The sequence below is a fragment of the Giraffa tippelskirchi genome, chromosome 8, assembly GCF_054371585.1.
Source record: "Giraffa tippelskirchi isolate mGirTip1 chromosome 8, T2T-mGirTip1v1.2.pri, whole genome shotgun sequence".
Lineage (NCBI taxonomy): Eukaryota > Metazoa > Chordata > Mammalia > Artiodactyla > Giraffidae > Giraffa > Giraffa tippelskirchi.
In genome coordinates, this window is record NC_137282.1 from 978,725 (window position 1) to 1,044,620 (window position 65,896).

Consider the following 65,896-nt stretch of genomic DNA (forward strand, 5'->3'; position numbering starts at 1 on the left):
TGTCTCCATTAGTCTGCTTCGCTAAAAATCAAATCCAGTGACAACTCAGCCAGAAGCAATGAGTAACCCACTAAGTAAAGTTACAGTTTCTTTTGTAAAGGAATTCAAGTCCAACTTGACATCCATCTATCAAGCCTGGTTACCGCTAATAAAATCAGGTCTCCCACAGTCCAGCTGGATGGACTGGCTGACCCTGCAGCTCAAATGATTCATGGTAATTTGTGGTTACTCATGATAATTCGAAATCCTGTAGGAGGAAAAGGCTAAATAACTCCCTTCAAGTGATGGAGGTTGTCAGAAAACAGGCCCTCTATACCTGTATTTCTTTGTGTTCCTCCAGAAAAGTATCTAAAGCCCATTTTGGAAGATGTTGTGTAATTGCAAAATGGAAAAGTGGATCAGATAGAAGGAAGCTAAGAAGAAACTAGAGATGCCTTCAATTCCATATGTCCCCCCTCCCCATGACCCTGCAAGTGAAAGCATCTGCCTTTGTCTAAAAGCAGAGTTTAGGGCAAGAAATAGAGCCTTCAAGGTCCTCTTCTTGCCTCGCTGGTCTGGGTGAGGAAGAGTAAAAATATCCAAGCATGTGTGCTCAGTCGTGTCCGACTCTATGTGACCCCATGGACTGTAGCCCACCAGGCTCCTCTGTCCATGGGAGTCTTCAGGCAAGGATACTGGAGTGGGTTGCCATGCCCTCCTCCAGGGGATCTTTCTGACCCAGGGATCGAACCCATGTCTCTTATGTCTAGCCTGCATTGGCAGACAGGTTCTTTACTATAGCATCACCTGGGAAGCCCAAAAATATCCATAGGTAAGGATTTTTTCTTCAGAGAAGATGGAATAAACACAATTTTTCCTATTTCTCCCACTACATATAAGCAAAAGTTGGGGGTATTTTATATCTGAGAAACATAGCCAAGTCTGAAAGATGGAGAGAAGAAGGCAGCCTGGCCGGGGTGCTGAGACCCGAGGGAGGCCGTGTGTGTGCGTGCACAGTGGCGCCACCCTCCACAGCTTCGGGAAGCACTCTTTCCATGTCTCTGCTCTTTAGGCGAAGCTCCATGAACCTCACTTCTCGGTGTGCTCGATGGGTCTAGAATGAGGTGATCAGCATTAGGATATTTTGCTCCATGTTTTACTCCCTGTTTTTTTTCTTTTTCCTTTTCATTCAGTTACTCATAACGGTTCGGCACAGACGCCTCCGGCTTTTCTTTTTGTCTAATTTATTCCAAACTTGGAACTAAAGAAGCTGACAATCCGGAAACGCCAACAGGTAAAAACGACCCCAACAAAAGTCAGCACTCACTGCTTAAAGGACCAGAAAAGGGTCAATCTGAGAAGACACAAAACTTTAGGGACTCTATTCGCCAAACACCACAGAGAACAGCTGTGACCTCACTCCATCCAGCCCGGCAAAGAGAGTGGGTGGCCTAGACAGCCTCCTTTGTCAGCCTGGTTTCAGAGAAGAGAGCCCAGGACTGCATCCCCAGGCGATGACTGCCCACGAGGGGCCGATGGAGACCACGCATTTCCACAGACGCCTGGCCGTGCTGAAGGCGGCCTCCCAGCCCCAGGGGTGTGTGGGGGGTGTTACAGGGGCCTGAATGCACCGCTGTCCAGTGATAATCACATCTGCCTCCCATGATGTCCCTTCACGGAAACAGACTGGCAAAAAACGGAAACAGTGGCAGATTTTATTTTCTGCAGATAGTGACTGCAGTCATGAAATTAAAAGATGCTTGCTCCTTGGAAGAAAAGCTGTGATGTAACCTAAACAGCTTATTAAAAAGCAGAGACATAACTTTGACAACAAAGGTCCATATAGTCAAAGCTATGGTTTTCCCGTAGTCATGTATGGATGTGAGAGCTGGACTATAAAGAAAGCTGAGCACCGAAGAATTGATGCTTTTGAGCTGTGGTGTTGGAGAAGACTCTTGAGAGTCCCTTGGACTGCAAGGAGATCCAACCAGTCCATCCTAAAGGAGATCAGTCCTGGGCTTTCATTGGAAGAAGTGACCCTGGAGCTGAAACTCCAACCGTGTTCTCCTAGGGAAGAGTAACAAGACATTTCTGCTGTTTCCGATTGGAGAGGTGTTAGAGGCAATGTAGTGGGGAAGAAGAACATCCACTCAGTAATGAGTAAAACCTTTACCTACCTCAGTGTCAGTGGAGGCAGAATTGGGAATCTGACCGTCAGCTCCCACCTGGCAGTGAGCGGGGGACCCACTCCTCACCCCACCCACCACCACACACACAGGTATCAGAAGAAACAGGCTAAAGCAGAAGCTTCATATCCGAAGTGGCCAGGTTTTATTAAAGTAAAAATCAAACATGATGCTAAGAATTCAGAAGATCTCAAACTGATAGGTTAAAAAAAAAATATAGACACTAACCTCAAGATAATAGATGATAAAAGAAATTGAAGGAAATAAAAAACAGAGAAGCGTACCGAATTTAGGAATTAGAAAATGACACAGTGAATTCCTACAAAGAGTATAAGTTTACAACAAGTCCTATCAAAATCTCAGCAACAATTTTTTGTATAGATAAGCTTATTCTAAAATGCGTATGTAAGAGAAAGGAACTAGAATATTTAAAAAAAAAACTTTTTTAAAAAGGGATAAAACAGAAGGAATCTATTTTCCTGGTTTCAACATGGTGATCAAGACTACAGAAGCAAATGGTCAAAAAGTGATCTTTCAGAGGCCACAAAAACAAAAGATGAACCTTGGTCTATGTCTCACATCTTATACAAAAAATTAGCCAAAATGAATAGAGGACACAGTGTGAGACAGAAAACTACTTACAGGACAGTGGCGGGAAAATAAAGATTCAATTGAACTTTGAGTCTTGAGTTACAGCATTTCGTGTGTGTGTGTGTCTGCTCAGTTGCATCCAACGCTTTGTGACCCCACAGACTTGGTCCTGCTAAGCTCCTCTGTCCATGCAGTTCCCCAGGCAAGAACCCTGGCATGGGATCCCATCTTCCAGACCCAGAGATCGAACCTATGTCTCTTGAATCTCTTTCATTGGCAGGCGAATATTTTTACCACTGCCCGACCTGGGAAAATCATAGGATATTGGACACATAGCCAAAGATAGTAATTATATAAATAACAATTCAAGTATCAAATATTATGAAACACATAATCTAGAATCATTGTTACACAATGTTACACAATCTTGATTTAAGATTTATTTAGAATTTGGGAATAGGTGATTTGGGCAATTCACAATTCTCTTTTGGATTCTCTATAACAATAGACTCCAAAAGGTAACTCTGAATTCATTGACTTCTGCATCATTGACTATGATAAATCCTTTGACTGTGTGGATCACAACAAACTGTGGAAAATTATTAAAGAGATGGAAATACCAGACCACTTTACCTGCCTCCCGAGAAACCTGTATGCAGGTCAAGAAGCAACAGTTAGAACAAGACATGGAATATTGGACTGGTCCAAACCTGGAAAAGAAGTATGTCAAGGCTGTATATTGTCACCCTGCTTATTTAACTTATATGCAGAGTACATCATGAGAAACACTGGGCTGGAAGACCCACAAGCTGGATTCAAGATTGCAGGGAGAAATATCAATAACCTCAGATATGCAGATGACACCACCCTTATGGCAGAAAGTGAAGAAGAACTAAGGAGCCTCTTGATGAAGGAGAAAGAGGAGAGTAAAAAAGTTGGCTTAAAGCTCAAGGTTCAGAAAACTAATATCATGGCATCTGGTCCCATCACTTCATGGCAAATAGATGAGAAAAAAAAAAAGGAAAATGGAAATAGTGTGGCAGGTTTCGTTTTTCTGGGCTCCAAAATCACTGCTGACGGTGACCAATGAAATTAAAAGACACTTACTCCTTGGAAGGAAAGTTATGACCAACCTAGACAGCTTATTAAAAAGCAGAGACATCACTTTGGTGACAAACGTCCATCTAGCCAAAGCTATGGTTTTTCCAGTAGTCATGTATGGATGTGAGAGTTGGACCATAAAGAAGGCTGAGTACCCAAGAATGGATGCTTTTGAACTGTGGCGTTGGAGAAGACTCTCAAGAGTCCCTTGGACTGCAAGGAGATCAAACCAGTCAGTCGTAAAGGAAATCAGTCTTGAATATTCATTGGAAGGACTGATGCTAAAGCTGAAGCTCCAATACTTTGGCCACCTGATGCGAAGAGCTGACTCACTGGAAAAGACCCTGATGCTGGGAAAGATTGAAGGCAGGAGGAGAAGGGGACAGAAGAGGAGATGGCTGGATGGCATCACCGACTAAAGGGACATGAGTTTGAGCAAATTCTGGGAGATAGTGAAGGACAGGGAAGCTTGGCATGCTGCAGGTCAAGGGGTCACAAAGAATCAGGCACGAGTTAGCCAACAACAGCAATAGCGATAGCCATAATAGTTTAGCCAACAGTACGGTGTCTGTTCAGGCATGGTAACTAAATGACCAGTAATGTGTTTATTATTTTTTAAAAATGTCAGTGATCAGTAAATTAAAAGTAAAATGAAATAAAATTTTTCTAAGTCTGAGGCAGGATACTTTAATTAGAACTTGAGTGTTCATATCAATGAATTATCTCTGATGTGAAGAAATTTGTTTCATTACTGTTAGGGATTATCTGCTTTAAAAAAGAGTGAAAAATACATCACACATTTCCCTATTGCATTCTATCCACTTTTCTCTCCATCTCCAGGGACAGAGTCTTTTTCTTTACCTTAAAGTCATGTAAAGTTTTAACAAGAAGACAAAGAAGCAAAGAGAAAATATTTGAGATGTTATCCTTCTCCTTTTATAACTTGGGGAAGAGACATTGGTAGAAATATAATGTGAGTCACAAATATACACCACATATGTAATTTTATATTTCCTTGTAGCTGTATTAAAAAAGGAAATCTATTACATTAGTGTTAAGTTTAATCTAATATATTCAAATTATTTCAACATGTATTCAACATAGAAACATTAGTGAGATATTTTGCATATTTTCTCACACTGTCTTCGAAATCTGCTGTATATTTTACATTTTCACTGCATTCAGTTCATACTGACCACATTCAAGGGCTCAGTAGCCACAGCTTAGTGGCTCTTAGGTTGAACAGTGATGCTTAGAGAATAAAAAAAAAAAATGTTTTCTTCACTTAAAATCATTTTCTGCACTGATTGTGGCCACGATATTTCCTTGATGCGCTTACAGTCTTCATGTGTTTATGTCGCCATATTAATCTGTACAGTAGACTTTCTAATCATGATACACAGTTGCATATACAAGGTTAGCTTATTTCTTCTTTAGGTCCTTAGTTCCTTATGTGAACTTAAAACTGCCTGTAACTGTGTGGAAAATCAGGAACTAACTGTAACATTAGGCAATGGTTCTCTGGTAGTGAGATAACAGATCATATTCATGAAGAGGAAAAACTATGCTCCTGAATACTTTTTAAAATTTTTTATTTTTCCTGAAAGACAAGAAACCAGGCAAGGTCTGTAACTGAAATTAGAAATCAGGAATTATCAGTCTATTCTAAAACAGAAATAAGCTGTTTTAACTACTTTTCGGTAAGAATTCCAGGGCAATAGAGTCACATGTTGGAGGTCCCCAAATATACAGAAAGCGTGATCATTTTGTCTACTCAAATGATAAACAGATCCAGTGGCTATATGTCTGCGTGTTCTCAGTTGCTCTGTCGTGTCCAGCACTTTGCGACCCTGTGGACTGTAGCCCACCAGGCTCCTCTGTCCGTGGGATTCCCAGGCAAGAAGACTGGAGTGGGCTGCTGTTTCCTTCTCCAGGGGATCTTCCCAATGCAGGGATCAAATCCAAGAGTCCTGCGTCTCCTGCACTGGCAGCCGGGCTCTTTACCACTAAGCCATCAATGGCCAAATAGAACGCCATATGAAAGTATGAAAGTTGTTCTTTCTTTGGGTTTTTTCTTTCTTCTTCATTTTTATTTTTTGATGTTGCTTTTATTTCCCTTATGTCTTGATGCACTGCAGTGACAGAGACAGAAGCAGGTACTTCCTCCTGCTGCATGGCCACTACCCTCTTCTGAGCCTCCTCGCGTCCTGCCTGGATGACCAAACTATCCGCGAGAACCCAGCCCTCCTTCCGCCTGTGCCCCGTGCAGCTTATTCCAACACAGAAGTCAGAGGGAGTGGGCCTGACGTGGTGGCCGCTGTCGGGGAAGCCGCCAGTGCTGTCATTCCCCTCGAGCACAAGAACGTCCAGCGAGCTCTGCAGGCTCCGGCCCCTGAGCTCCCAGACCTCAGATCCTGCTGTTCTTCCTGATGCTTATTCTGCCCCGAACTCCCTGGCCTCACTGACCTTTGAAAAAATGGCGAACTACTCTTGTGGGTTCTTCACACTGGTTATTCACTTTGCCCAGAACGGCGAATATCACGTGGTTTGGCATCTGATTTCTTTTCCACCTACCTGAATTCTTGAGGCCTACCCTGACCATCGGTAATTTAATTTGCACCCAACTCTCTCTCTCCTCTCAGCTTTAATTCCCTTTCTTCTCTCTTCCTCTCTCAACATTTATTATCTTATAATATACTACATCATTTATAATCTTATCGATCATGTCCTTTTTATTTTCTGCTATAAGACATTAGAATGTACATTCCACCAGGGTAGGGATCTTTATTTTTTCTTAGTATTGCCTCTGAGTTAACAAATGGGTTTTGATGTCTTTGCTTCCCAGGTGGCACTAGTGGTAAAGAACCCACCTACCAACACAGGTGGAAGTGAGAGGTGTGGGTTCAGTCCTGGATTGGGAAGATCCCCTGGAGGAGGGCACGGCGACCCTCCTTCTTCATTAAGCATCCTTGGATTTTGGCTTCTCAGCACTAACTGTGTCATCAAGTTAGGGATCTTGCTAGCAATAGGTCACGTGTATTTGAAGTCACAGGTTTTCAGCAAGGTATGCGCTTTCAGCAGCACTGGCTAGAGAGGAAAAACAGTTTACTGCATTATGTACATATTTGGAGGACACTATGTTCCTTATAACACTTTGAGCCTTTTTAGAGACATAACAGATCTGAATAAATAAACTTAAAACCAGTGTGTGAGGTCTCCCTCAGGACTTCTATTTCAAGCTGGTTGTTTTGGATTTTCCATTTTTACTTAAAATTGGAAAACTTCACATACACTACAACTTGGCTGGGAGCATATGACTATATACGCTCAACTGCCGTATTTTAGATGTCAGCAACCACCCACTGTGTGTTGAATAAATAATTAGCCAGAAGAGATTAAGAGGATGAGGGTTTGCTGAAAACCTCAAGATGCTTTCAAAGTTAAATATGTATAATGTTTAATTTGTTACTAAATATGTCGCTTTTAAAACACTCTCAAAAATAAACATCCTTAAATCAACTATAATACTACCCAAGAAGTTTTCATTTTCTCCACAATGAAGTCCTGCATGCAAAAACTGTATTTAGACAAAAGTAATATGGTAAAATCAATTATCTGATTAAAGTAAGTAAACATCTTCAAAGTCTTACGTCCAAAATTAAAACAAAATGATCAGTGAAAAAATAGCAGTGCTTCCCTGCTTATTTATTTTATATGCAGAGTACATCATGAGAAACACTGGGCTGGATGAAACACAAGCTGGAATCAAGATTGCTGGGAGAAATATCAATAACCTCAGATATGCAGATGACATCACCCTTATGGCAGAAAGTGAAGAAGAACTAAAGAGCCTCTTGATGAAAGTGAAAGAAGAGAGTGAAAACGCTGGCTTAAAGCTCAACATTCAGAAAACTAAGATCATGGCGTCTGGTCCCATCACTTCATGGCAAATAGATAGGGAAACAGTGGAAACAGTGGCTGACTTTATTTTTCTGGGCTCCAAAATCACTGTAGATGGTGACTGCAGCCATGAAATTAAAAGACGCTTGCTCCTTGGAAGAAAAGTTATGACCAACCTAAACAGCATATTAAGAAGCAGAGACATTACTTTGCCAACAACGGTACATCTAGTGAAAGTATCGTTTTTCCAGTAGTCATGTATGGATGTGAGAGTTGGACTATAAAGAAAGCTGAGCACTGAAGAATTGACGCTTTTGAACTGTGGTGTTGGAGAAGACTCTTGAGAGTCCCTTGGACTGCAAAGGAGATCCAACCGGTCTACCCTAAAGGAAGTTCAGCCCTGAGTGTTCATTGGAAGGACTGATGTTGAAGCTGTAACTCGAATACTTTGGCCACCTGATGTGAAGAGGTGACTCATTGGAAAAGACCCTGATGCTGGGAAAGATTAAAGGCGGGAGGAGAAGGGGGTGACAGAGGATGAGATGGTTGGATGGCATCACCAACTCAATGGACATGAGTTTGGGTAAACTCTAGGAGTTAGTGATGGACAGGGAGGCCTGGTGTGCTGCGGTCCATGGGGTCGCAAAGAGTTAGACATGACTGAGCGGCTGAACTGAACTGGTTTGAACATTTAGAGCATTGCTTTTTTTCCCAGTTCACATTCTGTGTGGATTCAAAGTTGAACTAATAGAATAATAGACGGGGCCTCTGATGCTCTTTGAGCTGAGGCATTCAATATGTAAGTCAGGTGACCGGAGAGGCTCTCAGGAAATGAAGATAAGACAGTGTCAGTATTTTGCTGATCAATTTATTTGTTATCCCGTGACATTATCCGTTGTGTGCCTGAAATTGATACATTCCAAATTAAGTGAGTAGCTCTAAGCACGGTGTGACGATGACGGGCAGCGTCAGCGGTTTCTGTGTCTCATCTGTGACCTGGTCACGACCCTTGGTTGAGAGACTAGATAATAAACAAGAAGAAGTAAACCATGCAAATAGAAATCTAAAAGGTAAAACTAAACAACAATTACTCCAAAATGGAGAAACTACAGATAGGAAAAGTAATTGCTAGAGTATAAATTACTAGAAGAGATGGAGAGAACCCACTTTTGTTGTGCTATCTCATCATTTATTTGCTTTTGCCTAAGTTAGTCATTGGGATTTCCCTGGTGGCTCAAATGGTAAAGAATCTGCCCACAATGCAGGCGACACGAGTTTGATCCCTGGGTCAGGAAGATGCCCTGGAGAAGGAAATGGCAGCCCACTCCAGTGTTCTGGCCTGGAGAGTCCCATGGACAGAGGAGCCTGGTGGGCTGCAGTCCACAGGATCGTATGGAGCCGGACACAACTGAGAGACTGTCACGTTCAAGCTAGTCATTAGATCATTAGAGCTTGTCACTGAAAGAAAATGTGATCACATGAAAAAAAAAATGTTTAAATTTCACACATTCTGGATTTCATAGCAGAAGCCTACACTCAGGCCATAAAATCTCCAACCAAATTCCCTGACCATTTCCTTAAACTTTTCTGTATATTAAACATTGTTCAACGTTGATTGAATTGTGTTTTGCTTTGTTCTCATAGAAAATTATACTAAAAAACCTACAAACTAAAGATATCTCCCCCAATTTTTTTTTGTTTAATAATATCATGGGAAATTAATAAGCGCCAGAATCACATATATTTAACCCCAGTGCATTATTTTTCATTTTTTCTTTAAAAAGAAAGTTGAAAAAATCAGTTTATGTACCTAAAGTTATCATTGACTTTCCTCTTTAGTTTCCTATTAAAAAGCTGTTTTATGATAAATGTGATTAGTGTGATGAAGCAGCAGGATTTTATATTTTACAAATTTCATGGCAAGTATGATGTAATATAACGCTGTCTTTCACAGAGACTTCCAAGGAGAGTTTGGAGGAAGAGTTTATAGGTTTACAGCTTTAAGTATCCTGGAATCTAGCTTTATTTTAGATAAGAAGCTCTAACCACAATTTACCTGCAATTAAATATTCAGCTGCTGCTTTTGCGTTTTATGGATTATTCAAGTTCTTTGCTTCTCCTGTCATTAATTCAAAGCTTGTTAGTTCCTCTTTCTTGCAATAGGGGCCAAAGGACAAAGTAGTGTTGGATGCATTTTGGGGTGGGTAGCTACAGCTGCTAGCCAAAAGGGAGCCTGAAGTGATTTGAAGGCAAGGTCAGTCATAAACCAAGGTGTTTAGGTAGCTATTTACATAAAGGGGATTAAAGAAATCCTGCCCCCAAATCATTCCAGTGAGCCAATGTGTTCCTTTCCTATTGCTGTCTTGACAAACCATCATAAACATTGTGACTCAAACAAGGCAAATTTATTATCTTATAGTTCTTTAAGTCAGAAGTCTGGCAAAGGTCTCTTTGAACTAAAATCAAGATGTAAGTGATCGCAAGTGGCCTCGGCCTGCAGCTTGACGTGGGGCTTGGGTTCCTGGGCAGAGACTGAGGTCAGATCACAGTGGTGAGAACACCGAATACAAGCCACTAGACCAGGGGTCAGTGACAAGGGCTCTGGCCCTTCAACTTTGCAGAAAAAGAGTTCCCACCCAGGTGGAAAGTAGAGAAACAAATAAGCTATGTATCAGGAGAAAAATAGTAAAACAGTCAGTACTTGTGGATAGACACACGGAGGACTCGGAAAGTCGCGCCTCGTGGGGGTTTGAATCACTTCTGCGGGGCGTTTCTTCCTGGTATCCTTTGGCCAGTCACTCGGCCCTGCCTGGTTCTGGGTCCACACTGGGTTCATCCCAGCCTCTTCCAGCCGAGCTGGACTCTGACATGGAGGCCAAAGGGCAGCTGTGTCACCGACTACGGGGTGACGCCCCCTCCCTTGTTGACCTTCAAGGAGCCTTTCTGCACACGGGTGGTCTGAGAGACTTCCTTAACTTCAAGAATGAGAAACGTGGTCTCTTGTCCGGCAGGCCCAAGCCTCCTCGCTCGTCCTGCTTTTAAGGAGTGTTTGCTATTATCCAAGATCTTCCCTGATGGGGGAGAGCCCGTCTCCTTGCCTGTTCTGGTTACTAATTCCACCCACATCCCTTAGCTCTTGGCCTCTTCCCTGCATCTTCATGCAATGAAGCATCTCTTTGGTCTTCATCTTTGTATACCTTGTTTGGACAACCAGGAGAGGTTCTTCATCTTTAAACATCCAAATAATCTTGAATAATCTCTCCTTCTCAAGATCTACACCCCAAATTGCATTTTTTTTTTTTTTTTGCCATATAAAATAACTTATTCATGCATTTCAGGGAATTAGGGCACCAATGTCTTTGGGTTCAGATGGTTAGTCGTGTCTGACTCTGCGACCCTGTGAACTGTAGCCCACCAGGCTCCTCTGTCCTTGGGATTTTCCAGGTAAGACTACTGGAGTGGGTTGCCATTTCCTCCTCCGTGGGATCTTCCCAACCCAGGGATTGAATCTGCATCTCTTATGTCTCCTGCATTGGCAGGTGGGTTCTTTACCACTGGCGCCACCTGGGAAGAGTCTTTATTCTGCCTACCACCCTCAGTGAGTGTCAAAGTTTCATCAAAGTTTCTTGTTGTAGGTGAAACAGTAATTAGTGCTACCAAAACACCTAAGTAACCCATGCGTAATAATGTAATAGGAAGGAACAAATCTGACTTCACATTGGATCTGTTTCTTTTACTGAAACCTTTGTATTCTGTTACTTTTCTACAAGCTAATCACTAAAGGGATGCTGCCTATACCTTAAAGTATACGCAACAGTCCGTTTCCTGGAAGCCTGTCTCAACTGCCTGAGCTTTAAGCTAAAATACCTTTGTTTAACTCACAGGAAGCATCCTGCCCAGGCCTGTATATGAATAGCCGCAGGAGAGAAGAAATTAGCACATCCCCTCCAGAGTCTGGCTGGAACCCGGAAGCCTTTGCAGCAATTTGGGAAGATCCCCTGGAGTAAGAAAATGGCAACCCACTCCAGTATTTTTGCCTGGAAAATCCCATGGACAGAGGAGACTGCGGCCTTCCATGGGGTCGCAAAGAATCAGACACAATTGAGCACACACACAACACACACACACACACACACACACACCACCTTTTTTACTTTACTCTCTGTTCTGTAAAAGAAGCTGCACCCAAATGTGAGCAAGATGGTTCTTGGGAATACTAGGTCATCATCTTCTCAGTCTGCTGGCTTTCTGAATAAAATCACTGATCCTTGCCCCTGTTGCAGTAAAAAAGGAAAAAAAGAGGAAGGAGTTTTTCTTTGTTTCCTGAGAATAAAGAAGGTAAAAAGAACAGTGAGCAGGCCCCATCACTCCCAGTTTTTACTTGGACTGTTCCTAACCCAAGTTTGCTTTTCTGTCCCCTGATTCTGCAGGAGCTACATTCTGCACCTTTTATCTTTTAACTCTATGCTAATCACATCCTGTATCTGGTCTCACCTTTAAAACAGATCGCCCCTTGTAGTTTTCTTTTTGTATTTCAGAAAGAAGGCCACAGTGCAGTAAACCAGAGACAAAGGGCCCTGATAACAAGGCTACCTGATGCCAACTGTGACAGCTGCGAAGCAATGCAGGAGGAAGAATGCCAGACCTTCATCGCTTTGTGCCTCATCGTTCACCCTAAGCCCAGGAGACAAACCTCTCAGGCCCCTGAAGGGAGGGGCGCAGTTCTTGAGGCTCTAGACAGCTGGGTTTCCTCCCCACTGACTGAGGATTTCCAAACTCTGTCTCTTATTTTTTAATTAGGCTTCAGTGGGCAGAGAAAGCCAAGAGCTTGGCGATATCACCCCGACACCTTGTCCCTCGATTTATCGGCCTGATCTTCAGCTGCAGTGAACAGTGTGAGCTCGGACCAGGTAAACATAGCTCCCTGATACTGAGTGCTTATTATTTGTCAGATAGTATCACACAATTCTTACAAGGGCCCATGAAGTAGGCATTATTTTTATCACCATTTTACAGATGAGGAGAGGGAGGATCAAGGCCTGGGTCAAGTCACGCATCCTTTGACCAAGCTCGGTGACAAAGGCCACGTCCCACACCAGGGTCTCCTGGCTCCAGATTCCATGCCCCAGTTTTGGAAAATTCGCCTTACACCGCATCACACTCATGAAAGGCCTGTGTTAATGGCTGTTTTCACTAAGTAAAAGAAAGCTGAAGAGAATTTTCATTCTTACAAAAAGAGGGCAAAAAGCAGAAGTAGCATCTGGCGTCTGTGTTGCTGCAGCTGTTGGAGAGGCATCGCCTCTAGCCCGCCGTCCCAGCAGCAAGAGCCACACCGCCTCGCAGCTCCCTCCCTGGGAGTCACACTCAGGGGCTCTGTACTCTCTGTGAGCATCTGTGCTTCATCTCCATTTATCTCGTGCATTTGTTAGCAAGATGCATCTGAAGGGAGTTGTTTCTTTGCTTTATGCCATTTCGACTTATGAAAAATGTTGACTGAAAAATGTAGTCACAACCTGGAAGTTGAGAGTTATGATTATTTGGTGGGAATTTTTAGGACTTCAAGTCCAGGGGCAGCATCTCAAGTAACCCTGAGAAAACTGCTCTTTGAGGAGGGTGGGGAGGAGGCTGGTTATATAGAAGTTTGCAACAAAGCAGGCAGATGCTCTGAACATCAAAGATTGCTATTAATTAAGGAAAAACAGATATCTCGGGTTAAGGAATTTCAGTTCAGTTCAGTTCAGTCGCTCAGTCGTGTCCGACTCTTTGCGACCCCATGAATTGCAGCACGCCAGGCCTCTCTGTCCATCACCAACTCCCGGAGTCTACCCAAACCCGTGTCCATCGAGTCAGTGATGCCATCCAACCATCTCATCCTCTGTCGTCCCCTTCTCCTCCTGCCCCCAATCCTACCCAGCATTAGGGTCTTTTCCAATGAGTCAACTCTTCACATGAGGTGGCCAAAGTATTGGAGTTTCAGCTTCAACATCAGTCCTTCCAATGAACACCCAGGATTGATCTCCTTTAGGATGGATCGATTGGATCTCTTTGTAGGCCAAGGGACTCTCAAGAGTCTTCTCCAACACCACAGTTCAAAAGCATCAATTCTGCAGCACTCAGCTTTCTTCACCGTCCAACTCTCACATCCATACATGACCACTGGAAAAACCATAGCCTTGACTAGACGGACTTTTGTTGGCAAAGTAATGACTCTGCTTTTAAATATGCTATCTAGGTTGGCCATAACCTTCCTTCCAAGGAGTAAGCGTCTTTTAATTTCATGGCTGCAGTCACCATCTGCAGTGATTTTGGAGCCCCCAAAAATAAAGCTTGACACTGTTTCCACTGTTTCCTCATCTATTTCCCATGAAGTGATGGGACCAGATGCCATGATCTTAGTTTATATAAATAAGGAATTTAGCGCTCTTCTATGTTTGGAAAGATGCAGGCATCTGGGCTCGCTGAAATTGTTCCTTTCATATGCATCTCTGCTATCTGGGGCCAAATCCTGCTCCTTGATTATTCACATTCTTAACTCCCTGGTCTCCATGGGGAGTCGTGGTGTGGCTGCCTCCTATGCTATCTCGCCTTCCCTCCCTCCAACCCGCCCAGCTCCTCGGAGCTCACTGCTGACCAGGAAGTGACTGATGGCTGCTGGATAGATAGTATTGCTCTGCCTGGGCTCAGAAATCTACTTTTGGAAGACTGGAATCCCTGAAGGCTGTGGCATCCTTCTTTACCAATATGGCAGGAAATATTCTGTTTCACAGGCTTCCCAGGTAGCTCAGCTGGTAAAAAATCTGCCTGCAATGCAGGAGACACCGGTTCGATTCCTAGGTCAGGAAGTTCCCCTGGAGAAGGGATAGGCTATCCACTCCAGTATTCTTGGGCTTCTCTGGTGGCTCAGAGGGTAAAGAACCTCCCTACCAGTGCAGGAGGCCTGGGTTCAATCCCTGGTCTTGGGAAGATCCCCTGGAGGAGGTCATGGCAACCCACTCCAGTATTCTTGCCTGGAGAATCTCCATGGACAGAGGAACCTGGTGGGCTATAATCCATAGGGTCACAAAGAGTTGGACATGATTGAGAGACTAAGCACAATTCCATCTCACAAAGGTTTTATTGGAATACTCTGCATTGAGATAGATAGGAAAACCTGTAATTTATTCTCCTCAATTTACACCTTGACTCTAAGACTGTAACTAAGTGAAGGCCATGAGGGAGATGGAAGGATCGGCCTAAAGCAGTGGTTCTAAAACTTCAGTGTGTCAGCACTCCTGGGGAGGGCGTGATAAAATGCAGGACGGGCTCCACTCCTAGAGTTTCTGATTCAGCAGGTGGGGTGGGGCCTCAGAATCTGCATTCTCCGCCTTCCCAGGTGATGATGATGCTTCTGAACTCCACTTCAAGAAGCACTGGCCTGGAGAACGGAAAGCCTGAGTCAGCTTGAGAATCTGCTCCAGGAGTTTTTGGAAGGAAATGAACTTGAAGAAAATCACCTTAAAAAAGTTACTGAGTCTTGCAGACTAGAAGGGGTTGGACAGAGAAACGAATGAGCTAGCTCCACCCCATCAAGCAGAACAACTTGACCAGGGCCATTTGTCCAGGTAGGGACAAAGATCAGACTAAAACCCAGGTCTGGATAGGTACCAAAAACTGTTGAGAACAAACGTCACTTATTTTTAGCCTTTCCAGCATTTGCTCCTGTAAGTGGATTTAATTACCTATACTGTTTCTACTCTCATGTCAGTAGATAAATGGAAGGCTGGCACCCTAGGTCTGTTTCACCAATTGCTTTGAAAACATTCTGGAACACTTGGAGCATAAATAAAGAGTGAAATCTGGTTTTATTCTCATCATTTTATTAATTCAGGCTGTGCATAAAACACGCTATTTGAACATCGAGAGGATTTTGCTAATTTGTTTCCCTAAAGAAGACAGCTGTGGAAGGCGTCTTGACGCGCCATTTCTCATGTTTCTCTCTGCGGTTCCCTGGCAAGGCCCGTGCTAACAGCCTGGCTCTGCTGGGCATGTGGCCGGCACCAGCAGGACCCCGAGAGAGACAGAAGGACCAGCTCTCATCACCCTTTCAGAAAGAACGTCAGCTCTCTGGAGCTTGCCGGGGAGTCATGTCTTTGCTTCATCATTTTCGAGCATTGGCATTCCTTTTGAAAGCCTATTTATTGAGGTCTCAGAAATGCCTCTCTGACACCAAGTACGGTCATCATCTGACCATAAGATAATCAGAAGAACCTGGAAACGTTTGGAGTGAAATAGACGGCACGCCTTAGGACTGAGGCGGAAGGGGAGAGTGGGATGAGCCAGACGTAAGAGCTACAGTGTATGCACCGCATTTCTAGATGTCAGCAATGTTGAAATATGTAGCTGAAAGCAAATGTAGATCAGCAAAGCCTGGAATAGAAATCACACTCTATTTCCTGCATGATTCATTTAAAGAGACTATTTATTGCATACTTAGTTTCAAGATCACGTGCCCATTTTCTGCTATGATTGTTCTTACATAAATACATTTTACTGGCCCTAAAATTAGCCTGACATATTATCCAAAGAGACAGGGGAGGAGAGTTCATCCCCTGAGTACACAATGTCAAGTTTTAAATGTGCAAGATCATTGCAGCAATGACTGATGTCTCTAACATGAGGTCACCGAGGATGATATTTGGTCCCCGATGGCTGATCTGAGTCAGAGATTAAGTGAAACACAAATCTCCAGGCCAAAGCCTCACTGGGAGGATAAATGTGCTAAGGATGTCTTTCAACCACAAGGAGAGTTAAGCACATCATCTTTGGCTTGACCACTGGAAGTCTGCCATTTTGGTTCTCCTTCTGAAATATTACTGTGAATTCTCTGGGCTGTGTTTGTGGTGGTATGTGTGGGGTATACCCAGAGTTCGACTGTATTTCTATGGCCTTGAGAAAGAGTTTGAGCCAATTCATAGCTCCTTGACTTGAAGGCAAATCCACCCAGAGAGAGCAGCCAGGAATTGTTCCATCGGATGCAGGAGTTTTCTAGACTAGGGTTCAAGATATTGCACATCTCCAGCATGTCTACCAAGCTCTCACTACAGAATCAAATCACCCCTTCTTGGTAATATTCAAATGTGCTCTTCACTGGCTTGATTACTTCTGCCTTTTTATCTTCTTTGCCAGTTATGTTGTCTCCTTCCACCCAGGAACAGTTTCAGCAATCTGCATAGGTCATTTTCATTGGAAGGCTGACCAAATATTGTGCCCTGTGTTCTGACTCTCCCCTGGTTTAAGGTAACTTCTCTCCCCGCTCATGTTTCTACAGCTGATTTTTGCAAACAACAGCATATTCCAATGGCTTCTGGTGCTCTTTAGTTTCATAAACAAGCAGTAGGAATAACAAACATCAATTCTGCCTTCCACTTGCACGTTTCTCTCTGAGGATTCAGAGCACTTTAAAACTCCATTCTGAACTGGAAAAATCCATATGATGGGCAAAACCTAGAAATGAGAATTACCTAGGCAAAAATAAATTGAAAACAAAACTCAGTTTTATTAGGTATGGTTTCTAGAGAGAAATTCATAGGATACTAAAGAAAATAACGTTAGTGCTATAGTGCTTCACTGAGGTCACAGAAATCACATTCTCTATGAAATTGCTAAGACATCTCGAGGTTAGCAGAAAGGTATTATTATTATTATCATTATTGTTACGGATTTTTGCATTTTCCTGTTTCAAACCATTTAACACAGTCTGAGTAATCATTTAAGTTTCAAGTGTACAGCTAACATTTATATAGAATTTTGAAGTTTCCAAACATTTTTTGGGTACTGTCAAATGTATTCTTCAAAACAATACAGTGACTTAGCATTAAGGTGAAGAGTCTGTGCAAATCAAAACCACAATGAGGTACCATTTCACACCAGTCAGAATGGCTGCTATCCAAAAGTCTACAAGCAATAAATGCTGGAGAGGGTGTGGAGAAAAGGGAACCCTCTTCCACTGTTGGTGGGAATGCAAACTAGTACAGCCACTATGGAGAACAGTGTGGAGATTCCTCAAAAAACTGGAAATAGAACTGCCATATGACCCAGCAATCCCACTGCTGGGGAAACCAGAATTGAAAGAGGCACGTGTACCCCAATGTTCATCGCAGCACTGTTTATAATAGCCAGGACATGGAAGCAGCCTAGATGCCCATCATCAGACGAATTGATAAGGAAGCTGTGGTACATATACACAATGGAATATTACTCAGCCATTAAAAAGAATACATTTGAATCAGTTCTAATGAGGTGGATGAAACTGGAGCCTATTATACAGAGTGAAGTAAGCCAGAAAGAAAAACACCAATACAGTATACTAACACATATATATATGGAATTTAGAAAGATGGTAACGATAACCCTGTATGCAAGACAGAAAAAGAGACACAGATGCATAGAACAGTCTTTTGGACTCTGTGGGAGAAGGTGAGGGTGGGAGGATCTGAGAGAATAGTATTGAAACATGTATGTTAACATATGTGCAACAGATCGCCAGTCCAGGTTCAATGCACGAGACAAGTGCTCAGGGCTGGGGCAATGGGATGACCCAGAGGGATGGGATGGGGAGGGAGGTGGGAGGGGGGTTCAGGATGGGGAACACATGTAAACCCATGGCTGATTCATGTCAACGTATGGCAAAAACCACTACAATATTGTAAAGTAATTAGCCTCCAACTAAAATAAATAAATTTAAAAAAAATTTAAAAAAATAAAGGAAATGGTTGACACGTGCTTCTTGTCCAGAATCTCTTTTGGAAAGTTGACCTACCATGTGAATAAAAATCTAATGTACGCAAAAAAAAAAAAAAAAAAAAAGGTGAAGAGTCTGATGTCTAAGGAGTAATGTGGCTGCTAAGGATCAGGCAACTGGTAACAGAGCCACCCTAAATCCAGTGCTCTTTTCACTACACCACTAGTTCCAAATTCTCCCTCCAGAACATCTTATTACAAATACCTGGGGAGTTTGGAAAAAAATGTGTCAATGCCCAGGCCCTAACTCAGGAGCTTCCCTGGTGCCTGGGTGGTAAAGACTCTGCCTGCCAATGTAGGAGATGCAGAAGATGTGAGAGCTTGGTCCCTGGGTCAGGAAGATGCCCTGGAGGAGGAAATGACAGCCCACCCAGTGTTCTCGCCTGGAGACTCCCGCAGACGGAGGCGCCTGGCAGGCCCTACTCCCCTGGGATCAGACGCGACTTAGCGGCTGAACACCAATGCCAGAAGGCCCTAACGCAGAGCTTCTACGTGTAGGCTCTAAGCGTCAGGAAGTTTAGAAATTCTTTGGGAGAGTCTGAGGTAGAGCCAAGGGAGGGATCCACAGCACCAATCTGAATAGATTCTTTTATCACGGCTAATATTGAAGCAAAGATTATTTAATCAATTCAGCATCTTGTAACATAGGCAGGCAGGCTAAAAGCAAAATAGCTAGCCTGCCGTTTTCATCTCCTATTCTCTTTCACTGAGGTTTTTTAATGTGTGTCTTTAGCAGTGAAGTGTCATACCTTTTCGCCTTTTCATACTGTTCATGGGGTTCTCAAGGCAAGAATACTGAAGTGGTGGCCATGCCCTTCTCTAGGTGATACTTTTGAACTGTGGTGTTGGAGAAGACTCTTGAGAGTCCCTTGAACTGCAAGGAGATTCAACCAGTTCATCCTAAAGGAAACCAGTCTTGAATATTCACTGGAAGGACTGATGCTGAAGCTGAAACTCCAATATTTCAGCCACCTGATGCAAAGAACTGACTCATTTGAAAAGACCCTGATGCTGGGAAAGATTGAGGGCAAGAGGAGAAGGGGATGACAGAGGATGAGATGGTTGGATGGCATCACTGACGCGATGGACGTGAGTTTGAGTAAGCTCTGGGAGTTGGTGATGGACAGGAAGGCCTGGCGTGCTGCAGTCCATGGGGTCGCAGAGAGTCGGACTTGACTGAGCGACTGAACTGACTGACTTAGCAGTGAAAATACGATGGAAACAGTGGATATTTAATATGATTAGCTCACTGATCCCTTGAAACAGCAGGAACAGCAGGAACAGCGAGCAGAGGGACAGTCCTAAGTAGTGGGCCCTGGTGAGTGTCCGATGTCACTGTCCCACGTGGACCACCTCTTCTCACGGAACCATTGTTGGCAACAGCTTTGGTATATACCCAGCAGAGAGGTGAGGTTACCAGTGGCAATGTGGTCCCTGGCCAAATTTAACCAGTTACTTTTTCTCCTAGGTCCATTACAACTAAACTGTAAATTTCCATTCAAAGTAGTTGTAACTTGCATTTTACTGTTCTTTCTAAATGAAAATCCCCCAGTGCAATGGAAAAAACAGTTAGCAAATATCAAGTCTGCGCTTACTTTATTCTCACACCTCTCACCAGAGAAAGAAATCCCAGGCTCCTTTATCCTCTTCTCTTTCCTCTGAGACTGAGTCCAGAGGCTTCCCTCCTAAAGTCAAATAGAAGATGGAATGAACCGACCTGCCTAGCGTGACCTAGATTAGAGAGCAAGACTTGGGAAAAGAGGGGATTCATGAAACTCTGCAGTCCCGCCCTTAACTGATGGGGATCCATACTTGGTAGGTGGAGTAAGAAACAGCTTTTCATAAACATGAGCCAGGCAGGAAGACAAAGTGTGGGGAAGACCCCCCTGGTCTCTGGTTCTAAGAGAGTAGAGATGGCAGACAAAACCGACAACAGCAGAAGGGCTCGGATGGTGCTCCACGTCCGCGCTTTGAGAGCTTGTGGTGCAGTGATGAGCACTCCAAGTGCTCTTGCCCTTGTTGGGGCTTTAGAAGGAGCACTCTGTGTGTGCATTCACTGCTCAGTCAGCGGTATTTGTTGTGTGCCTACTGTGTGCTGATGACTGCTCTAAGTGACAGAGATAAAGCAGCAAGCAAAACAAACAGACACATCCTTCTGTGTGCTTTCTGGCTCTCTGTATATTTTCTTTGGAGAAGTGTCCGTGGAGAGCTGCCCATTTTTTGAATGGATAAAGATGTGGTACATATATACAGAGGAATGTGCCTCAGCCATAGAAAAGGATGAAACAATGCCATTTTAAGCAATGTGGATGGACCTAGAAATTATTGTACTAAGTTAGTCAGACAGAGAAAGACAAATATTATATGATATCACTCACGCATGCATGCATGTTCCGTCGCTTCAGTCATGTCTGACTCTTCGTGGCCCTGTGGTCTACAGTCTGCCAGGTTCATCTGTCCATGAGATTCTCCAGGCCAGAGTACCGGAGTGGGTTCCCATGCTGTCCTCCAGGGGATCTTCCTGACCTAGAGACTAAGCACACATCTCTAGCATCTCCTGCATCGCAGGCGGCTTCTTTACCACTGAGCCACCTGGGAAGCCCAGTATCACTCATATATGGACTCAATTTTTTAAAAAAATGATATAAATGAAGTTGTTTGAAAAATAGAAACAGACTCACTGATTTCAAAAACACACTTATGGTTACCAAAGGGGAAGGGTTAATGTGGAGCTTGCGATTGGCATGCACACATTACTGTATACAGAGTGGATGACCAACAAGGACCTCCTGTATAGCACAGGGAACACTACTCAGTATTCTGTGATAACCTAAATGAAAAAGAATCTGAAAAAGAATTAATAAATGTGTATGTGTAACTGAATGAATGAATCACTCTGCTGCATACTGAAACTAACACTAGGCTGTAAATCAACTACACGCCAATAAAATAAAAAAACAAAACCCAGGAACCCCTGTAACATGGAAGCCGTCGGAGCTTAGGGAGGCAGGACTGCCTCGTTCATTTTCACTCACTCCGCATCCAGCACTGGTGACAGGAGAGAGGACCTTTGCTAGAGGGTTGACTTGAATCTGAAAGGTATCTATTGAACCGTCTAGACAGAGACAGAATTATTCAGAGTCTAAACATTAACTTCAGTTTGAAGTTACTGAAGCAAACCGATAGAAAAAATTTGATCCTCTTCTTCCAGGGCATTCTAGGGCATAGCACATCAATTAGTTTCAAGAAAAACAAACAAATAAATAAAAAAGCAAAGCTATGTTTCTTAGCACACGTATAGCAATTTTGCAGCTCTGATCCATTAGAGAACGAAAGGATGGAACGGGAGACCTGGGAACAGAGGAGGCCTGAGACGGCGTGTCACGGGCCATCAACGCTGGGACGGCGTGTCACGGGTCATCATCAACGCTGGGATGGCATGTCACGGGTCATCAACGCTGGGACGGCGTGTCACGGGTCATCAACGCTGGCACACCTAGAGGCTCGGGAATACAAAGCCATCAAGAAACAGCTGGCTTGGGTGGTTTGAAGAACTAATATACTACTGCTGTTTATTTGTGCAGACACATTTCTAAAACCCTTTAAACTAAGAACTGGAACTGTGCCCTAGTTACAAAAGTCAAATTCCTAGAACAAAGAATAGTACAGGTGAGCTGTTTTGGTCATTGAAATTAGATAATGTCATGCTTGAAGGAATTTGTGTAAATTTATGTATATTCTACATCATTGAAATAGCCATTATGAGCTGCTATAGATTTCAAAAATACTCTCCTGATTATGTGGAACCCACCTGTGAAATATGGAACCAAATATGGAACCAAATATTTAGGTCCTCTGCCCAAACATCATGAGCCACAGCTCAGTTTCCTCCTCTGCTAGACACCCAGTCAGTGTTCAACATGGTCATATTTACTTTTTACGCACTACATGACCGTCTTATATTTCTGTAGTCTCCCTAAAGGCACTATTAACAGGTCTATGATCAAGGGGTTATATAGGGCTTCATCTAAAGATCTAAGACCTTTGGCAGAATATACATTCTTCTAAAAAGTTCCCGGGACAGCAAGAAGACTGCATGTAGAGTGGATGACCAACGAGTGATCGCCATTTGCTAGAGGGTTTTTAGACTCTCCATTTCTTCATTTTGTGTCAATTACATATCTGCAGTGTTTGGCATGTTTCCTAAATATAGACAGACTCAACGAGATCCTCAGTGGCATCTAACCATGGCTGCTTAATTGTCTACTTACATATTCAGGAAAGAGCCTGAAGTATGAAGCAATGGGTACACTGAATGCAATTCAGTGGTAATGATGATGAAAGTAAGCAGTTCTCCTCCAAGGAAAGATCATCTTTCCCTGATTCATTAATTGGTTAAAGACCTTAGATCAGCATAAAATGCCTTTAGCTGGTAATTAGCATGCAAATAAGCACTGGCCCACAGGCCCAGGATTTAAAAGAAATGAGGCTGGGCTTAAAAGGAATGCTGGAGGCAAGCATATCTTAATAAAAATAAATAAATCCCAAAGCACTGGTACTTTTGCTTTATGCTGCTTTCTTTTTTAATCCTGTGAACCCCACCCTGAGATTTGACTCTATTATTAAGATCCACCACCGAGGTCACTGAAATAAATTCTTTAAGAAATAACTGTCGGAAGAGAGCAGATTGCTTCTGGGGAGACCTGCGGGTTTTCCATTAGGGAGCTTATGAAACATCTCTATCTGGTACATAAAGTTGGGTTTTATACCACAGTAAATTTTGCAAAGGCTGAAAAGTCACTGTAGAGATTAATACATTTGGAACCCCCAAATCAGCTCCACATCTCAAAGCTAGCAATCACCTTTGTGTTTTTCAGGATAGGTTAGGCTACAAGACTGTGAGAGATTCATCCCAGAATTTCAGTCTGAATGTCGGCAGAGCTGATCTCTCACTGTGGCTCCATTTCTAGCTCAGACAAGCAGGGGCCACTTCTCATCCCACAGGGACCCGGCCGTTGGAGGCTCTGCCCGTTTGTAACTGCACCATCTGGAGCCTCTGCCACTGGCTCCTGAAGGCTTCACCCTGGAAGTGAGGCTGGTTTTCTTCTGCTTTGAGCCCGTTGGCGGCACAGGCCCGCTGGCCCCATCTCACTGGAGAGGGGCTGAGAGATACAACAGGGCACTCAGTGAACATTCCGGTCTGATTGTACCCAAACCTTCGTGTCCTCCTCTGCTGCAACAAATCAGGTCAAGCCCAGGGTCACCAACATGCTTTTTTGAAATGAATAAGAAAACGTGGACACTGTCTCAAGAACTAAAATGCCTGTGAGGGCGGGATGCAGTGCCCTGACCACTCCGTGTGGTGTTTAAGATGGAGTCCTCTTCAGACGATACCAAGGTGCTCCTGTTGTTATGTTTTAAATTGTTTATCTGGATTACTATCTCTCAGTATTTTCTTTGTTTATCTCACCCCTAAGGGAGTTTTTGACATATAAATTTTCCAAATGGCCCCCTAAAGAAATATTACTACTACAGATATACTAGATATCTATTTATACGACATATGTATATCTGAGCTTTACACATAAAAATAGTAAGGTTTTTTGTCCCACAAGAGCCAAGGATTTGTGTTACCACCTTGGAGATGATATCACCTTAACCCTTAAGAATTGTGGCTGCTTAGTTGCTAAGCAGGATCTGACTCTTTCGCAACCCCACGGACTGTAGCCCTCCAGGCTCCTCTGTCCATGGATTTCCCAGGCAAGAATACTGAATTGGGTTGCCCTTTCCTTCTCCAAGGGATCTTCCTGACCCAGGGATCGAACTCTCATCGCCTGTGTCTCCTGCATTGGCAGGAAGGTTCGTTACCACTGAGCCACCTGGGAAGCCTACCCTTGAGAATGTATGATCTAAATTTAGCAGAACTATTTACAATTGTCTCTGTAAATAAGGCACTAGAAAGGAATTCAAATTGAAGACTTTTGCAGTTTGGCAGGAAGCATTAGCAGGGCTCCTTTGGGCAGAGGCTAAAGATCATAAAATGCCAGGGGGTCACGCACACAAGCTAGAACCGGAAATCTCTCTGGATAAAGGGCAGAAGCAGCATGCGCAGATCAGCTCACCTGGAAAGCTTCCTTCTGTCCCCTCCCCTCGCTCCTTTTCCTCCATATGCAAGAGGCTGGGAAGAAACTGATCCAAGAAGCTTAAGAGTTGCTGTAATTTGGGATCCTATGAAGACCGGCCAGAAGTGGATCTTCAAGGGTGAGAGTCAACACCACCTATGATGTGTGGTGTCCCACGAGGAAAACAATGAACCGTGGAGCCTGACAAGCGGATCCAGACGATGGAAGAGTAGGAAGCCGGGGTGGGCCTCTGCTCAGCCGATGGAAGTGCAGCAGACTTCCAATTCTGTCACCCGATACAGTCTTCCAGAACTGGCAAGAAAATTTGAGCTGTTTTGCATGAATATAATAAAGAAAAGAAAATGTAAGCAACTCATCTTGTCATTAGTATTTTGCAAGATATGCAACATCTAGTTTTCCAAACTTGACACTATTTTATCCGTGACCAGTATGCTGACCTTGGTACTTGCCCTGGCATCCCTCTCTCCTGCCAGTCTCCTATCTTTTCCATGTCAGCCCACTCATTAGGGGGGATGCTGAGGGCGTGGAGCCGGGGCTCCACCTAGTCTTTATTTCACTTCGTAAGGACCTGTGGAAGAGTTGGGGCGGCAGCGGTCGGAGGGGCAGGAAACGGGGGCACCGGACAGGAAGCACAGGTGCCTCTAAAGAATTCCACAGAATTAAAGAGACATGAGCTTGTTTCTGAGATCTATGACCAAGTGACTGCTCCAGATACCATTGACAAAAGTGATGCTTTGTTGGGAGACAAACCAAGTTTTGTGATATAATTAAATAGAAACTAAATTGGAGAAAATGCATAATCATTTTCTTATTAATATGTTAACTTTGTAAAGACTATTTGCATATTGTAGGCATTGAGCAAGATAACTAAGGCAAGTTAATTAGACTTCAAGTGAATTTCCACTATGCTAATTCATATTTTATAAGAACAGTAATTAAAATCCAACATGTTTTAGCAGCATTTTATTATATCCAATACCAACATTTCCTTATAAGTGATTTTAAAACTCTAGCTTAATGGATTAGTAAAAGTGAAGTAGGGTAACTGGGCATTTATTGTTAATAGAATCTAGATTACAAAGTGAATTTTTATTGCTTTTAAAGTCATTCACTGCACAATTTTAATGATATAATACTTACATTCCATTGGAAGTTCATTTGTAGCCACTTGGTGCTGCAAACGACTTTCTATATTCATATTAAAATAAATATTGGTTTGACATCATTTCTCTAGTCTCATTTTATTTATTTAAGGAAGCATAATTATCATGGTCTTTGGACTTGACTATGGAGGCAGTGGGTAGTGCGACACTTCACGAGTCCTGTGGCCTGGGGTTTTCCTCGTCAAACCACCATACCAGCTTGCCAAACGTGTCCCACTTTGAACCAGGGTAAGAGTGTAAGGGGTGATTCTACTTCCTTCATGAAAAAATAATTGGAGGAAGGATGATGAGGTAAATAAAGCGTGTGAAGTCAGGTCAGCTCGTTCCTGCCGCCGATAAACAGTGCTCCTGATCGTTTGCCATTTAGAGGAGAGGAACGGCATTGCCCTGTTGATGCGGGGTCCCAGCAGGGCTCCAGCGGGTGAGGAGGCCGGTATGTGCCCACAGAAACCAGGAGAAATCCTGCCCCTGGGCTTTTAATCCAGCCACCCCGAGGGGGCCACTATCCTGCTCAGAGGCGCTGCCGAGGCCCCGAGCCGCGGGCTGGGGCGGTCTCTCCTTTCCCCTCAGCGCTTGAGATGAACGGGGAGACACGGCTCCTCTGGCCAAGGGAGAGGTCCCGAACCCGGTCTCCACCGCCCCGAGGAACGTCTCCCCGCTCCAGGTTTCCCAGCGGGGAAACAAGCGCAGCTGTGACGCGCAGCGCCTCCCAGTTCCGCACTTTCCAGGGAATGGCTGCATCTCCCTGCGGATCGCTGGATGCCCAAATCGTCCCTCAGGAAAGATTTAACTTCCAGCTGCTGGAGTCCCCGTTCTCCGAACCCTGCCGGCACCGCCTTGAGTGGACACCTGCCTCGCTTGGTCAGTTCACGCCCTGGACAGCCTGCAGCCAGCAAGGACTCAAAGGTGGAGAGGACCCACCATCCAACCCTGAAGAGGGGACGGGACAGAGGCAGCCCACGTCCTTCCCACGCTGCCATTGAGACCACAGGGCAGTCCCAGCCTCATTTTGTCCAGTCCTGCTTTCCCCGTTTTCCTTCCGTGGTGAAACCCCAGCATGTCCCCTGGTAAACGGTCCACCCCAGGACTTGCTTCCCAAGGAAATCAGTTGCATCCACCTCTGCTGCTTCCGGATCTCGGGTTCACCGTGACCCTGCGAAGGTCACAGAGGCAATTACTCAGCCCCGGTGTTTATGTTTCCATGTTGGACACACACTTCATGAGTGGCTTAAAGAAACGAAAACAGCAGTTGAATTTAAATTATAGGGTTAACAAAAGGGATTGAGTTTATAGGATTTAAAAGAGCACTGATCTTGAAGGGCATTAGATAAAGTGAGGAGATCTTACAATGAAAGATAATTAGATTCAGATCTTGAACATATTAGAAATCAGAGACACACATTTAGGTGGCAGTCTAAAAGAGAAGGAACATTTCCCTTTGCAATCTTCAGGGTTTAACAATTAGATAAAGATCCCAGAGTAAAGTATGCTTTGCCTTTACAGCTTGTCATTGGATGACTCTTTGAGAAAAGACATCATGTTTTCTACAGGGAAAGAGGTTTGAGTAAATGAGGGAATTTCTCTTGTAGATGTTACTAGAGAGGAACATTCAAGCTCATTATCATTTATACATAATGAAGTCATTCACTGAGCCTTTTAAATGCCCCTCCACTGAACGCATTCCAGGATAACCAGCATGGAGCCAGGAAGAAAGCAATTGTTTCTTTTTTCATGTTAATGACACTTGGAGATATCTCCTAGAAACTTTTCAAATATTTGAAAAAGAAAAATCTCTTAATAGATTTTTATAACAGACTTTGTTGTAGAATTCAGATAGTTTCTACACAGTTCTGCAATCATGAGCTCTCTTTGAGCCCTCCACTCTCCCCAGAAATATCTGGGGTGATATCATCTTCTTATTGAAGATGATATCAGTGCTTTTTAAACTATAGATATCAGCTCAGTTCAGTTCAGTTGCTCAGTCGTGTCTGACTTTGCAACCCCACCGACTGCAGCACGCCAGGCTTCCCTGTCCATCACCAACTTCTGGAGCTTGCTCAAACTCATGTCCATTGAGTTGTGATGCCATCCAACCATCTCATCCTCTGCCATCCCCTTCTCCTCCGGCCTTCAATCTTTCTAGCATCAACGACTTTTCAAATGAGTCAGTTCTTTGAATCAAGTGGCCAAAGTATTGCAGTTTCAGCTTCGGCATCAGTCCTTCCAATGAATATGCAGGACTGATTCCTTTAGGGTGGACTAGTTGGATCTCCTTTCTGACCAAGGGACTCTCCAGAGTCTTCTCCAACACCACAGTTCAAAAGCATCAATTTTCCGGTGCTCAGCTTTCTTTATGGTCCAACTCTCACAACCATATATGACTACTGGAAAAACCATAGCTTTGCTATAAAAGTTTACTATTTCTTCTGAGTATTTTTAGTTTGATTCTGGGAAAGATTGAAGGTGGGAGTAGAAGGGGATGTCAGAGGATGAGATGGTTGGATGGCATCACTGACTTGATGGACATGAGTTTGAGAAAGCTCCGGGAGTTGGTGATGGACAGGGAAGCTTGGCGTGCTGAAGTCCACGGGATCACAGAGTCGGACACGACTGAGTGACTGAACTGAACTGAATTTTAGTCTGAGATTCAGAATGTTTCTATGTTTAAACTTTTCTTCATCATATCTTCCTGGTGCCATTAAATCACAGGATTTCCTGATCCCCTTCTGCCAAATAGTATTTACTGAGATTTAGAAATTGGAGATTAGCTAAAAGGCTGTAGCTAAATTAGAAGTCTCTTTAAGAAACTGCATTAAGGATAGTTACTGTCCTTTCTGTTCATGGAGGAGAAGTCTACCACTGGGATGCAAACTCATTTGCTTATTCACTTATTTTACTTCAACAACAGTATCATTTATGACTTCAAACCTAAAATGGATGATGAGCTGTGACATGAAGGATACCTGGCTACAGAACCTAGTTTCCCTCCCCACTATTTTCCTTCTTTCCTACTTTCTTCCTTGTATGTTTTTGTCAACACTGATGGATACTCCTAACACAACATGTAAAACTGTGCCTTCACTTATTCAACAAGTATTGTTGAACCTCTATCATGTGCCTCAAAATGTGTTAGAAATGTGGGATACATTTTTAGCCAAGCAGGCTCATCCCTTCCCTAAAGGAACTCAATAGAAAGAAAAAAACTTTCTTCTACCTCCATAGGCTCTATGCCCGAGCCTAAGAATTAAACTGACCTCAGACATTAACAAGAGAAAAGCATACACATTTTAATATTTTTTTGCATGGACAAGAGAGTCTTAAAAAGGAAGATGAAGACCTGAAGAAGCTGTTAAGGCTGCAAATCTTATACACTTTTAAAACAAAGAATGATAAACTGTGGGGCTGTGACAATTAACTTGGGTAGCTAACAGTGGACAAGGACAAGGAAATACATGCAGGGAACTGATGGACAGTAAAGGCTATTTTAGTAGTTTTCTACATACAGGTCTGTTTCAGCATTGACTCCCCATCAGGTGATAGCATGTTTTTCTCAGTCCAAGGAGGTTCCTTTTCTCATGGAAATTTTACAACTAGCTTTGAGGTAGAAAAGAGAAGCTCAGAGAGACCCTCCCGCATCTGCAGTTTCTCAAGAGCCTTCCACTCAAAATAATCAGTATGCCAGAGAAGCGTATTTGGGGTGGCCCATCCTGAACTCATTCACATAAAATGATGCTGCCTTCAGAGAGTTCATCCCAGAGTAGGAGACATGCCTCAGCTGGGTCATATGCATCAGTTGCTACATGAAGATGAGTTTGAGAACATCTCAGTTACACTTTCAGGATTCAGGAAACTATCAACAAGAGAAAGAAATCCAGGCAGGGAAAGAGCTTGTGCAGAGATCTGGAGGCTTAACGGTGAGATTCTGGAACAGCAGGGTTAGGAGGCACTGAATTCTATGCTGCAAAGGGGAGACTTGGGAAAAGAAGCAGGCATGTTAGCAAAAACCTACATCAGCTCACCAACTTGCATTTCTTACTGAGAAGCCTGGGATGGAAACTATGTCAGAGAGAGCAAATTGACCATCGAAGATTTGGGATCCCCTCCTGTGAGGCAGAATTCCTGCTAAAAAGTGGCTTCCCTACCAGCTACATTTTATAGTCTCTGTGAATCTAGATCGTGCTACCTGCTGTTGGTCAGTTGCTCAGTCATGTCCGACTCTTTGTGACTCCATGGACTTTGCAGCCCACCAGGCTCCTCTGTCCCTGGGATTCTCCAAGCAAGAATACTGGAGTGGGTTGCCATTTCCTTCTCCAGGGCATCTTCCTGACCCAAGGATCAAACCTTTGTCTCCTGCATCGGCAGGCAGATTTTTTTACCACTGGGCCACCAGGGAAGCCCATATGGTGACCACTGTTCACTAATTGAGTGTGTCTCTCAGGCGGAGGTGATATAAAACAAGGGTTAGTTTTCTCCATCTCTTGGTTGAACAATGATATGCAGGGCACCCTTGGAAGCTCCATAAAGAAGAAGGAACAGTCGCCAGCAACCCAGGTTTTGAATGACTAGATGAATCTAAGCCCCACTCTCTAATCAAGAACACCAACGCTGGACTGATACGTAAGTGAACAATCAGCTTTTACTCTAACAGGCCACGGACATTTTCGGTTTTGTCAGTGCAGCTTGTCTGACCCTAATCAATGCAAGGAGCCATTAGAGGATTTTTTTTTTCATGCAGGTGTGAAATGATCAGTGTATGTTTTTGAAAAGAGAAGATGCACTGGGGGCAGAAAGGCCACGTGCTGGGAAACTGCAATGAGCTGCCAGAAGGTAGGACTTGTGTCAGGACTTTCACAGCTAAAGAAGATTACACGTTTGGGCAACATTTGGATGAATCACCTACAAGAATTGCTCCTAGCTTCAGTAAATGACTTCTAGTTGGTCCCAGGTTTTAAAATACTAGTGGCAAGTTTTTAAAAACATAATACAAAACAAAATCCCGTTAACGATGAAATTTGTGGTACAGTAAACATACATATCAGATTTGAAGAACCCAAACATGAGGACTAGAAGCAACTATAAATATTACTCAACAATTCAAATATTGCAGTATTTGAAATGAAGGATTCTATTTTTAATGGGAAATCTGTATCTCATCATAAAAGGGAATACTTTCGGTTAACTCTCCTTCATAGAAAGTGGCTCTTTCTTCACATGGATGTTAGCCATCTCATAAAGACAAGACTGCTATGATATATTTCAAGGAGGAGAGCCCAGAGACTTACAAATGCACAGAGTGTAGCTTGAAGAGAGATGTTCCCTCTGCCAGGGTATAGGATGCCAGATCATGAATCCTTACAGAGCGGACGTTACAGATTGGAGTCTGGAAGGAGAGAAGAAGTCAAGGAACCAAGAGCAGTTATAGAAAGAATGATGGTGGTAATTAAGGCTACGAGTCAAGAAGGGTTTAGCTCCCGCAATGCAAATAAATCAGAAGTCCGTTTGAAGCAAGGAAACAGTGTGCCTCTTAGAATTTGTCAAGTTCTTGACTTTTTGATTTCCATATACTCTAATGCTCTCTTCAGGAAGTATCTTCCTATCATAGATACATAGAAAAAAAAATACATGGTAACTGCTAAAATATGAAAAGAGGCCTGTACACACACCTAGCTGCCTTGAACTGGTCTTGAATTAAAACAATAAAAAAAGACATCAATCATATTTATCAATCGGTATTTAGCATATCATTACCTACCTTGGCAGGGATAAATGATACATTTTTAGGTGATGCTAATGAAGATGACATTTTCAGATTGACAAAACTGGAAGTTTCTATTTGTAAAATAATCCCTGAATGAGACACTGGATCTCTGAGGGGTAGGTTTGCATCACTAAACTAGTGTATTGCTCCTTTAAAGGATTCATACATAAATGATTAACCTATTTTTTCAAACCACACTCTAATATAATAATGTTTTTGTTTATTTTTTGATTTCATGATGGTTATCAGTTGTTTTTTGCCTTTTGTGGGAAGGGGAATTTTTGTCTTTTGTTATTCCACTGTTGACAATGAAGCCAGGGATAGAAGATACAGTGTATCATTCAGAGAATTGTTTCAGAATTTGAGTTTTCAAATTCCTTTATATGATTACAGTAATATTTGCACTTATTCTAGAAATAATATTCGTTCTTCTGATTATAAATTTATTATGTGTTCCATCTATAAAATTTAAATATGAGAAAAGTATAAAACATTAAAATATTTTAAAATTTAGTTGTCTTCTTTTATATTCTTTTTCTACTTCTGTGCATAAATAAGTTTGTTGTGCTTTTCCTACAATGTGTACTATGTCAAAAATATTCTTTGACAACAAAATTTTAATGGCTATATGATGATCCATCACATAGATGTATCATATATTTTTTAATAATTCTTTTTTCTGAGCATGTAAAATGACCTCAAAATTGTGCTATTCCAAAACACACACACACATACAGACGAGGAAAGACTTCACTTGAATAATCCTTGTCATAAGATATATTTTTTATTTCTAAGCGATATATGCTTCCCAGGTTGCTCAGCAGTAAAAAATCTGCCTGCCAACGCAGGAGACACAGGTTCGATCCCTGGGTCGGGAAGACCCCCTGGAGAAGGAAATGGCAACCCACTCCAGTGTTCTTGCCTCGGAAATCCCATGGATAGAGGAGCCTGGAGGCTACAGTTCATGGGATGGCAAAGAGTTGGACACGACTGAGAGACTAAACAACAACATATAGATAGATAGATAGGTATGTGTACATGTTATCTTCTTACCAAAGACTCCTAGAAATGAAATTTCTATACCAGTGTGCACAGATGCTTTGGAAGGCTTTTGCTTGATATATGTACCTAAATTGCCTCCAGTTTACCTGTAGCAATTCACACTCCTGTCAGTGACCATTGTTATCTTGGCCAGGTCAGCTGAGATTATCATTACTGTTTCTACCCTGTGTCAAGTTGAGAGTCAAAAAAATGGGGTCTTATATGCATCATGTTATTTTCCCTTCTCTATCTACAAAGGGGAATGACTTTTTGCTCATTTGTTAATTTGCATTTAAATTTTTCCTTTCATGGTTTGCCTTTCTAAACCTTTGCATAGCATTGTTCTTAAGATACTGATTTAAAGTAATATGCTTTTAAAAATAAATATTCTAACACCATTTCTTGTTAATTTTTATTACTTTTGGCTATATATCTTTTAATTATTCTGTAGACATATATAAATTCTTGAACTTAAAAGCTTGCCTCCAATTCTTGAACTTATACATTGCTAAAAAAATTTAGCAATGATGTAATCATTTAAACGCTTACCTCTAATTTTTCTGGATTTTTGAAATTATTTTTATAGTTAATTCTGTAATTTCTGAATTTATTTTGATGGATTTTAGTTTATCAACCTTTAAGTTGTTTGTGCTGTACTTTCAAAAATTGTTGGAGAGGAGAGTTTATAAAATAATTTTTAGTCTATACACTGACTATATATGCTTTAACAAATTAAATAAATAAACACTTTCTTTTACTGCTTTCTCAATAAGATGTTGACAGGCTTAAGCAAGAAACCCTATTTTCTTTATTGAAGTATGATTGATTTAATATTACATTAGTTTCAGAAATACAACATAGTGGTTCAATGTCATGGTTTTTCCAGTAGTCGCGTACAGATCTAAGAGTTAGATCATAAAGAAGGCTGAGCACCAAAGAATTGATGCTTTAGAGTCGTGGTGCTGGAGAAGACTCTTGAGAGTCCCTTGGACAGCAAGGAAATCCAACCCGTCAATCCTAAAGGAAATCAACTTTTAATATTCACTGGAAGGACTGATGCTAAAGCTAAAGCTCCAACACTTTGGCCACCTGATACAAAGAGCAAACTCATTGGAAAAGACCCTGATGCCAAGTAAGATTAAAGGCAAAGGAGAAATGGGCAACAGAGGATGAGATGATTGGATGGCATCACTGACTCAATGGACATGAATTTGAGCAAACTCCGGAAGACAGTAAAGAGGAGGGAACCCTGGTGTGCTGCAGTTCATGGGGTCACAAAGAATCAGACATGACTTAGTGACTGAACAGTAACAACACTCCATTTGAAGTTATTATAAAATTGTTGTTCAGTCACTCAGCCATGAAATTATAAAGTATTGGCCGCATTATACTGCCTGTAAAGTATTGCCTGTATTCTCCATGCTGTACTCTTGTCCATGTAGCTTATTTATTTTATAGGTTTCCGTTTGCTCAGTGGTAAAGCACCCTCCTGCAAATGAGACACAGATTGGATCCCTGGTCGGGAAGGTTCCCTGGAGAAGGAATGATGACCCACTCCAGTGTTCTTGTCTGGGAAACCCCATGGACAGAGGAGCTTGGCGGCTACAGTCCATGGGTCGCCAAAGAGTCAGACACAGCCTAGTGACAAAACAGCAGTGTGTATTTCTTGGTTCCATGCCAACCTCTTAGCCCTCCCTGCTTTCTTCTCCCCACTGATAACCACTAGTTTGCTCTCAGTATCTCTGAGTTTATTTCTGTTTTGCTATATATATTTAATTTTTATGTTCCATATATAAGTGATAACGTGGAGTATTCACCTTTCTCTATCTGACTTATTTCACTAAGCATAACCACCACCCTGAAAGCACCCAATCTCATCTGACCTGGCAAGCTAAGCAGAGTTGGGCCTGCTTAGGTCTTGGATGGGGGACCCTCTCTGATAATGTAGACTTTATAACATACATACATACGTATGTAAATATAACTACACAGATATACAAACATCTATCTGCTGGTCAAAATTTACAGGAAAAGGAATATTCTAGCCTTTATTGGAATATCTCTATCCCTTAACTGTGTTGACGTGTCACATAGCATATATAATATCATATATTACATATTACATACTCTCTGATCTAGTTCAGAACTGCTTGTGTTAGCTCACAGATCTGTATATCCCATGTTATACCAATAAATCACTCATTGAATTGCTGGACTTTTATAATAGATGTATTAATATTTTATATATATCTGATCACGGAAGTGTCTTATTTCCCTTTTTCAAAATAGCTTTTCCAAAAGTTTCTGAATAACTTAAAATTATTTTGTCCAATTTCAAATAGTTTTCCACTGAGATTTTTAATGAGTTTTCAATCAATGTAAGATGTATTTTCAAACATAAATAATACCTTTTCAAAACTCAATCTTTCCATCCAGGAAAACCTGTGTTTATTAATTTAAATTTTCATAGTCTTTAGAAAGTGTTACAACCTTGCCATTTCTCATTAGAATTGATTATGTATACACATTTTACCTATTGCTATTGTTTTATTAAAGAAAACTTCACTACATTATACGTTCAAACTGGCCTCACAAACATTTAGAAACTCTACCGCCTCTTCATTTAGTTGTTTTGTTGGATCTTGTTATTAAATTATTATAATTAATCTATTACAGTGAATCCTCTAGATACTTCTCAAAAAATGAATATGATGAGATCAGTCCTCGTTTCATTCTTTCCAATAGGTTTCAGTTAGTCAGTTCAGTCGCTCAGTCGTGTCCTCATGTCCGAGTCTTTGTGACCCCGTGGGCTGCAGCACGCCAGGCCTCCCTGTCCCTCACCAATTCCCGGAGCTTATTCACACTCATGTCCATCGCATTGGTGATGCCATCTAACCTCTCTAATCTCATCCTCTGGCGTCCCCTTCTCCCCCCACCTTCAATCTTTCCCAGCATCAGGGTCTTTTCCAGTGAGTCAGTTCTTTGCATCAGGTGGCCAAAGTATTGGAGCTTTAGTTTCAGCATCAGGCCTTCCAATGGATATTCAGGGCTGATTTCCTTTAGGATTGACTGGTTTAATTCTTGTTATCTGTTCTTTTTCTTCTCCCTCTTCCTTTTGTCTTTGACTAAGAACCTCCAGAAAAGTGTTAAATAGTAATGGCAGCTATTATAACAAATTTTGTTATGTAGAATCTAGATGGTGTGCCACTACAGCTGCATGTTTCCAAGTATTATCCTTTGAACGTTAGCTCTCCAGATGCATTGGGAGAAAAGAATTCCTTTTTTTTCCCCTTTAAGTCTGTAAAGCTTCTTGTAAAAATGTTTAAGAAATTGTTTTAAGAAAACCGCCCAGCACTGGAGCTGGGGAGCGTGCACGCATGCTCAGGGCAGCTTGAAGAAGTCCGGCAGGAAGAAGGGTGGTTCCATCCCTGCTGACAGCAGCAAGCTGCCCTCTCCTGCGCAGCCGGTGAGAAGCCGCCACCACTTCAAACGCACATTCCTCCAATGAGCAGTTCAGCAGTTCAACTCCAACAACAGTTCAGAACACCTCTTTCCAACTTCCCCCTTTCCTCTGTAGAAGAACAACTGTTATCACTTGTTCTTATGATTTGCCTATGGTTCACCATGCTTGCTTGTCCCCAGTGAAATTCATCTGCTATTCCCAAACTCATTTATCTTCTTAAATAAAACTGCTCTTCGCTCTGTTTAAAGCTGGCATTATCATTTAAAACTTATAGTGCATTTTTGCTGTTAAAGATCTGAGAAATCCTGCAGTTAAGAGAGTTGTTTTTATTTTGTTTAGCTCCATTTTCAAACAGATCAGAGAATTTTTCATAGCATTTTACTGAAAAACCATTAGAATTTATGTTTCATTGCACAGAATCAGTCATTGATTCATGTGAAACGCTCGGGTGGGAGAAGTACTCTGCCCTGGGTGCAAGCCGTAAGGGATGCCCAGTAGTGGGCTGTGGGATCATGCGGCTGGTCTGCTTTAAATTTTTTAAGGAATCTCCATACTGTTGTCCATGGTGGCTATAAAAGAAAGAGCGAGACAGAGAAGGGGAGGGAGGGAAGGAGGAAGGAAGGAAGGAAGAAAGAAACTAGGAAAGAGCCAAGAGCATCCCACCGGGCCCTTAATGCCATCATGTGCATCCTTATAAGGAGAAGGCCATGGCACCCCACTCCAGTGCTCTTACCTGGAGAATCCCAGGGACGGGGAGCCTGGTGGGCTGCAGTCCGTGGGGTCGCGAAGAGTCGGACACGACGGAGCGACTTCCCTTTCACTTTTCACTTTCATGCATTGGAGAAGGAAATGGCGACCCACTCCAGTGCTCTTACCTGGAGAATCCCAGGGACGGGGAGCCTGGTGGGCTGCCGTCTATGGGGTCGCACAGAGTCGGACACGACTGACGCGACTTAGCAGCAGAAGCAGCAGCAGCAGCAGAGGCGGCGGCAGCTGCAGCGGCATCCTTATAAGAGCGAGGCGGAGGGAGAAACAGGAAGGAAAGCGGAAGTGACCTCAAAGGCGGAAACGGAAATGATGCAGCCACGAGTCAGTGAACGCCTGCGGCTGGAGGCCCGGCGCGGCAAGGGCTGGACTGCCTCCTGGAACCTTCAGAGGCAGCCTGGCCCTGCCAACACTCTGGTTCTGGCCTCCAGAGCCACGAAAGCAAAGATTTCTGTTGTCGGAAGCTGACCAATTTGCTGTCGTTTGTTAGAGCAGCCAGAGAAAACTAACGCAACCACCACAGCCAGATTCCCAGGTAAGCAGCTCTGAGAGGCCTGCTTTTTCATTTAAATCAATACGCCCACATTTGTGCCAGGCCTGGAGTACCAAATCTTTTTCTTATATTCATGGATTTCTTTTTCGCTTAGCAATTCTGTTGTATATATTGCTGGTGCCACACGAATGAACTTTACTGGGTTTTACTTTTTCACTGATTGTCTTACGTGTATTGATGCTCCTTTAGTCATCAGCCTATAGGGCCCTTTGAACAGAGCACAGTTTGATAAAAGTGTAAAAAACGAGTAAACTAGTATATTCTTTGGCATCAGAACAACTACTGAGTAAATAAGTGGTCTGGCTTACTGAATTGGACACACTTATAATTCAAACTGCAAATTGACTGCAAATATTTTTTAACAACTGATATTTACAAAAAGAACATACATTATATACAAATATACATTAGAGTAAATGCTGATTTTGAAACATGTTTATAACTATGAGAGAGAAAAACTCTTTTATCAGCCAAGTTATAAATCATTTCTGCATGATTAAGTTGTCAAAATCAGCTGCAAATATCATTTGTGAGTCCAGTACTTTCTTTGCAAGCTAAATACAAAAAAAAAAAGCCATCAGTGATAACTTGGCTTTGGGTATACCTAGATGTGTGACCTCTATTTTTGCTGTAGTCCAGATGTTGCCATCTGTTTTCTATATCTTAACAGATCTTTTTAAGAATTAATGGCCATTAGAAATACAAGAGACATTTCCCAGAAAAGAAGATTGTTTCTGGGCCTTAGATTGAGCCATGTTAGTAGGAAAAAGTCCAAGGGCAGGGGTGGGATGGGAGTGGAGAGTTAATCAGCTCAAAAGAAAAATGCCCTCAAAAATAAACTGAAATGATTAGGGGAGACAGAGTAATGTAGATATCTTGTAATATACATATCTGATAGATTTCTTGGTGACCTAGTGAGTCCAGGACAGTCTGAATAGGTAGAAAACCAAGGATCTCAAAAGATAAAACTAGTACACTTTTCTCCTTGTAAGCTAAATAGCAAGTGTCTGTGCAACTAGATCAAACTGACTTGGGATCTATTAATCTAATTTGCTGCTAGACCTACTGTGAGTGTATATCCTTGTCCTAAAGCTGAGGCTCCTGTGTTGCCTTTGTTTGCTGGTGTGAAATAAAAGAATGTATATCCTTTTTCTTTCTCTTTATAATATATGCATGTGTGTGTGTGTGTGTGTGTGTGTATAGTGTGTAAAATCTGACCCCAGTTCCCAGAACAAAGCTCCTAGATTATGGAACTCGCTAAGTGTTAAGAGCACAGGGAACGTTTGTTCTAATATTTGGTCTTTGGCCCTGATTTCCAACAGAGCTTCTACATCCCTTGAAGTCAGTCCCCTGAGTGCTAGGAGTGTCTGTGGCTCTAATGAGGTGGCACTTGGTGAGCTTCTGGATGGGATCTGGTCACCAGAGAAACCAAGCCATGATTAGAAGCTTTGATTTTCAGCCCTAAGCCCCATTCCCCAGAGAGAGGAGAGGGCCTGGAAATTGACTTCATGGTCAATCATGCCTCCATAAAAATTCCCGAAGTATACAATTTCTGGATTGGTGTGCAGACCTAGTGTCAGAAGTATTGTGAGTGTGTGTATATAAAAAAAAAAAAACCAGGATGACTGTGTTCTTCCCTACAGCCTGTCTAGCAGCAAATGTGTCTCTGTGTGCATGGTAGAGTATATTTATTTATGTTTGCATTTGCAGCTTCTATAAATAAACATCAGCCTATATCAGGGATCCCAAGAACTTATTGACACATTGGTAAGGGAAAGTTTTAATTTTTTTGAAAGTTATATATCAGTTTACGGATTAAAAGTTCTCATATACCATTATTGTGTTCTTTCCAACAAACCAGGAAAACAGATTTATTCCTGAGTCGTTCCATATCTCAAATGTGATCACTTCTCCTAATGTCATGAAACTAGTAAATGCCAGTGTCTTTATTAATCCCTCACACTTTTCTCAGGAAGAAACTCCAGAAACATGAAGGACAGGAAAGACAAGAATCCTTCAGGAGGAGTTTTCAAGTGCATGGGAGATAGCAGCATTGGGGCAAAACTTCTTGGAGATTCCACATTCTTGAAACCCCTCTGGTATTTCCAGCAGATTCCTGAAAGATGCACAAACACAACACAGGGGAAGCTCTGTGAAGAGGAAAGAACGCGGCTGAAAGAAGCACCGACAAGCCCAGAGGCTCAAGAGACCTGCCCCGATCAGCACGCTTTCTGTCCTCATCCCAAAGCCCACACTCGCAGAAATATAAAACCTCTACTTTTTATTCATCTTATCATTTCACTGTTCCCCTCATACCCAACTGAAGCCAAATTGGGCCTCTAGACCCCAAGACTGAATTAATTCCTGGGATAGAATTTTGATAAAGTAGAAAAGTTTTATTGTGTTGCCAGACAAAGGGGAACACAGCAGGCTAGTGCCCTCAAAACTGTGTGTCGTACCCTGGGGAGGGCGGTGGGATGTCTTACAGTGTTCAGGGAACGGGGTGATCAGCTCGTGAACATTCTCCTGTTGGTTCGGTGGTGAAGTAAGTAGGACTCAGAATCATCAACCTCCTGGTTCTAAGGAGTCTGGGCTCTACATGCTTGTGGGCAGCAAATAGTTCACTTCCCCCACTTGGTGGGGGTTTTGATATCTGCACTACGTCTCAAAGATGCTGTGTGTGTATCCCTTGGGGGGGAGCCGGGGCCCTGCCCCAAGACTACACTGCTGCTCCTTAATTACCGCTCCCTGTCTCCACAACCCCTCCATCCATCCTGATTAGCAGCTGTTTGCACTCGCTTAGAACTCAGGCTTCCTTGTGGCTCAGCTGGTAAAGAATCTGCCTGCAATGCGGGAGACCTGGGTTGGATCCCTGGGTTGGGAAGATCCCCTGGAGAAGGAAAAGGCTATCCACTCCAGTATTCTGGCCTGGAGAATTCCATGGACTGTATAGTTCATGGGGTCGCAAAGAGTTGGACACGACTGAGCGACTTTCACTTAATCATTCATAGAACACTTGTTTACATTATCACATTACACTTTCTACATAATGCTTTGAATTGGGTGTTAATTCTATCTCCATTTTAAATCTTAGGTTAGCAACAGTAAATTATTCAGACTTGTACTTAGAAAATAGTATATGCAGTGCTAAGACATAGGTCCTTTGGCTATCTTTTTCTTTCTGATCTGAGAAGATTCTATATTTAACTTATATGCAAATTTTCCTTACTGAATGAAGGAGAAATAAGAGCTAAAATGTATAAGGAATAGGGAAGGTAGAAGAATATACTTTCTTTAGTGAATATTGTTCAACCTGAGCTTTCTGTAAAATCCATTCCCATTTTGCACAGTATCTACTCTCTGAATCTGAAAATCAGCTCTGAAATACCTGACTTAAAAAAATGATAGTGAACTAGCAATATATTAGAAAATAAGCAGAGTGTAGTTCTACAAATTGAGAGGGAAGGGAACTTTGCCAAAGACCATGAGGCTTAGACAACAGACTAGTCCCTTTTTTTTTTTTTTTTAAATAAATGTATTTATTTTAGTTGGGGGCTAATTACTTTACAATATTGTAGTGGTTTTTGCCATACATTGACATGAATCAGCCATGGGTTTACATGTGTTCCCCATCCTGAACCCCCCTCCCACCTCCCTCTCCATCCCATCCCTCTGGGTCATCCCATTGCCCCAGCCCTGAGCATTTGTCTCACGCATCGAACCTGGAATGGTGTTCTGTTCCACATATGATAATATACATGTTTCAATGCTATTCTCTCAAAACGTCCCACCCTCACCTTCTCCCTCAGAGTCCATGAGACTGTTCTATGCATCTGTGTCTCTTATTCTGTCTCGCATATAGGGTTATCGTTACCATCTTTCAAATTCCATATATATGCATTAGTATACTGTATTGGTGTTTTTCTTTCTGGCTTACTTCACTCTGTATAATGGGCTCCAGTTTCATCCATCTCAATAGAACCGATTCAAATGTATTCTTTTTAATGGCTGAGTAATATTCCATTGTGTATATGTACCACAGCTTCCTTATCCATTCGTCTGCTGATGGACATCTAGGTTGCTTCCATGTCCTGGCTATTGTAGTCCCTTTTTATCCATGGTTTCACTTTCTCTGGTTTCTATTACCTGAGTTCATCCATGGTCCAGAAATACTAAATGGAAAGTTCCAGAAATAAAGAATACATTTTAAACTGTGTGCTGTTCTCAGTAGTGTGATGAAACCAGCCATTCTGCTCTGTCTCACCTGAGTTCTCCAACCATTGACATCATCCACTCCTGACATCCAGCCATCAGCTTTGTCACAGTTCAGTGGTCCAGGATCACCCAAAGCAAGTGATCCCCCTTCTGACAAATCATCAGAAGGTCAGTAATAGCCTAATGTAGTGGTCAAAATGCCTCCCTCATTCATTTCACTTCATCTCACCAAGTGGGTGCACCATCATAAGAAGAAGGTGGGAAAAACGGTACAGTAGGATATTTTGGGAAAAAGAGACCACATTCACTTAGCTTTTATTACAGCATATTGTTATAACTGTTCTATTTTATTCCTGTCTCTTGTTGTTAATCTCTGACTGTGCTTAATTATAAATTAAACTGTCTCGTAGGTGTATTTATAGGAAAAAAACAGTAGGGAGCCATTTTCCACATTTTCTTTCATCTCTGCTGAATCATTGACTTCAGTTGAATATCTTAAAACAAAAATATAACTTAATTTTTGAGTACCTAATATTAAAAAGACACTACTATATATTCATTTCCTCAAAAAAAGAACAAATGCATAGGTATAACATGTCAGTCAATAAATCTGTTGTTTAGGAGACTAAGGTAAAAGAAATGTTAACATTATTTGCTTTCAGGGAGCTTACATACTACCAATGTATATACCAAATATATGTATACTACCATGCATATACCAAATATATGCATGAAAAACATGCATATATTTATAATATAGAGTGGGGTTATAATAACTGAGTTATGGGCAAATTTCTTTGGTAGCAACCAAATGAGAAATAATTATCTCCAACTGTAATTGTTGAAGGAGACTTCACATAACAATCAAATTGATCTTAAATGTTAGCTTGAAGCTTGTCAGATGAAGAAAGAGGGTGTGGAATGAGGCATTTCAGTCATGTGGGTAGAAACAGATATGTGGAAAAAACAGGGTGTGATTGAGAATGGAGCATTCAACGAGCTGTGAATTTTCTAATATTGGCTGAGCTGAGCCAGAGGCAGAGTTCTCAAAACAGAAAAATGACAAGAAATGACGAGCCAATAAAACAAAGTCGAGTTCGTTGCTTACCTCAGGAAGAGGTATTCTTCCCCAGTAGTAGTGATGGACAAAGTGAAGAGCAAATTTGGATTATTTACTGAGATTTTAACATCAAGTTTAAGGTCTTTAAATATGAGGGTTGTAATTACATATAATTTTGGATTTGTACACAGCAGCAAGGCAAGCATTTTGAAGCAAGAGGTTAAGAAAGTCTTAGAGTACAAATTATCATTTGATTCTTTCAATTGAAGAGTGATGGATCTTTCAGGAACTGCCTGGAATGAAGTACAGTTATCTGCAACTTTTAAAGTCATGTTAATATAGGCAGTAAGCTGTGTGGATATAGATGGTTCTGATTCTTGGTTGGGATGAAATAGTCAATAAGAGTAAATTTCATCAGATGTTAAAGGGTCTTGGATGTCATTCAGATACCTCATATGTTCTCTCTTTGTCCTTCTTAAATTAATGATGCTCCGTATTTCTTCCTGTTGCTCAGTTACTCAGGATATTAAAATTGTACAGTCTTGAATTACTCAACTAGACATTTCCCACAATTTATACCACAGATAAAAAATGGACTAAGTATGGCATTATCTCAGGTGTGGATGATGCTTAGTCTTACTTCCTGAAAATCTCCTTGTTGCTTGAATGTGACTATTACCTGAAAATCTTGACTCTTAGTCCCTTTTCCTCTTCTGTGGGACTTGACGTACAAACAAAGAAACTTCCTGGTTCTGAGAGATTTTTGTTTAATGATATTAACAAATGAGTACTAGCACATAAGATGATTTATCACCAATGCTTTCCAAAGAAGGAGTCATCAAAGGGAGGAAATTTGAACTCTAAACTTACACATGTTCATCCCCAAGAGATGTAAACTTTTGATATCCAAAAGCCATCCAAAGCCACCTGGAACGTGTTTCCTTTACTCCCTAGAGACCACAACTAAGCAATCAATCTACTGCTGGCAAGTGACTGAATGCTTGCTGATGAAACTGTTTACCCCAGATTGGGACTTGAACCCATGCACCAGGACATGAACCCAGCCAAAACCCAGTTTGGAACTTGAACCCAAGAGGCTAGGACTAGAAACCAGCCAAAACTCTGCTTGGAACTGGAATGCATGGTCTTTTAATTAGAATCACACATCCAGTGTTTGGACTTACTGAGGCTCAGGAGAACAGTGGAGAAATAACTCCAGAAAGAATGAAGGGATGGATCCAAAGCTAAAACAACTCCCAGTTGTGGATGTGACTGGTGATGGAAGTAGTCTGATGCTGTAAAGAACAATATTGCATAGGAACCTGGAATGTCAGGTCCATGAACCAAGGTAAATTGAAAGTGGTCAAACAGAAGATGGCAAGAGTGAACATCCACATTTTAGTAATCAGTGAACTAAAATATGGACTAGAATGAGTGAATTTAACTCAGATGATCATTGAATCTACTACTGTGGGCAAGAATCCCTTAGAGGAAATGGAGTAGCCCTCATAGTCAACAAAATAGTCTGAAATGCAGTACTTGGATGCAATCTCTAAAACGACAGAATGATGTCTATTCGTTTCCAAGGCAAACCATTCAACATCACAGTAATCCAAGTTTATGCCCAAATCAGTAATGCTGAAGAAGCTGAAGTAGAACGGTTCTATGAAGACCTACAAGACTTTCTAGAACTAACACCCCCAAAAGTTGCCCTTTTCATTATAGGGGATAGAATGCAAAAGTAGGAAGTCAAGAAACACCTGGAATAAAAGGCAAATTTCACCTTGGAGTACAAAATGAAGCAGGGCAAAGGCTAAAAGAGTTTTACCAAGAGAATATACTGGTCATAGCACACACCGTCTTCCAACACCACAAGAGAAGACTTGACACATGGACATCACCAGATGGTCAACACCAAAATCAGATTGATTATATTCTTTGCAGCCAAAGATGGACAAGCTGTATACACTCAGCAAAAACAAGACCAGGAGCTGACTGTGACTCAGATCATGAACCCCTTATTGCAAAATTTAGACTGAAATTGAAGAAAGTAGGGAAAACCACTAGACAATTAAGTTATGACCTAAATCAAATCCCTTACGATTATACAGTGGAAGTGAGAAATTGATTTCAGGGACTAGATCTGATAGACAGAGTGCCTGATGATCTATGGACAGAGGTTCATGACACTGTACAAGAGACAGGGATCAAGACCATCCCCAAGAAAAAGAAATGCAAAAAAGCAAAATGGCTGTCTGAGGTGGCCTTACAAATAGCTGTGAAAAGAAGAGAAGTGAAAAGCAAAGGAGAAAAGGAATGATATACCCATTTGAATAGCAAGAGAATAGCAAGGAGAGTTAAGAAAGCCTTCCTCAGTGATCCATGCAAAGAAATAGAGGAAAACAATAGAATGGGAAAGACTAGAGATCTATTCAAGAAAATTAGAGATACCAAGGGAACATTTCATGCAAAGATGGGCTCAATAAAGGACAGAAATGGTAAGGACCTAACGGAAGATATTAAGAAGAGGTGGCAAGAATACACAGAAGAACTGTATGAAAAAGATCTTCATGACCCAGATAATCACGATGGTGTGATCACTCACCTAGAGCCAGACATCCTGGAATGTGAAGTCATGTGGGCCTTAGGAAGCATCACTACAAACAAAGCTAGTGGATGTGATGGAATTCCAGCTGAGATATTGCAAATCCTAAAAGATCATGCTATGAAAGTGCTGCACTCAATATGCCAGCAAATTTGGAAAACTCAGCAGTGGCCACAGGACTGGAAAAGATGTGCTTTCATTCAAATCCCAAAGAAAGGCAATGCCAAAGAATTCTCAAACTACCGCGCATATTGCACTCATCTCAGTTCAGTTCAGTCGCTCAGTCGTGTCCAACTCTTTGCGACCCCATGAATTGCAGCATGCCAGGCCTCCCTGTCCATCACCAACTCCCGGAGTCTACCCAAACCCATGTCCATCGAGTCGGTTATGCCATCCAACCATCTCATCCTTTGTCGTCCCCTTCTCCTCCCGCCCCCAATGCTACCCAGCATTAGGGTCTTTTCCAATGAGTCAACCCTTCGCATGAGGTGGCCAAAGTATTGGAGTTTCAGCTTCAACATCAGTCCTTCCAATGAACACCCAGGATTGATCTGTTTTAGGATGGATTGATTGGATCTCCTTGCAGTCCAAGGGACTCTCAAGAGTCTTCTCCAACACCACACTTCAAAAGCATCAATTCTGCAGCACTCAGCTTTCTTCACCGTCCAACTCTCACATCCATACGTGACCACTGGAAAAGCCATAGCCTTGACTAGACGGACTTTTGTTGGCAAAGTAATGTCTCTGCTTTTAAATATGCTATCTAGGTTGGCCATAACCTTCCTTCCAAGGAGTAAGCGTCTTTTAATTTCATGGCTGCAGTCACCATCAGCAGTGATTCTGGAGCCCCAAAAAATAAAGTCTGACACTGTTTCCACTGTTTCCCCATCTATTTCCCATGAAGTGATGGGACCAGATGCCATAATCTTAGTTTTCTGAACCTTGAGCTTTAAGCCTACTTTTTCACTCTCCTCTTTCACCTTCATCAAGAGGCTCTTTAGTTCTTCTTCACTTTCTGCCATAAGGGTTGTGTCATCCGCATATCTGAGGTTATTGATATTTCTCCCGGCAATCTTGATTCCAGCTTGTGTTTCTTGCAGCCCAGCGTTTCTCATGATGTACTCTGCATAGAAGTTAAATAAGCAGGGTGACAATATACAGCCTTGACGTACTCCTTTTCCTATTTGGAACCAGTCTGTTGTTCCATGTCCAGTTCTAACTGTTGCTTCCTGACCTGCATACAGGTTTCTCTCACACACTAGCAAAGTAGTTCTCAAAATTCTCTAAGCCAAGCTACAACAGTACGTGAACTGTGAACTTCCAGATGTTCTAGCTGGATTTAGAAAAGGCAGAGGAACAAGAGATCAAATTGCCAGCATTTGTTGGATCATCAAAAAAGCAAGAGAGTTCCAGAAAAAAATCTACTCTGCTTTATTGACTATGCCAAAGCCTTTGACTGTGTGGCTCACAACAAACTGGAAAATTCTTCTAGAGATGGGAATATCAGACCACCTGACCTGTCTCCTGAGAAATCTGTATGCAGGTCAAGAAGCAACAATTAGAACTGGACATGGAACAACAGACTTGTTCCAATTCAGGAAAAGAGTACGTCAAAGCTGTATATTTTCACCCTGCTTATTTAACTTATATGCAGGGTACATCATGTGAAATGCCAGGCTGGATGAAGCAGAAGCTGGGATCAAGATTGCTGGGAGAAATACCAATAACCTCAGATATGAAGATGACACCACCCTTAAGGCAGAAAGCAAAGAGGAACTAAAGAGCCACTTGATGAAAGTGAAAGAGGAGAGTGAAAAGTTTGGCTTAAAGCAACATTCAGAAAATTAGGATTATAGCATCTGGTCCCATCACTTCATGGCAAATAGTTGGGGAAACAATAAGAGACTTTATTTTTGGGGGGCTCCAAAATCACTGCAGATGGTGACTTCAGCCATGAAATTAAAGACGCTTGTTACGTGGAAGAAAAGCTATGACCAACCTAGACAGCATATTAAAAAAGCAGAGACATCACTTTGGTGACAAAAGTCCATGTAGTCAAAGCTATGTTTTTTCCAGTAGTCATGTATGGATGTGAGAATTGGACTATAAAAAAGCTGAGCACTAAGAATTGATGCTTTTGAACTGTGGTGTTGGAGAAGACTCTTGAGAGTCCCTTGGACTGCAAGGAGATCAAACAGTCAATCCTAAGGGAAGTGAGTCCTGAATATTCATTGGAAGGACTGAGCTGAAGCTGAAACTCCAATACTTTCGCCATCTGATCAAAGAAGTGACTCATTGGAAAAGACCCTGATGCTGGGAAAGATTGAAGGCTGTAGGAGAAGGTGACAACAGAGGATGAGATGGTTGGATGGGTCACTGACTCAATGGACACAAGTTGGAGTAAACTCTGGAAGTTGGTGATGGACAGAGAAGCTTGGCATGCTGCAGCCCTTGGGGTCACAGAGAGTTGGACACAACTGATCAACTGAACTGACTGACTGAGGTTCATGTGCTTGTGTCTCATTGCAGAAAGAATTCACTGAGAGACAAAGTGTTCGGTAAGAAGTGGACTTTTTTCAGCGAGAAACACACTCCACAAACAGAGTGTGGGCCATCACAGAGGGTGGGTGTGGCCTGGAAATATGGTGTGGTTATCTTTTGGGGCTTAGTAATTTCATTGGCTAATGAGTAGGAGGACTATTCCAACCTTTTTGGGAAGGGGCAGAGATTTCCAGAACCCACTGCAGTGTTCTTGCCTGGAGAATCCCAGCGACGTCAGAGCCTAGTGGGCTGCCATCTGTGGGGTCGCACAGAGTCAGACACGACTAAAGAGACTTAGCAACAGCAGCAGCAGCAGAGATATCCAAGTATTGAGCCACCTCCCACTTTTTGGTCTTTTGTCAGCCTGGGAACTGTCAGGGCAACTGTGGTTGTGTCATTTAGCTTGCTGATATGCTGATGTATTACAAGGAGCTTATACTGAGGATCAAGGTCTAGTCAAGTTGACTTATCTGCCATCTTGGACTCATTTGATTCTAATCTGTTGTATTTTGCTCTCAGGCTGTCTTTCTTTCAAAGGTTGTGCCCTGCCCCCTTCCCTCCTGTTTCACTGGTACCAATCATAGTTATGTAAAAATAACATGCACTGGTTCTCTGGATTGGCTTTGTATCTTGTCTTATAACCCCTGCCATTTTCTATTTCCCTTGGAACACATTTGAATTGTTAGTTGAACCAGTGCCTCCTGAATTTCAATTCTTAAGATCCCTGAGAAACTCTTCTTATTTGTAGCTTTCTACATTTCTTGGTAGACTCATCCATCTTCACCGCTAGCTTGGACAACAATGTAAAATAGTTGCTGCATTTCCTTGAGGAAATGATTTTGAGGAAAAATCATTTCCTTTAAGTATTTTTTATGCAAAACAAACAGTGTAATATCAATATCACAATGTTTTGGTGATTAATTTAAATATACAGTATTTTACATAGCAATTTTTATGTGAAAATAGATAAATTTTATATCATCATTACAATGAAATTTTGTATTCTGATTCAGTGCTTTAAAACTCACAAGCTTATCTCTGGATTCAGTTTTCAGGCAAGTCACATTTTCTTTATCATTTTTCAATCTGATGCATCTGCCTTCATAAATCATATATAAAGTTGATAAAAGAAAAGAGCACAGCCTTAGGAAAATCCAACAGGTTGGCAACTATTTATAATTTGACAATTTATGAGAAACAATGTCTCCCTTACATAAATTATTCCCTCACATTTCATTTGCTTACACACCATTATTTCTACAAGTTTGTCACAAGGAAAATGCGGATTGATTTATTTTCTTGGGGGGGCACAATGGATGAATGTGAACATAATAATTTGCCTCAGTCTTTTATGCTGAGGAAGTGACGCTGGTCTTTTATTTTATAAAGATATACCTGAATTCAGCCAAAGGCTAATAATCCACAGGGACATAGAAAACTCGAGGAGTAGTTTAGCCTTGAGCTGTTTCTGTGTAAGCCAGTGATCATTTGGCTAGTTCCACTGGAGCCACTGTCTTTGAACGGAAATGTGAACTGTCCTTGGATGTTATTCAGGCCTTTATCCTCCCTTATCAGCATAAGAGAAAAAGCGATAGAATTGCTCCAGGGCATGCTTCCCAGCTGTGTACAGGTAGAAAGAGTCTTCCAGGTACTGAGGATCAAGAAACCAGTGTTCTAATCAGAACCCCCGTTAGACATTCTTGTGCCAATCACTGACAGAATATTCTGAAAATCATTTGCAAATTAAGGTATATTATAAAATCATGTATAAATGATTCTAAAATCATTGTAATTTGCAAATAATAAAATCATTTCTAAAGTATGGTGATGAGCTATGTGCTTGAATGTGTTTTATCAACTTGGCTAACATTATAGGAGTTTTTGCTGAAAAAAAGAACGAGTCAAACACCAAAAAATTAAAGCTAATCCCGAAAAACAGACATCTCGAGTTAAAGATCTAAATACTTTTCTATGTATGGGAAGATACAAGAATCTGAGATCATTGAAATTATTCCTTTGATAAAACATCTTAATTATCTAGAACCAGCATCCTATTTTTCTCCATCCTGAACCCCACTCAGGGCACAGTGTCAGGGGCAGGTGGCAGTTACAGTGGCTCCTGTCTTGATGGCAGGCAACATTTTTGTTTACTAAAATGGCAGGCAATACTTTTTTGTCCACATCAGAATACCTTTCCTTGTGTGGTTTCAGGATCGAGTTGGCCAAGAAAGAAACTCGTTCAAGATTGGAAGGTAGGAATGAAGACGAGGCCATTACTCTTTGAAGGAACTTGGCAATCGGATCCTAGGACCACAGCTGTCTTCTCCTCACAACCTGAGTAAATCTTGTCACCGTAATCGCTCGTCCTGTCAGCCAGCACTGACCATTGCCCACCACCAGGCACAAGCCCGCAGAGGCCCCAGATTCCTCAGAAGAGGCAGTTACTACAGGCCTCCAACTGGTTCTCCCTTCATGGCCCAGTTGGATGTCCAGATACTTTGCTTCTTGAATTTTCCTACAAACTCTGACTTGTCCATGTGCTCCAGCATTTCAGACTGAAACCAAGCAAGACATTGTGGGTGTGGGGCTCCTAGACATGGAAGCCATACTCTGTCCTACATTTCTTGTTTCTGAGGAAATAGGCTGCAGCCTTCATGACCTTCTCTGAGCTACAAAGGGCAAGTTCAAACCGTTGCTGATCAAGGAAGGAGGAGGACGCAAAGACAAAGGAAGAGCGGCCAAGAAACACTAGTGCAGCCTTGAGCAGGGTCCTGGTTCTCCCTAAGGGATACAGAAAACAATATCTTTGAGCTATATTGTTGTTGTTGTTCAGCTGCTAAGCCCTGTCCAACTTTTTGTGGCCCCATGAACTGCAGAACTCCAGGTTCCTCTGTCCTTCTGTATCTCCCAGAGTCTGCTCAAATTCATGTCCATTGAGTTGGCAATGCCATCCAACCATCTCATCCTGTGTCACCCATTTCTCCTCCTTCCCTCAGTCTTTCCCAGCATCAAGGTCTTTTTCCAGTGAGTTGGCTCTTCAGATCGATAGCCGAAGTATTGGAGCTTCAGCTTCAGCATCAGTCCTTTCAGTGAATATTCAGGATTGGATTCCTTTAGGATTGCCTGATTTGACAACCTTGCAGTCCATGGGACTCTCAAGTTACTTTCCAGCACCACAATTCAACAGCATCAATTCTTCACCACTCAGCCTTCTTTATGGTCCAAATCTCTGGTCTGTACATGACTACTGGAAGTCACAGCTTTGACTACATGGACCTTTGTCAGCAGAGTGATGTTTCTGCTTTTTAATACACTGTCTAGGCTTGTCATAGCTTTCCTTCCAAGGAGCAAGTATTTCTTGATTTATTGTGCAGGCACTGTCCATACTGGTTTTGGAGCCCAAGAAAATAAAATCTGTCACTGCTTCCAATTTTTCCCCTTCTATTTGCCATGAAGTGATGGGACCCAATGCCATGATCTTAGATTTTTGAATGTTGAGTTTCAGACCAGCTTTTTCACTCTCCTCTTTCACCCTTATCAAGAAGCTCTTTAGTTCCTATTTGCCTTCTGCATTAGAGGGGTGTGATCAGTGATCAATGCAAAGAAATAGAGGAAAACAACAGATTGGGAAAAACTAGAGATCTCTTCAAGAAAATTAGAGATACCAAAGGAATATTTCATGCACAGATAGGCTTGATAAAGGACAGAAATGGTATAGACCTAACGGAAGCAGAAGATATTTAGAAGAGGTGGCAAGAATACACAGAAGAACTGTACAAAAAAGATCTTCACGACCCAGATAATCACGATGGTGTGATCACTCACCTAGAGCCAGACATCCTGGAATGTGAAGTCAAGTGGGCCTTAGAAAGCATCACTACGAACAAAGCTAGTGGAGGTGATGGAATTCCAGTTGAGCTATTTCAAATCCTCAAAGGTGATGCTGTGAAAGTGCTGCACTCGATATGCCAGCAAATTTGGAAAACTCAGCAGTGGCCACAGGACTGGAAACAGTCGGTTTTCATCCTAATCCCAAAGAAAGGCAATGCCAAAGAATGCTCAAACTACCGCACAATTGCACTCATCTCACATGCTAGTAAAGTAATGCTCAAAATTCTCCAAGCCAGGCTTCAGCAATATGTGAACCGTGAACTTCTAGATGTTCAAGCTGGTTTTAGAAAAGGCAGAGGAACCAGAGATCAAATTGCCAGTATCCGCTGGATCATCGAAAAAGCAAGAGAGTTCCAGAAAAACATATACTTCTGCTTTATTGACTATGCCAAAGCCTTTGACTGTGTGGATCACAATAAACTGTGGAAAATTTTGAAAGTGATGGGAATACCAGACCATCTGACCTGTCTCTTGAGAAACCTGTATGCAGGTCAGGAAGCAGCAGTTAGAACTGGACATGGAACAACAGACTGGTTCCAAATAGGAAAAGGAGTACGTCAAGGCTGTATATTGTCACCCTGCTTATTTAACTTCTATGCAGAGTACATCATGAGAAACGCTGGGCTGCAAGAAACACAAGCTGGAATCAAGATTGCCGGGAGAAATATCAATAACCTCAGATATGCGGATGACACCACCCTTATGGCAGAAAGTGAGGAAGAACTAAAGAGCCTCTTGATGAAAGTGAAAGAGGAGAGTAAAAAAGTAGGCTTAAAGCTCAACGTTCAGAAAACTAAGATCATGGCATCTGGTCCCATCACTTCATGGGAAATAGATGGGGAAACAGTGGAAACAGTGTCAGACTTTATTTTTTTGGGCTCCAGAATCACTGCTGATGGTGACTGCAGCCATGAAATTAAAAGACGCTTACTCCTTGGAAGGAAGGTTATGGCCAACCTAGATAGCATATTTAAAAGCAGAGACATTACTTTGCCAACAAAAGTCCGTCTAGTCAAGGCTATGGCTTTTCCAGTGGTCACGTATGGATGTGAGAGTTGGACGGTGAAGAAAGCTGAGTGCTGCAGAATTGATGCTTTTGAAGTGTGGTGTTGGAGAAGACTCTTGAGAGTCCCTTGGACTGCAAGGAGATCCAATCAATCCATCCTAAAACAGATCAATCCTGGGTGTTCATTGGAAGGACTGATGTTGAAGCTGAAACTCCAATACTTTGGCCACCTCATGCGAAGGGTTGACTCATTGGAAAAGACCCTAATGCTGGGTAGCATTGGGGGCGGGAGGAGAAGGGGACGACAAAGGATGAGATGGTTGGATGGCATCACCGACTTGATGGACATGGGTTTGGGTAGACTCCGGGAGTTGGTGATGGACAGGGAGGCCTGGCATGCTGCGATTCATGGGGTCGCAAAGAGTCGGACATGACTGAGCAACTGAACTGAACTGATCTGCATATGTAAGGTTGTTGAAATTTCTCCTGATAATCTTGATTCCAGCTTGTGGCTCATCCAGCCCTGCATTTCAAATTATCTACTCTGCATATAAGTTAAGTAAGCAGAGGAATGATATACAGCCTTGTCATACTCCTTTCCCAATTTTCAACCAGTCAATTGTTCCATATCTGGTTCTAACTGTTTCTTCTTGACCTGCATACAGGTTTCTCAGGAGGCAGGTAAGGTGGTCTGATACTCTCTTCACTTTAAGAATTTTCCAGTTTCTTGTGATCCACACAGTCAAAGGCTTTACCATATTCTATGAAAGAGAAACAGATTTTTTTGGAACTCTCTAGCTTTGTCCATGATCCAAAGAATGTTGGCAATTTGATCTCTGGTTCCTTTGCCTCTTCAAAACCTAGCTTGTACATCTGGGAGTTGTTAGTTCATGTACTGAAGCTAGCTTGAAGGGTTTTGAGCATTATCTTGCTAGCATGAGAAATGAGCACAATTGTACTTTAGTTTGAACAATCTTTGGCATTGCCTTTCTTTAAGATTGGAATGAAAACTGACTTTGTCCAGTCCTGTGGCCATTGCTGAGTTTTCCAAATTTGCTGGCATATTGAGTATAGCACTTTAACAGCATCATCTTTTATGATTTGAAATAGCTCAGCCGGAATACCATCACATCCACTAGCTTTATTTGTAATAAAACTTTCTAATGCCCACTTGATTTCACATTCCAGGATTTCTGGCTCTAGGTGTGTGACTGCACCATTGTGGATATCCAGGTCATTAAAACATTTTTGTATAGTTCTTGTGTATATACTTGCCATTCTTCTTAATCTCCCCTGCTTCTGTTAGGTCCTTACTGCTTGTCCTTTATCCTGCCTATTCTTGCGTGATATGTTCCCTTCATATATCTAATTCTCTTGAAGAGATCTCTAGTCTTTCCCATTCTATTGTTTACCTCTACCTTTTGCATTGTTCATTTAAAAAGGCCTTCTTATTTCTCCTTGCTATTCTCAGGACCCCTGCATTCATTTGGGTATATTTTTCCATTTCTCCCTTGTCTTGCACTTATATTCTTTCCTTGGCTATTTGTAAAACCTCCTGAGACAACCACTTTGCTTTATTGAATTTCTTTCTCTTTGAGATGGTTTTGGTCACTGACTCCTGTACAATGTTACAAACATAGGTCCATAGTTCTTCAGGCACTCTGTCTACCAGATCTAATTCCTTGAATCTATTTGTTGCCTCTACTGTATAATCATAAGGGATTTGATTTAGGTCATACCTGAATGACCTAGTGGTTTTCCCTACTTTCTTCAACTTAAGGCTGAATTTTTCAATAAGGAGCACATGATATGAGCCACAGTCAGCTCCAGGTCTTGTTTTTGCTGACTGTATAGAATAAACAAATTGAGATCATTCTGTCATTTTTGAGGTCCCACCCAAGTACTGCATTTAGGACTCTGGTTAACTATGAAGGCTGCTCCATTTCTTATAAATGATTCTTGTACACAGTAGTAGATATAATGGTATCTGAATTAAACTCACCTGTTCCCATCCATTTTAGTTCACTGATTTGTGAGATATTGATGTTCAATCTTGCCATCTCCTCCTTGATCATGTGCAATTTACCTTGATTCGTGGACCTAACATTCTAGGTTCCTATGAAATAATGTTCTTTACAGAATTGGAGCTGCTTTCACCACCAGACATATCCACAACTGAGCATCATTTCAGCTTTGGCGCAGACGCTTCATTCTTTCTGGAGCTGTTTGCTATGTGCGCCACGCTCTAACCAGCCGAGCTCACCTGCCAGCTGGCTTTCTGGAGCTATTGGTGGTTGCCCTCTGTTCTTCCCCAGTAGCATACTGGACACCTTCTGACCTGGGAGGCTCTTCTTCCACTGCCATATCTTTTTGTCTTTCCATACTGTTCATGGGGTTCTCGAGGCAAGAATACTGGAGTGGCTTGCCATTTCCTCCTTCAGTGGACCATGTTTTGTCAGAACTCTCCACTGTGACCCGTCCGTCTTGGGTGGCCCTGCACAGAATGGCTCATAACTTCATTGAGTTATGCAAGTCCTTTCATCACGGCAAGGCTGTGATCCATGGAGGGGATCTTTACAGAAATGAAACCCCCAACAAATGAGGGTTTTAGTCCTTGAGGAAGCAGTCCTCATTCCAGGGTTTAAGTCATGGTTTGATGACTTCAAGAATCAGAGGAGCTCCCCAGGATCATATGAGGCCAGATGACAGGCCCCGCACACACCCCGATCCTTATCAGGAAGCCTGCTCTTGAACATTGCTATAAAACGCCTCAGCAGATTCTCCCAGGCTGGGACACACAGTTTCTGAGGGCATGAACTGCTGTGCCCCCCTTTGCCTCCCAAAGCAATAAAGCTGTTCTTTGCTACTCCACCCAAAACTCTGTCTGAGATCCAGTTTGGCACTGGAGCACAAAGGGCAGGTTCTCGGCATTAAGACCGAAATGGTTTATTCTTTTTTGAATTTCCACTTCCTCCTTTTAGACCTTCCTTTCTTCATCCTCTCGCATAATTATGTAAGATCTAGTTCCTGTTATGTATACCGTGTTCCCGTAGTACTTATAAGTGGCTCCATTCTTCTGACAGAAACTGGGTGGTACAGACCAAAATTCATAAAGTCCCTTTTAATTAAGACATGAAATGGTTCTATAATTTCTTTCATAGATTCAACCATTAACCTTAGAGTAATGATTAATGTTTTCATTTAACCCTCTCAACAAGTCTATGAAGTAGGTATTATTAATAGGCTCAATTTGCAGATGAAAGAACACATTTTAAGAATATTATCTAACTCAGTTCACACAGCTTGTTGTGATTATAATGCAAACCTTATGTATCTCACTGTAGAATATAAATCCTCAGGGTGCACAGACATCTACGGATCCATAGTTGTGAATCAGATGAGCTGTGAACACTTGGAAAGTGTATTTGCATTAAACAGTTTTCTACGTAGAAACAGGCTGTAGTTTTCAAAATGTTTATAAAGAATCCTATAACCACAAACGTTAAAATTAATGCTTAAAAATCTACTGGCCACGTGTAACTGCTTAAATCAAAACTAAGTTTAAATTTAAGATTTAAAATTCAGTTTCTTAGTTACACTGATCGCATTTCAGGTGCTCAGTAACCACATGTGGCTACCATATTGGACAGTACAGATAAAACTTCCTGTGATGATGAACATATTTTCCATTAGACAGTGCTACTTTAGAGGATAGTCAACACTTTAAGGAAATGCAAAAGGAGCATTACTCTCTACATATTAAGGGAGCCAACCTCTCTCTCTTTTTTTTTTTTTTTTACCATTCCCCTACTCTCCCTCAACTATCCCCAGAACACAAAACCCCCACTCAAGTAGAGCGTTAAATTTAGAACATTAAATTCACCGAACAGCTTAGGAGAAGCTCCATATTTTCCTTTATAAAGAAAGGTCAGTGCCTTTTGTACAGCATGATTGCATACAGAGTTGAAAAACAGATCCAATTCACCCACAGAGCCACATAAATATTTTAGGATGGTGTTTTATAAACTGTAAACTTCATTATAGGCTCTGGCTGCGGAGCAGGTGAAGTCTATATATCACCAAGCCCCACCACTCATGCCATTGCTTTAGCAGCCTGCCTCTGCACTCGTGCCGTGTACTACCCCAGCAGACTGGATTAACAGCTCTCCTGGGCTCCCTCCTGCCTTCCAGGAAAAATACTGATTGAACCAGAAGCAAATTCCTCCTCCTTTGACTTACGTGCATAAGAGAAAAACCTAGGATTTACCAACAGCACAAAAGACTACAAATAGAAAACCAATTGCCCTCTTCTGGGAAAGCACTAAAGAGTTTATCATCCTTTCAGGCCAGATAGGCTTTGAATGGTGAACATAGACCTTTACAGCTGCAGCATACTTCTCTGCATTTTAAGGAGAAACACAGTAGCATCTCCAATTAGGAACTAATTAGAAAAATACATAGTGGATCTAGAATTTGGCAGCTGTCCCTCATAACCTGAAAGCAAGCAAAACACTTCAGATTCACCTGTGCAAAGAAGGGCTGGAGGGTGTACCAACATCAGTTCTGACAAAAGGGAAAATATAGTCAATTGCCTTCTTAGGAGTTGACTCCCTCAAAAAACAATGTAAGTGTAATTTGGGTGTCTGACATTTTCTAGTAAGCTATTTTTAACCTGGAAAGTATGTAGAACCAGGACTTAAAAGTACCTGGATGCTTGTGAAATTTATGAGAATTTTTATATTTTAAACTTTAATTTAATTAAAATATAAATTAATCTAATTTAATTTTAGGAGTACCCTACTCTTTAGAAATATCTTACCAGTTATAAAGATACACTTTCTTTGCAGAACTGATTTGCAATTGAAAGATAGTGGTGGTGATTTAGTTGTTAAGTCATGTCCGACTCCTTACAACCCCATGGACTGTAGCCTGCCAGGCTCCTCTGTCCATGGGATTTTCCAGGCAAGAATGCTGGAGCGGGTTGCCATTTCCATCTCCAGAGGGTCTTCCTGACCCAGGGGTTGAACTGGAGTCACCTGCATTGGCAGAAGGATTCTTTAGCCCTGAGCCACCTGGGAAGCCCAATTGAAAGATCCTTTCATAGAATTAGATTTTCCCTGTTCAAGTTAAGTGTTTCTCAAGCTGTGTTGGGAGGATCCTTTAGGATATACATTTAAAGATTCTTAAGAATGTCTGTCTTTAAAAATGTTTCTTCTATACTTAGGTCTGAGAAAAATTCACTTAGCTGGGAATTCATTAAGATGTGATCTGATATAAAGTCTATTTTCTTAAAGAAAATTAATTTAACCTTTATTTTATATTAGAGTCTAGTTGATTGACAATGTTGTGTTAGTTTCATGTGTATAGCAGAGTGATTCAGTTATATATATATATATATATATATGTTATTACAAGATATTGAATATAGTTCCCTGTGCTATACAGTAGGTCTTTTTGGTTATCTATTTTATATATAGTAATACGGAGAAAGGGATGTCAGAGGATAAGGTAGTTAGCATCACTGACTCAATGGACATGAATCTGAGCAAACTCTGGGAGATAGTGGAGAACAGAGGAGCCTGCTGCTGCTGCTAAGTCACTTCAGTCGTGCCCGACTCTGTGCGACCCCACAGACGGCAGCCCATCAGGCTCCGTCAGGATTCTCCAGGCAAGAACACTGGAGTGGGTTGCCATTTCCTTCTCCAATGCATGAAAGTGAAAAGTGAAAGTGAAGTCGCTCAGTCGTGTCCGACTCTTCGCGACCCCATGGACTACAGCCTACCAGGCCTCTCCATCCATGGGAGTTTCCAGGCAAGAGTACCGGAGTGGGGTGCCATTGCCTTCTCCACAGAGGAGCCTGGTAGGCTGCAATTCATGAGGTCGCAAAGAGCTAGACACTAGTTGGTGACTGAACAACAACCACAACGGTGTATATGTCAATCCCAAACTCCTGAGTTATCCCCTGATCTCATTTGGGGTGACGTGGAATGTACTATTTGTTGGCTACTTGCCTCAATAACTCTACACTGAAAATTAGGACAATAAAACCTTTGTCACTAATCAGAGGACGTATAAAGTCTTCCGGAATCACAACATAAGGCAAATTAGGACTCAGCTAACCTACAGTGAGGAGGAAATGGGATGCTTCCTGGAAGCCGTCTAGCACTGTGCCTGTGACAGCAGACCTTTGGATAAACGGTGGCTCCCCGTTCACCCTCCCCCTTTGGCAGCCTCTAACTCGCCTAGCACATCTCCAGGGGCAGGTTCCCTCTCCCAGTCTACAGAAGGGAGGGCCTCTGTTAAGCCACTTGCCTGTGTTTAAGTCCACATGCTAAGGGCTACATATAGTTTGATCTTAATATGAGTAAGACTTCTTTCTTGCCTCACAGATTATTTGGAAGAGTAGTGTGCTGTTTTTTAATTCTCATGTGGTTAAAGATCTTCCTCTAGACTTTCTGTCATGGATTTATTTTAATACTCTAATGGTCAGAGAACACATTTTGTATGACTTCAATTAATGTAAATTTGAGGGCTACTTTATGACTCAGAATATATTTTATCATGGTCACTAAATATATATTGTCTGTATATAGGCATGTTCTGCTGTTGATAGATGAATTATTCTATATATATATGTCAATGTCAGATTCTACTGTTTGATTATTGTTTTCAGATTATCTATGCGTTTTATATATCACCTTGTATACATTTCTTATCGATTGCTCTGGATATTAGAATGTACATATGTAATATATAATAGTCATTTCAAAATTATAAAGGAACCTTTATGAAAATGTTTCTACATTTTATGTGAATAAAATACATAAATATGGAATACATTCACATAAAATGTAAAAATATTTTCATAAAGGTCCCTTTATAATTTTGCTTGAACCGTCAAACATGATTCAAGAAACTCATGATAAATCAGACAGTCTATTATTTTTACCACTCATATTTGCTCACTCTGATGATCTTCCTTTCTTCCTAAAGTCCAGGCCTTCTTCTGGAACTTCCCTGGTGGCCCAGTGGTTAAGACTCCTCCCTTCCAATGCAGGGGGCGTGGGTTCGATCCCTGGTCAGGGAACTAAGATCTCACACGCAATGCAGCCAAATGAATAAATAAATAATACAGTCCAAGCTTTCTTCTGTATCATTTCCTTTCTGTTTAAGAATTTCCTTTAGTTATTCATTAGGGGTAAGGTTGCTAACAATATATCTTTGTAGTTTTACTTTATCTGAGGATATCCTTATTTTCCTTCATTCCTGAGATATATTTTCTCCAAATACAGAATTCACAGGTGACAGTTCTTTTCTTTCAGTACTTTAGAAACATGTTAGGCTACTTCTTTGTGGCCTCCATGGTTTAAGATGAGAATTGATATTCCTCTACGAGTGATGGGTTGTTATTTTTCTCTAGCTGCTTTCAAAACTTTTGTTTGTTATACATTTTCATAAACTTAATTACAATGCAGTCTGGCTTGTATTTCTCTGGATTATCATGTTTGAGGTTCGCTCAGTTTCTTAAACCTGTCAGTTTATACCTTATGGCAAATGTAGGAGATTTACTGCCATTATTTCTTGGGAAGCACTTTGATCTGCACTCTCGCCCTCCTTCTGAGATATCCAAAGATGAGAAAAATGAATGCTTTTCTTGTTGTCTCAAGATCCTTGAGGTGCTGCACATTTATATCTCCAGGTGCTCTGTTGTTCAGATTGGATAAATTCTGTCATCTGACCTCCAGTTCACTGAGTCTATCTTCTCTCATCTTTATCTAATGCATTTTTATCATGGTGACTGATTACCTATGTCACTCCTATAATTTCTATTTGGTTCTTTTTTTTTATAACTTCTGTTTCTTCTACGAGATTTTTCTGTTTTTCCTTCATTTAAGGAGAATCGGTAATTGATTGTTGAAGCAGTTTATAACTTCTTTAAAGTCCTTGTCAGATAATTCTAACCCTGGTGTGCTTAGGCACTGAGCCACTCAGTTGGGTCTGACTCTGTGACTCCTTGGACTGCAGCCCTCCAGCCTCTTCTCTCCTTGGGATTTCCCAGGCAAGAACCCTGGAGTGGGTTGCCCCTTCCTTCTCCAGGGCTAACCCCAGTTCACATTAATGTTAGCATCTGCTGATTGCATTTTCTTGTTCATATAGTGGTTTTCCTGGTTCTGGATATAAGTGGGTTTTGAATGTATCCTGGGTACATTTTTGGATATTGTACCAGGAGACTTCAGAGCCTATTTAGTCTTCTTTTTCAGTAGGTGGCCATCTCAGTGATGTGTAGCACAGGTACTGGAGGCATGTGTATGCTTCTCTTTCCACTGGGTCCTGCCGACATCCCTCCAGCACAAGTGGGGCGTTTGCTCTCACAATCTCACTGAGGAATGGTGGAGTGCAGCCTCACCTCTCCCGTCCCCCCCGACGCCTTCCCGGTGAAAGCAGCACCTCAGATGGCCTCATTCTGCCTCACTGATGCCTCACTGATGCTGGATAGTGTCATGTCTCAACTCCCCATCCGGCCCCAGAGACACCAGAAGAAGGGAGCAGAAGGGCTGGCTAGCCCTTGTTAATACCACTTCCTTAAGACTCCTTGCTTCTGAGTGAGTGTGGGAACTCAGCCACCCACTGGCCCTTGCTGACACAGCATGCAAGCTAACTCACTTCAGTGGTGTCCGACTCTGCAGCCCTATGGATCGTAGCCTGCCCATGGATCACTCCTCTGCCCATGGCATTCTCCAGGTAAGAACTCTGGGTTGTCATGTCCTCCTCCAGGGGATCTTCCCAACCCAGGGATAGAAACTCTGTCTCTTATGTCTCCTGCATTGGAAGGCGGGTTCTTTACCGTTAGCACCACCTGGGAAGCAGAGAGAGCAGAGCAGAAGGCAGGTAGTGGCAAGAAGCGATACGAGAACCTGGCCGGGGAGGGAAGAGTCCAGACCGTGACACGAGGAGCCACTGCTTGTGACACTTGGGTGTTTGTCTAGCAGAGGAAGGAGGCTATTCTTTGCTTCTCAGTCTTTTCCCAGATGCTTCAAAAACAAAATGAGTCAGGCAGGTTGATTCCTCCAGTCATCTCTTTAACAAGTGGTGCTGGGAAAACTGGTCAACCACTTGTAAAAGAATGAAACCAGAACACTTCCTAATACCATACACAAAAATAAACTCAAAATGGATTAAAGATCTAAACGTAAGACCAAAAACTATAAAACTCCTAGAGGAAAACATAGGCAAAACCCTCTCCGACATAAACCACAGCAGGATCCTCCATGACCCACCTCCCAGAATATTGGAAATAAAAGCAAAAATAAACAAATGGGACCTAATTAAAATTAAAAGCTTTTGCACAACAAAGGAAACTATAAGCAAGGTGAAAAGACAGCCTTCAGAATGGGAGAAAATAATAGCAAACGAAGCAACAGACAAACAATTAATCTCAAAAATATACAAGCAACTTCTGCAGCTGAATTCCAGAAAAATAAACGACCCAATCAAAAAGTGGGCCAAAGAACTAAACAGACATTTCTCCAAAGAAGACATACAGATGGCTAACAAACACATGAAAAGATGCTCAACATCACTCATTATTAGAGAAATGCAAATCAAAACCACAATGAGGTATCATTTCACACCAGTCAGAATGGCTGCTATCCGAAAGTCTACAAGCAATAAATGCTGGAGAGGGTGTGGAGAAAAGGGAACCCTCTTACACTGTTGGTGGGAATGCAAACTAGTACAGCCAAATCAAAACCACAATGAGGTACCATTTCACACCAGTCAGAATGGCTGCTATCCAGAAGTCTACAAGCAATAAATGCTGGAGAGGGTGTGGAGAAAAGGGAACCCTCTTATACTGTTGGTGGGAATGCAAACTAGTACAGTCACTATGGAGAACAGTGTGGAGATTCCTTAAAAAACTGGGAATAGAACTGCCATATGACCCAGCAATCCCACTGCTGGGCATACACACCGAGGAAACCAGAATTGAAAGAGACGCGTGTACCCCAATGTTCATCACAGCACTGTTTACAATAGCCAGGACATGGAAGCAACCTAGATGTCCATCAGCAGACGAATGGATAAGGAAGCTGTGGTACATATACACAATGGAATATTACTCAGCCATTAAAAAAATACATTTGAATCGGTTCTATTGAGATGGATGAAACTGGAGCCCATTATACAGAGTGAAGTAAGCCAGAAAGAAAAACACCAATACAGTATACTAATGCATATATATGGAATTTGAAAGATGGTAACGATAACCCTATATGCAAGACAGAATAAGAGACACAGATGCATAGAACAGTCTTATGGACTCTGAGGGAGAAGGTGAGGGTGGGACGTTCTGGGAGAATAGCATTGAAACATGTATATTATCATATGTGAAACAGAACACCATTCCATGTTCGATGCATGAGACAAATGCTCAGGGCCGGGGCAATGGGATGACCCAGAGGGATGGGATGGGGAGGGAGGTGGGAGGGGGGTCCAGGAAGGGGAACACATGTAAACCCATGGATGATTCATGTCAATGTATGGCAAAAACTACTACAATATTGTAAAGTAATTATCCCCCAACTAAAATAAATAAATTTACTTAAAAAAAAAAACTAAAACAAAATGATACGGTGGTTGTCTTTTCTTTTTAAAGAGGGATTTCTTATCTGATTGTGAGAGTATGTGTTTACAAAACTCAAGAAAGAACAAGAGGGATTTCCCTGGCAGTCCAGTGGCCAAGACTCCACGCTCCCAATGCAGGAGGCCCAGGTTGGGTCCTTGGTCGGGGAACTGGATCCCAGAACGCATGCAGTCACTTCAGTCGTGTCCCACTCTTTGCGATGCTACCGACTCTTCCAGGCTCCTGTCCCTGGGATTCTCCAGGAGAGAATACTAGCGAGGGTTGCAATACCCTCCTCCAGGGGATCTTGCCAACCCAGGGATCGAACCTGTGTCTCCTGCCTTGGCAGGCAGGTTCTTTTCCACTGTGCCACCAGGGAAGCCCCAATGTGCTGCTACTAAGACCTGTCACAGTCAAATAAATAAACAAATAATAAACAGAGAGAGAGGGAAAGGACAGGATATTCATCCCAGGATAAACTGGGGCTCCTAAGCTCTTCTCCTGCCTCTTTCAACTTCGGGGGCCCACTTACTCATCTAAGGTCGGATGCTTTTTTACCATCCACTTATGTCCTTCAAAGCGTTAAAACCAAATACATAAACCTATAGACTCCAAACAGAAAACAAGTGAGCTGTCTGGAGTTAAAGAAGTGGTCCTTTAATGAGGGCATTTCTTGTTGAGGCAAGTTGGAGAAGTAATAGAGGGGTTCTTTGAGTGTGCAGGGGATTTTCCCATGGCCTCTTAAGTCCTCATATGTTAGCATGTGTCCACTCCGCTGGTGCATCATTAGAATTTTTTCCTAAAAAAGAGTTGAGAGACTCTTAAGCTCTAGTTGCATAAACCCTAGAGAGAGTCTCCTCCTCGGTGGTCTGTATACATGACAAATTCCAGGTATTTTTCCAGTATTTAAAGACGTGCTCAAAAAGGTTCTATCTTTTTGTTTAAATTGATATCCTATACTGTCTTAGTTTATAAAAATATGATATAGTACATGCGATCATGCAGCTTATCATCAAGACTCTGAATCCTACCTACCTTGCAAGGCTCAGGCCTGGATATATGCCTCCTTGACACTCTCCCTGACCACATCAACCCTCAGGCACCTGACAAGTATCTCATTCCCTACAAGTCTTCCGTCTGTATGTGCTTTGGCAAATAGTATATGCTTTCTCAGGCTTCCCAGGTGGCACTAGCAGTGAAGAACTCGCCTGCCAATACAGGCGATTAAGACACTCAGATTTGATCCCTGGGTTGGGAAGATTTCCTGGAGGAGGGCATGGCAACCCACTCCAATATTCTTGCCTGGAGAATCATGTGGACAGAGCAGCCTCGTGGGCTATAGTCCTTGGGGCTGCAAGGAGTTGGACACGACTGAAGCAACTTAGCATGGAAGCGTATGCTTTCTCAAATTTTATTTGCTAAGAATGTACTATATGCCTCATCTAAGGTTTATGTCCCTGGAAAACAGAAGATACACCTTATATGAACTTTGTTCTAACCATGGATTTATTGATGTGTTGGCCCAGCATGTCTCTGCTTGGACTGATTACATTCAGCCCAACTTTACAAAGGTATGGTGTGCATCCAGTTAAAGAATGGAACTAAAGAGATGGAAAAAAGAATATTCCTGCCCTCATAAATATAACTGACAGTCCAGAAAGAAACAAGAGCTCTGTTTCCAGCAGCCAAAATCACTTCCAACAAAGCACATTTGATTGTGAGGCCACCGGGCTCGGGGACTGTGCTTATCCATGTTTGTGACTCCAGTGTTGGGTACCAGACATACACATCCAATGGCCTGGATGGCATTTCTAATGTAATAGTCATCTCATGCTTACCACGGTCCACAGAGAACCCCTGGTCTCCTTCACAGGAAACCTGCTCCTCCTGTTAGCAAATAAACCTTAGAAGCCACTTTTGCACTCACATTATCAGCTAGTCACCTTGATTTTAGATCCAAAACTTGTGCCCACATCTCACCATCTCTCTTGCCATAGTGGAAGAAAGCAAGTATCTCTCTGTAACACTTGCAGCGGCAACACTTGCAGCGGCCTCTGGGCTGTTTCCTGCTTCCACACTGGCTTCTTTTTTGTTTTGTTTTGTTTTGTTCCCCACAGAGCTTATTTCTAACCTCAGGGGTTTTGACTTTGCTATTTCCTTTGCCTGGATTTCCCTTCTTCTTGAATAAGAATTTTGTCTTTTTTTTTTCTTTTAAACCACTAAATCCCTAACATACAGGAGATTGGCTGGTTCAAAACAAAAAAATCAATATTTATTAAAGGAGTGGGCAGATTTTGGCGGTTGCTGTGAATCATATACAGACATGAATGGATGACTTGCGCCCCTGATGTTTGTCTAGCTGAAAGCTGACATACTCTCTGACCTCACAAAGATTATGGCTTTAATACATGTGATTATAAGAGCTATCTGTATAAAGAAATGAGTAATCCAGCATTAGATGGGTGATTGAAATAATATGTCCTCAGTAAGCTCCGGAAACCAATGGCAGGAAACAAGGATAGTTAAACAGTGGTT

The 65,896-nt window shown here is 42.0% G+C and overlaps 2 long non-coding RNA genes across 5 annotated transcripts; one reads left to right on the forward strand and one right to left on the reverse strand.

Annotated features, from left to right (window-relative positions):
* Nucleotides 1–15,596: 15,596 nt before the first annotated feature.
* Nucleotides 15,597–37,126, reverse strand: LOC145517798 (uncharacterized). 4 transcript variants are annotated; one of them, XR_014062337.1, is made up of 7 exons: nucleotides 36,838–37,126; nucleotides 31,125–31,222; nucleotides 24,659–24,988; nucleotides 21,888–22,032; nucleotides 20,915–21,069; nucleotides 20,132–20,221; nucleotides 15,597–17,257 (listed from the first exon to the last, which is right to left on the reverse strand). It is a non-coding gene; the product is annotated as an uncharacterized LOC145517798 (long non-coding RNA). The 4 variants fall into 4 exon arrangements; XR_014062339.1 differs by lacking the exon at nucleotides 31,125–31,222 and having other exon boundaries at nucleotides 24,659–24,970; XR_014062336.1 differs by lacking the exon at nucleotides 31,125–31,222.
* Nucleotides 37,127–37,191: 65 nt separating this feature from the next.
* Nucleotides 37,192–41,638, forward strand: LOC145517799 (uncharacterized). Its single transcript, XR_014062340.1, has 2 exons — nucleotides 37,192–37,404; nucleotides 39,395–41,638. It is a non-coding gene; the product is annotated as an uncharacterized LOC145517799 (long non-coding RNA).
* Nucleotides 41,639–65,896: the final 24,258 nt, after the last annotated feature.